Genomic DNA, 72089 nt, shown 5'->3' with positions numbered 1-72089 from the left:
ACGCATAGGCAAGAGCAAGGATAAGGGAGTGAAACCTAGTGGCTCCAGCCGTTCAGTTCCCACTGAGCTCTGTGATTCCCACCAAGTGCACCCATCAAACTTGAAGTACCTTTCTGCGATGGCTGTTCAAGGTAGAGAACACATAACCGTATGATTCTTGACCTCGGTTGAAAATGGCCTGGGAGAGAAGACTGGGGAGCACCTGGTGTTGCTTCTATTTGTGTTGATGATGTCTGGCCATTTATATCCAGATCATTCCTCATGACCCCATGTCATTGCTATTGACAGTTTTGAAGACTAATAAGCTTGGAATATTAAAATATTAGGACTGATTTTCTAGATCATCCTGGAGAAAATGTTCTTAGTCTTTAGAGAATACCCTCCATCTATAACTCAAACCAGCCTTAGGGTAATGTTAAATCTGCTATCGCAGAACAGCCACGGGAAGAACTCTGCTTCATATGTGCCAGAAATCATCAAAAAGTGAGACCGAAGCTTTCCTGGGCTGCCTATGGGGATGTTCTGTCCTGTGGGCTGGCTACAGGTTTTTCTTTAACCCTACTCATGCTTGATTATCAGTACGTGCAGCTGAAAGTATCTTAACTCTGCAGGAATTCAAGTTAATGCTTTCCACGTTTCAGACAATTCCCTCAGAGTTGTACTTAAAACAGAGACTCAGGGGGTAGCCTTTGAGGATTCTGATCCACTGGTTCTGTTTGGAGCTCACCTGTAAGAGCCTTGTCTTGGTTATGTTTTTGTCACCTTGACCCAGCTAGGATGATCTGGGAGAAGGGACTTCCTTTGAAAGAATACATCCACCAAACTGTCCTGAAAGTAAGTCTTTAGGGCATTTTCTCGACTAACGGTTGATACGGGAGTGATCAGCACACTGGAGACAGTGCTGCTTCTGGGCAGGTGGTGGTGGGGTGTAAAAGAAAGTTTAGCTGAGCAAGCCAGAGTTAGCAAACCTGTAAGTAGCACTCCTCCGTGGACTTTGTTAACTTCCTGCCTCCAGGCTCCTGCCTTAATTTTCTGCCCTGCTTTCCCTTCATAATGAACTGTAAGCCGTCAGATGAAGTTAAACCTTGTCCTCCTTAAGTTCCTTCTGGCCATGGTGTTTAACACAGTAAGCGAAAGAAAGCTATGGAAAGCTTGTCCTGAGTACCCAGTTGATGCTCATGCTCAGAAGCAGTTTGCATTTTCCTTTGGTTGCTAGGAGACCAACAAGCATTAAAGGTAGACCTGGCACTTGACTTAGCCTGGATGAGATAAAGGCAGTTTACTCAGAGTTGGGCATGGATGTTTTGGTTTTCCATCTGGGGGAGGAGTGAAAACCGTATTTCCCAGATAGGGGATACCAGCAAGATACCGCCTCGGGGACTGCTTTCATCTTTACAGTAGAGGACACTAGAGAAGGGAGACATTCCCTGTTTTCCATTATAATCTTTGAAAATGGAAATTTTAATGTATTTTGCCTTCTGATCTAACTTATTTGCTTCAGCAACTTAAGAGATTTTTCTAATGGCAAGTTCTTTTTATTGAAAAAATTGAAATATCCCATAAGCACTATTATAACTTACTTATGCAAAACACTGTATTTCTTCTTTAGTTTTCCTCTGTTGCTTTCCAGAGAACTTGACCCAAATACCCTCAACTGTGACTTGATTTTAAATTAATTAATTTACTTTTTGCCATTTTCATTCATTTTTTTTAATTCTAATTAGTTTAATCTTTTTCTTCTCCTATTTCTTTTTTCCTTTAGGTCCCTTTTCCCACATTCGTTTTTTTTTTTTTGTTGTTCTTTTTTTTTTTTTTTGCAACCCACGAGTTTACCCAGAACCTTCTGTGTCACCATGATTCTTGAAACTTTCCACTGGAGTCTGGAATGCTTACCAGTACATTCTAAAGACACTGCTCTTCATTCTTTATAGCAAATCAATAGGCAGTAAATCAGAGGAGTATGGCCTTGTGAACTCCTCCATGCTGTGGAAACCCCTTCAGCCAATAGCCTTTAAGATACTGGCCTACTTTGGGCATGGTCTCATGTATCATAAATGCAGATGAAAAGCATGCTTAGGCCTCTTGGCTGCTAGATTCGGATCTAGTTCCCAGTGCATGCAGAGGACTGCAGATCACTACTCCTTCTATGAGTTTATCTTCAGATAAATAAACTTGTTATACTCCATTCCGGGCTATTGTGGGACTCTTTCGTATGTCAACAATTCCACCATGGATCCACTGAAGACCTAAAAAACAGTTTGAGAAAAGAAAAAAAAAAGAGGGATTCTAGACTCTCAAAAAAGGAGACAAGTGCATGTTTTTTTTTTTTTTTTTTTTTTTTTTTTTTTTTTTTTTTTTTTTTTTTTTTTTTTTTTTTTTTTAGATAGGCTCTGTTTGCTGCCTGCAAGCAAAGGAGAGGTTTCTTTAAGAGCTGGCTTTCTGGTTTGTGCTGGTCCTGTCTCAGGGCACTTAAATGTGTTCTGTCATGAACATTGATGGGGAGAGTCTTCTGTTTTGTGTCCATTTCATTGGTTAAATAAAGAGACTGCCTCAGCCCTTTAATAAGACAGAAAATTAGGTAGGCGGAGTAAACAGAACAGAATTCTGGGAGAAAGAAGCTGAGTCAGGAGTCGCCATGATTCTCCCACTCCAGACAGACACAGGTTAAGATCTTTCTTGGTAAGCCAGCTCGTGGTGCTACACAGAATATTAGAAATGGGTCAGATCAATGTGTAAGAGCTAGCCAATAAGAGTCTGGAACTAATGGGCCAGGCAATGTTTAAAAGAATACTGTTTCCATGTAATTATTTCTGATAAAGCTAGCCGTGGGGGGAGGGGGTCGGGTGCCAGGAACGTAGCCCTGCTGCTCTTATTACAACCGAGTGGCACCCAACGTGATGGGCTAAATCCACTTAAAAACCTGAGAAGGCTTAAAAATAAGGGAGTGAGAGTTTAACACAGCTTTTTGCTGTTTCTGGGTGGCTTGCTGCAAAGAAATTTTCCTGACTCAGCAGCAGGAAAAAAACTGGCTGTTTTAAAATGCCGCTTTTCTGGGCTGTGCCACTATTATGGTCTCTGTCTGGCTCCTGCGGGAGACAGAGCTTTTGAATGCAGCATTTGGAATTAGACGCTAAGGGTTGCTTGTTGGCAATGTAGACTGCTGTGTGCCTGGAACTGTGTGTGGCTCAGGGGCATCAAATGGCTCTGAGGCCAGAAGCAGCTGAACTCAGCTCCACCTTGCTGAACTGTGCTGGTCTCAGGCAGGAACTACCGTAATTACTGTAATAACAGCGAAGTTCAGGTTTTGACTGGGCAGGATATAGGCGGTACCGTATTACCTGTACATGGTGCAACTTAAGTTTTTAAGAAGTGCTTAACATTTTAAGAAGTGCTCCTGGATAATTAAAAAAAAAATTACAGATTCACAATAGAACAGAGACAGAGTCCCACATTGGAGCACTGGACTGAAACCCCTAGGTCCAAATCAGGAGTAGAAGGAGAGAGAGCATGAGCAAGGAACTCAGGACCGCGAGGGGTGCACCCCCACACTGAGACAATGGGGATGTTCTATCGGGAACTCACCAAGGCCAGCTGGCCTGGGTCTAAAAAAGCCTGGGATAAAACCGGACTCGCTGAACATAGCGGACAATGAGGACTACTGAGATCTCAAGAACAATGGCAATGGGTTTTTGATCCTACTGCGCGAACTGGCTTTGTGGGAGCCTAGGCAGTTTGGATGCTCACCTTACTAGACCTGGATGGAGGTGGGTGGTCCTTGGACTTCCCACAGGGCAGGGAACCCTGGTTGCTCTTTGGGCTGACGAGGGAGGGGGACTTGATTGGGGAAGGGGGAGGGAAAGGGGAGGCGGTGGCAGGGAAGAAACAGAAATCTTTAATAAATAAATAAATAAATAAATAAATAAATAAATAAATAAATAAATAAATAAAAGAATGTAATGTATAATTACGAGATTTAAGTTGTTAATGGATAATCATCGATAATAGTAAAGCTTGTAGTTATGCAAGTTAGATTTTCTAGATATATCGAGATATATTTCAGATAGGCATTCTTCATATCTTTCAAAGACTGCAGAATATGGCATTTAAAATGTTTTAATAAATTAGGGCTTTTCATGACGTAACCCTGCCGCTTATATTACAACAGAACATGTTACATAATGATTATTTATAAATGTGTGTTTTCATTTAAAGGGTGTTGATTATAAGTGGTTAATGATCACAGTCAATTTCTAAAAAAATAAGGAGGATATGATATCGATATGAATACTTTGCATTGGTATGGATCTTGGTTATTGATACATATTTAAGATTGATTTTGTTATGCTGTGTGTGTATATTTCTGTTCTTGTTTAAGGTAGTGTGCTTGTACAGCTCACTCAAAAATGTAATGTATAATTAAGAAACATATTAATAGATATTTATAATAGTTAAAATTGTAGTCATATTAGATAGGTTTTCTAGATGTGCAGAGATATATTTCAGATAGATAGGTATACTTCAAACTACAAAGAACTGTAGAATATGACATTTAAATAACTTAGGATTCTGTTGCTGTGAGACATGATTGCTCATGGCAGCATTGATCTATTCCCTAGAAAATGTTGGACACCAAAGTCACTCCACTCAGAGTTTGCTTTCTTCTTGGCAAAACTGGCCTTTGGACAAAGAACTGTCCCTGCCTCAACCACTGAGAAAATGCATGGTGTCCAGACTGGACAATCAGGATACAAGCAAAAAGACTGCCAAACCTCACCAAGACAAGGTAAGATGATTTTTCAAATTTTCCTGCCTCTGAAAATGGTCTGTCAGTTACTCTAGGCCTTAGCCAAATTTGGTTGCCTCAACATTACAAATGAAACTTTGGGTGATTGCTCAGATAGCTGGTTGTCTCTGTCATTTCTTGTACATTTTGTAAGTTGCTTGATTGTACTTCTGGTTTACTTAAGTGATATTATTTCCCTTCTCAGATGTTTGATGGGGTTTAAGACTAGATAGTCATAGTTATTTTCCTCTCATGATTTAGTCAAGCCATTTTTAATATAAGTCTTTGACTCCATTGGATAATATAACTATTGAAATATTTAGTGTATTTTTCTTGTTTTATGTTGCTTATGCTGGTTGTAATTGTAAATTTTATGTATGTTTGTTGCCTCTTCGTTGCCTTGGACAATACTTGATATTTGGTCTTACTGTATATAGTTTTATATTAGGCTTAGAATTTTTTTAGACAAAATGGGGAGGAGCTGTGGGAACTCCTTCAGTCAATAACCTTTAAGATACCCACTTTGGATGTGGTCTCATGTACTGTAAATGCAGACAAAAAGTGTCTTGGGCCTCTTGACTGCAAGATTTGTTTCCAGTACCCAGTGCATGCAAAAGACTGTAGATCACTACTCCTTCTGTGCGTTTTCCCCCAGATGAACTTTTGTTATCCTCCATTCCAGGCTATTGTGGAACTCTTTAAATACCAACATAACCAATTGGTGTCCTCTTTCCCAGGGAAGAATATTTCTCTGACTCTCAGCATTCCTTAAGTGTCTGTAATTTTTTTTTGAGTAGGCTTAAGCTCTCTTGGGCTTTCCTCTATCCATTTTTGTTATTGTCTTTGTTCAGCTCATGTTAAGGTGGTCATATTGGAGAGACTTTATAGATGTAGCCTCTGTCATTACTAATAGACACAATCTCACAGCAAACTTCCGGATCCCTTGGCTCTTACAATATTTTTACTACTTCTTTCAAAATGTTCCCTGAACCTTATGTGTGAGAGTTTTTGTAGATAGGCCCACTGGGATTGGGCTCCCTAACTGTATTTTGATTGATTGTGATTTCCTTTTTTTCTAAGAATATTATTCTTATCTCATATATTGCATCTTAACCATGGTTTCCTCTTCCTCCACTTCCTCCAAACCCCAGTCTCATCTCTCACAGGTCTTCCCTTCCTTATTTCTCTTCATAAAAAGTCAGAGCTCTCAGGGATATCAATCAAACATGGAATGTCATGTTAAAATAAAACTAGGTACTTCCACTCATATTAAGATTAGAGGGAGAAGATATCAAAAACAGTCAAAGGAGTCAGAGACAGTACCTACTCCCACTGTTAGGAGTCTCAAAGAACACTAAACTATATGACTGTAACATGTATGGCTCATGGTTTGTTCAGTCTGAGGTCCATTTTCTTATGGTATCTTGACCCTTCTGGATTCTGCAATTTTTCTCTTATGCATGATTCCTCTAGTTCTGTCCAATGTTTGACTCTAAGTCTCTGCATCTGCTCTCATTGGTTGGTGGATAAAGCCTCTCTGGTGATGGTTATCTTATATTCTAGTGTACTGGTACAGTAGAATATGATTAGGAATTATTTCATTGATTTATCTCACTCCTTCCTTCTTTCTTTCTTTCTTTCCTTCTTTCTTGGTTTATCATGTTTGATTTTATCATTGGTTTCTGGATTATCGGGACTCTGGTTCCTGGCCATCTAGGAAGTGTCTGACATGGCTCCTTCTTGGGGCATGGTTCTCAATTAAGGCCAGTCATTGGTTGGTAATTCCCATAAATTCTATGATACATTTACCCCAGCACATCATGGAGGCAAGATTAGTCATAGGTCAGAGGTTTTATGAATTTATTGATATCTTAAATAATCCACTAGAAGTCTTGTATGATTACAGAAGATGGCCAGTTCAGGTAACATATTCCCCACTACTTGGGGTGTTCACTAAGTTCACCCTCGAGGATCTCTGGGAGTTTTCAGTTGCACTGGGTTTCTACCTTGCCTCCAAAATGCCCTCTAATTTTAATCCTTCTATCCACCATCTCTCTAAAATTTTTATCAGGAGGCAGTATTGGATTCTATAAGGACTTTTTTCATTGTCTAATGAGAATGATCATATTTTTTTCTGACAGTTTGTTAATATAGAAGATTGCATTGGTAGAATTTTGTAATTTGATCCATCCCTGCATCTCTGAATTGAAGCTTACTTGATCATGGTGGATGATCTTTTTTTGATGGGTCCTTGGATGCAGTTTGCAAGTATTTTATTCAGTATTTTTGCATCCACTTTCATAATGGAAATGGTCTATAATTTTCTTTTCTTTCTGAATCTTTATGAGGTTTGGGTATCACGGTGACTGTGGCCTCATAAAATGAATTAGGCAATAGAAATATGTTTTTAATTGAAATGGAGACATCTTACTCTTCCTCCAGTATGTACCACACATCAAAGTTTGAAGTTTTCATACTTTTAGATCAACTTTTAAATCAGCCACTCATTGAATAGCCATTAACTGAGCATTTTCTAAGAGTGGTACTATTCAGGGCTCTGAGAATAAAGAGGCAAAGAAAACCCCCATCCCCTTAAAGCAACAATGTTGATAGAAGTGTAGGGATGGATTTTTCTTTTCTAACACAAATTCAGGAATCATTTATAATGGACAAATGATAAAAATAAATTTTACATTTTTAAGACAACCCATTTTACTATATGTGCAAAAGTTATAAAACCTCCATCTGTGATCTACGTGCTATTTGTTCTTATATGTAAAGCTCACTATATCTTATGCTATATTTCAAATGCACACCGCTTTCTTGTAATGTGCCTTGGCCTTCTCCAAGATACCTGCACATTATCTGCAATACTGTGGATGTCTTAAGAAAGACTTGGCTCCCCATATTTGTACCGAGCATAGCTCACATCCTATGAAAGAAAACACAAACACAAGCAAGCTTCATAAAATTAGATTCTATTTGAGCAGTTCATACTTCCAGGAACCCAGATTAATGGCAAAACAGAGCTAATATTTCATAAATACACACAGCAAACACATCAAGTTATTATGAAGTCAATGGCAGGGTCATTTTCTACTCACATACCAAAATGGGTCTTTCTTATTGGAGACTGCCTTTCCCTTTGGCTCAGAGACATATGTGTTGTTTTTCTAAGTCAGGGGATTGATGTTTCTTATGTAGGAAAAGAACTCATCTATTTAGAAGTCATCTTGCAGGAGTGCCCATTAATTTAATCACACACCATAACTAGGATCAAGAATTCAGGAGTCAAAGCAGCCCCAGGGGTACCTGCATTTCATGTGTGCTATGATGTTTGAATTTTTTAACATGTTTTTTCTCAGATTATTTTTGCAAAAGACCTGAAATTTACAGTAAATACCAAAGGAGAAACTGTGTATAAACATTTATATATAATATGTTAATGTGTCATTCTACAAACCTTATTAGGGGAATCAAATTATTTCTGCTCTATAATGAAGAAATCAAGCTTTTTATGATTTAATTTACTTTTCAGTGTCAAAAAATAAATAAGGAGGAAAATAAGAATGGTAGCATCTTTTTATGTCTTTCTGTTTCTGGAATATAGTATTCACTCTCTCTTATCTTCTTTCCCAACTCACAATAGCTAGTAAATGGAGGCACAATTTAGACATATCCCCCCCCACACACACACCACACACAGACGAAATACCAAAGAAGTGGATTTATATAGAATTTTATTTTACAGACAAACACTGCCTCCAAACACAGTGGCTACAGAGATAGTTTTGTAATTAAGATATATAAAGATAATACTGAATTGTAAAGTCAAAGTGAAATTTCATTGATTCTTTGCTTAAGGACACAGGAGCAAAATTTGAGGATTTTTTTTAACTGTGCTTAAGTAAAATTATGTAAAATTAACACATTGGGCTGGAGTGATGGCTCAGTAGTTAGGAACACTTTTCACTTTTGAAAAGAGCCTGTGTTTAGATTTTCGCACCCATATGGTGGCTAGCAACCCTCTCTAATTTCAATTCCAGAGGATTCTATTGCCCTCCCCTCTTCTCCATGGCCGGCGCGTGCACATAGAGCACAGACATACGTGGAAAACACCCGTACTTAAAAAATAAAAACACATCTTTTCAATCAAGCTATAAATACATTGAATGCTTAAAATAAACCAAACTTGATGTATTTGAAAATTTGTTTATTTTAAATAAGGCAATTTGCAGCTATACATGGTGTTGCTTTAAGATTTAAAAGCATAAAATTAAAATATTGTATCTTTGCATTCTTGTAACTTTTCATCACGAGGAATAAGGAGGCTTAAGTTACTGGGAACACATATATGTAAGGTTGATGTTAGTGCTTAGAGGGTAACTTGGAGGAGTGAGTTGTTTGCTTCCAGAACAAGTGTTCTAGAAATGGCTCTTTGTATTGTTTTTATAACTATAGGTTCATGTTGGACAAATAAGTATTTCTTATAAAATATCAATAATGAAGCAGGCATTTTTTTTCCTCCTTCAATCTGAACTATAACTCAGGGTATGGACATGAAGTACATTGCTATATAGTGATGTTCAGCTTGAAGAATAATCACAATCAGGCTTTTCATTCTGGCAAACAAGGAAGAGAAATGCAGGAAGCAGGATGGGCAGGGATGTTGTGGAAGGTGCCATTAAACCTATCATAATGACTCAGAGATGCAAACTCAGCTGCCTTGTGCATCTCACCTTGACCCATTGGAAAAAACAAACACAACACAATGAAACAAAAAAAAACCTGGTGAAATATATTGTTAAGCATATTGGAAAGGGTCAGCAGCTTGAAACCTTATCAGGAAAGAGATACATTTGTTCCCTTGGAAGGCCCGCTGAGTTCTATCACTGGCTAGCCTTTTCCCAATGACCAAGGTGTTTGATTTTGATCTCTGTGCTTTCCCTCGGCCACAGCCCCTCCTGCTCAGCACTCACAGCCTCCCCAATGAGAAGCATCCCTGTGATGCCTACTGTTGCAGAATGGAAGAACTAGAGGACAGTTTCTCTGCTTCCAGTACAAGGCAGCACCACTTCAAAGAGCAGAGACATCGATTTGCTCTCAACCGAAGGCAAATATTTGCTGTTGTAAAAAAAAAGGGATTTTTCATTGTTAGGCAAACATATTTGTCTACTTCTTCAGTCCCAACTACAATAACCCAAGCTTTCCATAAGCTAGAGCAAACTCAACCTCTCCTTCTCTTCCCGTGTGTCAGCTTCGTGTCCGCAAGGAAGCGACTTCCCAGACACTTTCTGATATTGCAGGTATTTTTCTCTCACTGCTACAAAATGGCATTTATAATGCACTGATGGTAACCATAGTTAGAGAATGGAAGATGATTTTATGACATTTGGAAATGGAAGCATATAAACAATATAGAGATATTTCTTATGTAAAATATCTGACACTGAATAGGAATGAATGTTCCCTTCTATACTAAAATGACAGAGAACATTATTTTTCATTTTAAATTATTTTTTATTTAAAAGCTTTTTTTCATTTTACATACCAACCACAGTTCAGCATCCCTCCCCTTCTCTTGCTCCCTCTCACTGTCCCCCCCACCCACCGAATTCTCCATCTGCTCCTCAGAATGGATAAGACTTCCCTTGTGGAGTCAACAAGAGTCTGGCATATCAAGGTGAGGCAGGTCTAAGTTCCTCCCACCCTGTATTGAGGTTTAGCAAGGTATCACTCCATAGGGAATGGGCTCCAAAATGTCAGTTCATGCACTAGGGTAAATTCTTGAAGTCCAGAATAGTGATGCCTCCAAAAGTTTCTTTATTGTACTGGATTGTTTTGGCTATCCTGGATATTTTTTTTTCCATTTAAAGTTGAAAATTGGTCTTTGGAGGTCTGTAAAGAATTGTGATGGGATTTTGATGTGAATTGCACTGAATCTGTAGATTGTTTTTGGTAAGACTGCTATTTTTACGATGTTGGTCTTACCTATTCAAGAGCTTGGAACATCTTTCCATTTTCTGATATCTTCTTCAATTTCTTTCTTCAGAGACTTAAAGTTTTTGTCATGCAGGATTTTCTTTCACTTGTTTTATTAGAATTACTGCAAGATAATTTATGCTTATTTGTATCTATTGGAAAAGGTGATAGTGCTCTGCTTTTCCTTTTCAGATTTTTATCATTTGTGTTTAAGAGGGCAACTCACTTTTTTTTTAAGTTAATATGTACCCTGCCACATTGCTGAATGTGTTTATCAGCTGTAGGAGTTTCCTGGTAGAATTTTTGGGGTCACTTATACTATCATATGATCTGCAAGTAGCAAATGTTTGGCTTCTTTCTTTGCGATTTGTATACCATTGATCTTCTTTTGTTGTCTTTCTGCTCTAGCTAGAACCTTGAGTACTCTAAATATAATAATATAACGAGTACACAGCCTTGACTTATTCCTAACTTTAGTAAAATTGCTTTTTCTTTTCATTTAGTTTGATATTGACTATTGGCTTGCTGTATATTGCCTTTATCATGTTTAGGTATGTTATTTGTATCCCTAATCTCTACAAGACCTTTATCATGAAGGGGTGTCGGGTTTTGTCAAAGGCGTTCTCAGCATCTAATGAGATGATCATGTTTTTTTAAATTTCTGTTTATAAAGTATATCACATTGACAGATTTTTGTATGTTGAATCATTCCTTTGGGATTAAGTCTACTTGAACATGGTGAATGAGTTTTTAATGTGTTCTTGGATTTAATTTGCCATCATTTTATTGACTATTTTTGCATCAATGTTCATGAAGAAGATTGGTTTGTAATTTTCTTTATTTGTTGCAGCTTTTTGTGATTTGGGTATCAAGGTGGCTATAGCATTATAGAAACAGTTTGGCAAAGTTCCTTCTGTTTCTATTGTGTGGAACAATTTGAGAAATAGTGGCATTATTATTCTTTGGAATTCTGGTAGAATTCTTAGCTGAAACCATCTGGTCCTGAGCTTTTAATGGTTTGGAGACTTTTAATAACTGCTTCTATTTCCTTAGGGGTTATAGGTCTATTTAAGCTGTTTATCTGGTCTTGATTTAATATTGATAAGTTAAACTTATCCAGAAAATTGTCCATTTCTTTTAGGCTTTCCAACTTTGTGGAGTTCAAATTTTTTATGACCAAAAGATTCTTTCGATTTCTTCAGTATCTGTTGTTATGCCCCCCTTTCATTTCTGATTTTGTTAATTTGGGTATTTTCTCTATGCCTTTTGGTTAGTTTGGATAAGGATTTGTCTATCTGGTTGGTTTTTCTCAAAGAATCAACTCTTTGTTTCATTGATTCTTTGTATTTTTCTCTTTGTTTCTATTTTATTGATTTCAGTCCTCGTTTTGATTATTTCCTGTCATTGGCTCCTCCTGGGTGAGTTTGCTTCTTTTTGTTCTAGAGCTTTCACGTGTGCTATTAAGTCTCTAGTATAGATTTCTCCAAATTATTTATTCAGGCACTTAGTGCTATGAATTTTCCTCTTAGCACTGCTTTCATAGTGTCTTATATGTTTGGGTATGTTGTTTCTTCATTTTAATCGAATCATAGGAAATCTTTAATTTCTTTATTTCTTCCTTGACTTATTGGTGACTCAGTTGAGCATTGTGCAGTTTTCATGTGATTGTAGGTTTTCTGTATTTTGTATTGTTGTTGATTTCTAGCCTTAAGCCATGGTGATCCAAAATAAGACAGTGGTTTATTTATTTATTTATTTATTTATTTATTTATTTATATCTGTTGAGATCTGCTTTGTGACTGAGTATGTGGTTTAGAGAAGGTTCCGTGTGGTGCTGAGAAGAAGGCATGTTCTTTTGTATTTGGGTGTAATGTTCTGCATAATTCTGTTAAGTCCATTTGAGTCATATCATCTGCTAGTTACCTTATTTCTCTGTTAAGTTTCTGTATGACAGACCTGTCTGTTGGTATTGCTGAGAGTAGGGTGTTGAAGTCTCCCACTATTAGTGTCTGAGGTTTGATGTGTGCTATAAGTTTTAATAATGTTTCCTCTACAAATGTGGATGTCCTTGTAGTTGGGCCATAAATGTTCAGAAATGAGACTTCATCTTGATAGATTTTTTCCTTCTCCACTGATTTTTATTAATTTTTGTTTGAAGCCTATTTTGTTAGATATTATGAAACCGGCTTGTTTCCGAGGTCCATTTGATTGGAAAATCATTTCCCAACCCTTTACTCCGAGGAAATGTCTGTGTTTGAAGTTGAGGTGTATTTCTTGTATGTAGTAGAAGGATGAATCCTATTTTCCCATCGATTCTGTTAGCCTGTGTCTTTTTATAGGTGAGTTGAGCTCATTGAAATTTAGGAATATTAATCATCAGTGATGATTAATCCCTGTTATTTTTTGTTTTTGTTGTTGATGGTGATGGTAGTGTATTGTGTTTCCCTTCTTTGAGATTTTCCGGTGTGAGATACTGGAGAAAGGCAGCTTAGCTTACCAGATGAAAGCACATGCAGCAATATTGTCGCCTGCTAACTTAGAAAATGTGCTCATCCAGTGTGTTCAGCCAGCTAAGGAGATTCCCAAGTTGAATGCTTAAGAGCCAATTGTATTGTTCCAGCTCCATTCAATTCAGGTGGAGGGAGAGAGACAAAAAGAGAGAGAGGAAGAGAGGAAGGAATAGGGACACAGACAGATAGAAAAAAGACGGATAATGTACTAAATAGTAAACTGCTTAATTTCATGTCAAATAAAAAGAAAAATGTCCAAATTTTTATTTGCTGCGTCAAAAAGCTAAGTGACTTCTCATCCCAGTTTCCTTTAAAAAGATAGGAATTCTGGGTAGGAATCAGGTTCAGTTTAGTCAGTAAAGGTGACCCCAAATCAAAATAGAATAAAAAAAAACTCAGCTACGTGCTCCTTGTTAGAACTCTAGAAGAACTTAACATGAGGGAGGTGTGTGTGTGTGTGTGTTCAGAAACACAAAGGGTCTTCTAATAACTGTAATGCCATTGTATCCTACTAGTTAAAAATAAAGTGGGATGATGTATTATCTTGAAATGTTAGAGGACATAGCTTTATACTGATGCAAATGCCAATACAATTTTTAGAAATACTGATATTATAATGATAGAAAACCATTAGAAATTTAGGCTTAAGTGATCTGGACAGTTCCTGGAGACCTGAAATTTAGACATTTGTCCTATGAACAGGAAATAAGCCAAGAAGGCTACCACTCAGGTACAAATAAAGGCCACTTGCATATTTTAAAGAAAGGACAATGCAGAAGGCAGAATGAGCAGCTAAAAAGAAACAGAGCCAACAGACTGACCACACACACATGTGCACACACATGCACACATACATGCACACACATGCACATGCGCACACACACATGCACACACACGCACACACCTTTTAGAATTGAGCCTCATCTCGGGAATATTTCTTGTTCCTGAGGTAGGATAATACTGATAAGTGTACACATGGGAATTTCAAAATTTCTACAAATCAGCTCCCACATCTTTTCTTTCTTTTCGGATATTTGTGTTCACCAAAGTCATTCCACTTCTGCGTCTGTTTACCTGTCACACCTTAGGGTATGTGGGGGCTCTACCACATGCCCAGGTTAAAAGCCTTCAGAAGGAGAAAATGTGTACTCATTGAGTTAACGCTGAAGAATACCACGCAGGCCTCCTCACTCATGTCTAAGTCTTTAAGACAATAGCTCGGACTACATATCTAAGCATAGAGATAAGAGTCGGTCATACCGTTTGTTAGTTTGCTTACAAGTTTATTTTTTTTGAGAGTATAATATAATTACAATATTTTCCCAAACCCTCCCACATACCTCTCCCTGATCTTCTTCAATTTCAAGGCCTGTTTGTTCACTAATTTTTATTGCATGTATATGTGCATATACACATATATAATCCTAAATAAAACCTGTCAAGTTTGTATAATGTGACTTGTATGTATGGTTTCAGGGCAGGCTTGTTGAAACTGAACAGCCACTTGTCCTCTTCTGTGGGGAAGACTCCCCCTCCATTTCCCGGCTTTTCTCAGTTGCCTATAGTTCTGGTCTAGGGTTAAGGCCATACTAATAACTTTTTTTTTTGGAGGTGAAACTGCAATCGCTAATTTACCAAAGCAGTATCATCTGTAACAAGAATTTATAGACATTTGTCCGTTAAGCCACAGGTGAGTGTTGTCTTCACCCCTCATCAAGGAAATTTCTCTTTGCCACAGATGAAGACCACAGCACACTATGACAAACCAAAACACAGAGTCGTGGAGCTTGGCTCCAATCATACATACTCAGAGAACACTGTGAAAGAGGGGGCAAAAAGATGATAAGAGTCTGGCGATCAAGGAGTTTACTGTGAGATTATGTCTTCTAGTAACATCAGAAGGTGATCCCATGACTTTCTTGCAAGCATGCCTGCTAGTGTGTGAACTGAATAAAGAGGACACCATTGGCTGTGATTTTTGAAAACAGTATGATGGAGAGTGAGCATATTTACCATATTAAAAGAATGTGAATCGTGATTAACCTGCTCTGTGTTGGGCACCAATGAATCCTAACTGCCTCTCACATCCATGCCCTTGTTCTTATTGTTGTTCAGTTGAAGTGGGTGAGGCAAGGTAGGCACATAGAACATGAAATTCACAAATGTGCTCATTAGAATTTTGCTCAATATCCCTTTCTAACGCGAGCCTATCCCCGACCTTTGTTCTGGGCTATAGTCTTAATGTGTGATTTGGGTTGCAAAAAATAATATGTTGGACATGACGCTCTGCCAGTTCTGGGCTGAAGCCTTATGAATCTTGTGAAATCCTTAAAAATGCCCTAGAGAACTCCGAACCTCCAGGCAACAAGTCCAGCTATGATCCCGTCCACAGTGTAAGGACAAATATACAGGACAGGAGAGACTCGAGACCACATGGGCAGTCTAAGAGTCCTAGCCATGCCAGCACCCCCACTGAGCCCAGCCCCCCAACTGACCTGCCAGCTGAATGCAGCTACAGAAATGATCAATGGCAAGCCTAGCTGACCCCAGCCCACCAATTAAAGTCATAAGCAAATAAAATGGCTGTTCTTTTAAATCACTAAATTTTAGTGTGTTTGTTAGGCAGCAATAGATAACCAGAACAGAAACAATCCTTGTCTGCTCTGGATGCTCGGATGACTTAAGCAGCTGATATAAATCATCATGGAGAGGGCAGAGAAAATCATCATAGATGCTCCATCTGGGCAGCCAAATATAGACAACAGATTTCCTTGCAGATTTCAAGAGATTGGTGGCCAAGACGCTTGGACACATAAGACTAGGTGGGATTAAGCTAGGAAAATGGCTCGGTGTGAGAACCTAAGTTCAGTTACCCAGAACCCACATAAAGCCAGGCATGCTAGTGTGTGTTTATAATGCTATGCGCCAAAGGGAGATGAAAGCTAATGGATAAGCTAAGCTGAGGTACATAACAAAGATACCCTGTCTCAAATAAGGTAGAAAGTGAACACCAGAGCCCACATTGTCCTGATTGCCCAGACACTCACAAACATGAGTGTACATTCATTCTACATACGTGCATCACACATATACATAGATTTCACATAAAGATACATCACAAACATGCACAAACAACACTTAAAAGAACAGCCATTTTATTTGCTTATGATTTAATTGGTGGGCTGGGGTCAGCTGGACTTGCTGTTGATACACACAAACAGAAGAATCATTGGCTGAACAGAGGGCTCGGTGGTTAAGAGCACTTGTTGCTCTTCCACGGGACCCAAATTCTATTCTCAACACCTACATGGTGGCTCATAATTATCAGTAACTTCAGTTCCACGGGATCTGATTTCCTCTTCTGGCCTCCATTAGTACCAGGTGCAAAAGTGATTGATGCTCAGACATAAATGCAGACAAACCAGCCATATACAAATATTAAAAATGCATTTAAAAAGAATAGATGGAATAAAATCTTGCAAATTATGACATGACATATAACTCTATCAGTGTTTTGTAGCAGTCTACCTGAGGAAAGCACATCTTATAGTTATATATATATATATACACACATATATACACACACATATATACATATATATGTATTCACACACATATATATACATATACGTGTATGTACACACATATATACATATATATGTATGCACACATGTGTGTTGGTGTGATTAACATATCACAAGAGACAGAAAATGAAAGGACAGCATTGAGCAGAAACCGCTTAGAGTGTTTGTCCTCCACTGCAGACTAATTGGCATTCAGACCCAGATACATGAGAGATTTAGCACAATAAACCAGAATCCAATTTCTCTGCATGTCTCAGTACATACATATAGGTATAGCGCATAATGCATGAGACCCCTGAGTCAACATGAGCACAATATAGACATCCTGAAATATCTAGACTTTGGGGACTGGTTTCCCTCCTGCTGTGACTGTATGCCTGTTTCTAGAAGCACTGCGGAAATTATAGAACCTGGGGAGTCTAAACAGTAAGTGAATGTAAATGAATGTGGCCTCCCAGGAAATAAAAGCACAGGCTCATTATTTTGTTTTTCAATCCAGAAAGGAACACTTTGGAAATGCAGTTTCCAAAGAAACTGGCAAGAATAAAATAACAGTAATAATAATGATAGCTCTGCCCAAGTCCATTTTCTCCAAGTGGCAAAATCTGATAGGAGCTGGCAAAGTCAGGGAGCACCAGGCTATCTTCAGCACGGCAACCTCCAGGGAACTCATCGTGAATCCTCAACTGGGCCTTTTACCAACAGCATTTATTCAGCTTGTTCATCCCACGAGGTGGAAGGGCCAGAAGTGTACCCCAGCTATAAGCACAGAATGCATTGCTGAAGGGTAGGTAATATACAAGGTGATGTAAAAGTATTCCATTTTAAACATTTCCAAATTGGCCAGTTTCCTTGATCTTTAAAAATATTTGCAAAGTACTGTGGCGTTGGAAATATTTTTGCTATCTTTAAAATGCACAGGCCAGATTCGTCTTGGAGATGGCAATGCTATTAGGATATTTTATGGATGTCATTTCTGCAGGCTAATTTTACTTAGAGAACTTAACAAGTGCTCCAAGGAATGTTTTATTGGGGTTTGCTCAGCTATTTAAGTGGCTTCATCTGAGCCTGGTGCTCAGGGGCTTCTGGGTCATAGGAATCCTGCTGAACTGGGGTCTCTCATGAGGTCTACATTCCTTTAAAACTCTACAAAGGTCACCTCTCCAATGAGTCTACTGCTGTGCAACTCTATCCTCTGTGCCTGTGGTTGTTGCCATCTGGAAATCAGAGCAGTTGTGATCACCTTCATTCGTGAGACACTCACAAGATTGCATCTATGGCTAATTCCCTTATCAAACGAATTGCAGGACAGTCATCAGACTGTTGGGTGAAATTACAGTGATTCTGCAAATCCCTAACAACACATAAGCCTTCCTTAGCTACACATGGTCCCAAGAAAGGACGGGGCAAATAGAGTTGAAGAGATAACTCTGAGACAAACTCCAAGTATGCAGCTATTGGGAGGTTGTTACCATGCCAGTAGGGGACATTTTGCTGATGCAACTATTTAGGGTCATCTAGACTTCTGTAACTCTTCACCAATACTGCAGTATGGAAACCCAATGAACTCATTAGTGCACCAAAATGGATTTAGGTGGAATTGATTTTTGGTCTGTGAAGATGGAAGCTAAAAAGAAAGCCCATACTAGCTCACAAATGAGTATAATAAAGGGTTATTTATTTAGGGGTAGACTCATAGATCACAGTCCTCTACGTGAACAGGGAACAGGAACCAAATCCAACTGCCAGAAGTGAGAAAATGAGCTTGCTTTACCTTGGTATTTATAGTATAAGAAACCATGCCCAAGTGGGCTGGTATCTTAAAGGGTTTTGGCTGAAGGAGCTCCCACATTCTGCATGTGCTAAATGGCCTTTATTAAGAGGGCACACCAGTTCTATTCTCTCTCACCACATTGCTATTGCTTTCAGACATGCCTGTGCAGCCCTTTTCCCTTTTCCTTCTCTTTATCAATAAATCTTAAAGTAGGTTTCATTGTGTATCTTGTGGTCTGTTCTTATGCATATTAATATCAATTCCTGATTCTGGCACTGATCAATGAAGCTTTCTTTTGCAAAGAGTATCAGTTATTGCAGGCACTTATAATGGGTTGAAGTGTTAGAATAAATGCCTGTTTCTGTGTCCAAGCTGACCAGTGATAAGTCCTAAATGGAAGAAAATAATTCTTACAAGGCTCAATGAATGTCATTGAATAGGAGTAATAAAGCCTGCAGATGCTGAAGAAAGCTGTAACACTGTAGCACATCCACATTAGAGCTGCCCAGTAGCATCTTAAATTGTAGTAGCTATGATTACCCATAGGAGATGCTCACAAGACTGAGCATATGAACATTGTCTCATAGAAGGAATGAGAAGATCATTTGACTCCTATTTGCAAGGACCGTCACTCTATCTTTTCCTCCTGATGAGGTAATTCAATTGTGACTACATGCACCATGGTCTTAGGAAATACTGCAGCATAAGAGGTGGCTAATTATCTGAAGTGAACTCCATCCATGCACTGTTTTTTCAAGGCATCTCCCATGCTGGAATGGGACTTCAGTGATACAACTATTTTGAAATTGCCTATGCTCTTGTAAATAACCTTCTTCCACGCTTGTGTATGGAAGCCCAGTGAACTCACTTCCAAGCTGTACTTGGAAGCACTCATTTCTCGTCTCTATCTAAATAGATGTGAATTTGTTAAGAGGAGGGCAGAGATTGGAAGGGAGGAACAGAAATTAACACAAAGAATGAATATTATCAAAAATAAAGCAACCTTTATCCACCCCATACCATCTGTATTCAAAATCACTCCTTAAATTCTTATTTTTACTTACAGTCCACCTACTTCTCAATGAAATATTAACAAAATATTCTTATTGACTATTAAGTTTTATAAAAAAACAGAGATCTTCGTCTTTTACATGTAGTACATGCCTGCATCTGAATGAAATGGGGCGAAGAGAATAGATTAACGAATAAATATAAGAATTGTATTTCTGTGTAACACAATTTCATCTCCTTGGGTAGAAATGATTGTTCTATTTCAGCCCTAATACAATACAAATATATTCCGGATTTGGAGACTAATGTAGTAAAAGTTGTTCACTCTAAGTCCACTTCATGTTGAGTGATATCTAAGGGAGTTTTTTCATGTATATGTAATTCAGAAAATAATCTTATGAATCAATTATGTAAGGTTTCAGCTTCCTTTTGGTTCGTTTTCCTGTGTATATGCAAATATTTGTCTGGTATGCTTGTCTGTGTGCCACGTGCATGTAGAGGGAAGAAAGAGTATCAGACTTGATGGGATTGGAGTTCCAGACATTTGTGAGCTTCCATGTGGGTTCTAGGAGTTAAATCAGATCCTAGAAGAGCAGCTGATACACTGAATTGCTGTGTCATTTCTCCTGCCCCACAATTTCCCTTTTTGAGCTTCAACATATAAATCGTCCCCAGGATATGAAAGATGTTAGTTTATACAATGTGCACATGGGCAATGTGACTGAACAAGTTCAAATTATTTGTACATTTGTTAAACATGAATTTGTTAAGAAAAGAATAGAAATTGCAGTAGAGGAAGGGTAACACAGGGAATGAACATGAGCAAAACAAATATATATATGTATATATATAATATATACATACATGTATATACACATACACATCCATCCATATGCATACATATATAAAGAAGTCACAGTGAAATCCATTGTTGTACTTCATTGTGATAGGTTTCTTGATCAAGGATGTTCTGCTTGTGTGTATCTATAATGTAAGTAGTATATAGTATATATAGTAGCATGTATATAATAGCAATTTATGATATATTATTCAGAAAAGGCTGACTGGCTCAGTCACTATAAATAGATATATAAACAGAAGAAAATACGATGGAAAGAAAAATTTGATAAGATTCTGTTCAATGAAAAGTCTGGAAGCAGTTGTCATATCAACAAAGTTGGTATTAAGTGATTTATCTGTAACCTCTTTTACAAGACACAGTAGGACTGTGTACATGGCATGGCAGGTTATCGGGTGAAACCCTCTCTCTCATATTTCTCCGTGTACCTTGTCACTATATTCAGGACATGACCAAAGTTTGGGATGTATCATGCCCTTGTCACTCACATCCTCTGTCCTGGTGCTTGCAAGCATCTCTCCCTCATCTACTATAGTAAACAAATAAACAACAACAAACCGGTTCAAATGTCATCTCTGGGATGTTTGCCTTTACTTCTCTGTTTATGGTAGCAAGTTATTCCCTCTATCACTACCCCACGGCATCTTCCTTCCTCTAAGCGTCTGTACTTCTGATTACTCGTTTTGTACTGTATTGCTTTGTGTGTTTGTTTACTTTCCCCCAAGGTTTTCAAATTGTGTTAATGTAGGATTGCTAAATGCGAATAGGTAGAAAGGCTGCACAGACAGGGTCTAGTTCTACAGCATGAATTTTAATTTGATTCCTCTTTTATAAATTTTATATTATAGGACTTTTGGCCTATATTTTAAAATGTGTTGGAACTTTAAAAGTTAGGCGATTGTTGCTAGACAAGAAAGCACACAAGACAAAATTAGGGCAACTTAGATTTCAGTTCTACGTATTTTCTAGACAAATAAATGTCATGTTCCTACATTGTACCTGTAAGATAGTAGCTGAAATAACGGTCCCAGTTTCTGCTCAAATGAAGTTTAACAGAAGCCAGAAATAGGCTGCTGCAGACCAAAGAATTGGCTTCTCCTGAAATGGTAATTGCTAGAGAACCCATACAAGAGCAAGAACTGACTTTAACTAGTTGTGTGAAGATGCAGTCATAAATCAAGAGAGTGACTGTGCTTTTTTGAGTGAGAATGGCCCCCAAAGGCTCAAAGGTTTGAATACTTGGTCCCCACTTGTTAGAGCCATTTAGAAAGGATAAGGAAGTGTGATCTTGCTGGAGGAGGTTTCAAAAGCTACACAGTATAAGGTGTGAGCTCTCACTGTTTCTACCTTCATTTTTGTTGTTGTTGTTCTGCTGTCCTGGATTCTAAACCTTTAAAACCAAGAGACCAAATTAAATGTTTATTTATTCAATAAGTTGCATCCCTCATGGAGGCTTTTTTTTTTATGACATCAGTGGAGCAGGAAATGGTGATCAGGTAGAGACTTAAATGTAAACACCATCATTGCTGGGGTTCATTGATTAAGTCAGTTATGTCAATTACAACAAACACAAGGCATTATATATACTCTGAGACTCCAAAAGGAAGACTTTAGTGTGTGGATTCCCTCTAATTCATTTGATAAGCTAAGTCGTCTTTTGAAAATAAAACGTTAGACAATTTGGATCTCTTTCTGCTTGTGCGTCTAACAAAAGACAGCAGCACCCCGCTCAGAATGTACAATTTTAAAGGAAATTCGATGCCTTCTGACAGACCCACCCACAGGAATCCTGATGGCAGTTGGCATGGAAATACTATTCCAAGTCATGATCACGTCATGATAAACATGAGCCTGTTATTACTGGAAGATCAAAGAAGAAATCGTTGAAGAGGGGCTGGAAGCTAGGGAGTTTACCTATATCTAAGGCCTATCGAGAGAGAATTCTGTAACCATCTCTTCTAAGCTTCAATGCCTTCTTGTTATTTACTTATTTGGGAAAGAGTATAGACCAGAACCATTATAAAAAATAATTTATCCTTACAATATCAAATAATTAACTGCAGCCCAAATGGTTTACTTTGAAAAGTTGGTGGAATTATGTTTTCTTTTTTTTAAGGAGAAGAAAAATATATTTTAAAAGAAAACTAATGGCAATTTATGAGATTTCATTTGGTACTTAACTTCCAAACACAAATGCTAACTAAAACATGCAAACCTTCTATCAAGTGTTTTGAGTTTCCTGTCACGAGTTAGAAATCTGTCTTATCAGACTAATCCATGGAAAGTAATGAGACAAGGAAACAAAACAATGCCTGAACATCCCAAGACTGGCAGAATTTGAGGTGGTCCTCTAATAATGCAAAGTCAATGGTAGAAACCTTAGACAAAATAAAACTGAAGTTCTTCAACAGTAAAGAATAAAGTCATCAGAAGATGTTTCCAGATCATGTACCTACATTGAAACTGAAGTGAAAGATGAAAAGAGAATACTAATGAGCTCAAGGATCAAAGATGAAATAATAAAACCAGTTTCAGACTCAAATTAATGTCAACTAGAACAATAAGTACACATAAAACCTTAAAGGAAAAAAAGTCATTTAGAACAGCCTTCATGAATTCAAATACTTTATTGAACTGGGAAATGAAACTAAAATCAAATAATAACCCTCTTAAAAAAGTAAAACTTTTTAAGACAAATACTAAACATAATTCTGGAAATCAATACACTAAAGAACTGATAAAAAGATAAATAAATGCAAAAGCTAGTGTTTCTGCTGGGTCCTAACAACAGTCTTTGTAAACACAAGCAGTCAAAATTTAGGAAATGAAATATGCCAAATTTCCACAGCAGCAATGTGTTACAAATAGGGAAGATACTTACAGGCAAAGCACTCTACAGAAACATTAACAACCCTGGAATACCTGCACACAGTGGGTTATTTTCTGTCTTATTCTCAACAAACAATGTTAATTTAATAAATTTATTACAACTGAAAGCCTAAGCCAAGTTTTCAGCCCTCTGTTAACATCCTGGGACCTAGGAGCTGCAGGTTCCAAAAAAAATCATTAAAAACACAAGTTGTTCTAGTTCTCTAAAATTATCTGTATTCTCGATAGCAATAAATTCCTTCTCAATTAAATATATAAATTAAGTATAATTATCATAATAAATCATGAAGATAGCTCAAGAAAACTTAAAGATCAGAAATTTTTCAAAGACCAGAAATCCAAAGTGTATTAATAATACATTAATGATCTCAACTAGCAAACTAAAACAATAATGTACAATTAAATACAAGAATGTGAGGCTGTTCAAATAGAAGAATATATATTAAAATAATTTATCATGTTAATATGCAAAAGAGGAAATATTTATAGATATTAATTATAACTCAAAGAAAATTTACATTAATTCTTTACATTTAATGGTACAAATGTAGGATTTACACAGAGTGCATGTAGAAATATATTGTGTATGCCTGATTCAAAACCATTAGCAAATGTCAATTTAAATAATCTCTAGAAAAAATAATTATATGCAAAATACTTAACGTATTACCTATTTTAAGTATTCCTTAACTTACATTTGCACTTCTATGAATTTTTGATGAAAATAATTACAATAATTATTCATAGGTAATGACATTTCTACCTAAACAAAAAGTAACAATAGATAATGACATTTTTACCTAAACAAAAAGTAACAATAGATAATGACATTTTTACCTAAATAAAAAGTAATAAAATATCCTAAACAGGTAGGGAGAAGTCTGTACATTGTAGAAGCAAAAAATACACTTCTCGCTTTAAAAGGAATAAGAAGTAGTTTAGTCTAGAGACAAACATGAGTGACCAAGGCAAACATGTGAAGATAAAGCTGGATTACTCCAGGCTCCACGTTGCAATAAAGAATCAGCTTCATGAAGATCTCGAGTAGCAGTACAGGGAGAGCTATAAATCAAGGAAAATTTAAAGTACATTGGTAGGGACATCAGAGAAGCAGATGACAGGTAGGCTTGTGGGAGTTAAAGTTAATATGTTCCCAAGGTTTCTTATCTGTCAATCAAGATGTTAGCCATGACACAGTGGTGAACAAGGAATGGCTATTGTTAGACTAATGATGACCTAAGATAAACTGCAAATTAGGCCCAGAAACTGCAATATTTCAAACCCTTGATATTCGTTGATATTTTTCTCAGTTGATTGGCCTTTGGACACAGCTTCTTGCAGAATTTCTTTCATAACATTTTCAGTAAGTATGGAATTATTAGTTTCTCTATTTGTCAGAAATAACAAGTCCAAGTCTCAGGATAGCGTGTGAGAGTTGAGTCAGTCTCTCTCTCTCTCTCTCTCTCTCTCTCTCTCTCTCTCTCTCTCTCTCTCTCTCTCTCTCCAGAGATTGACCTCAGAAAGCCAGTGTTGGTCTCAAATGCCTGGATCTGCTCTGCCAACTCACTAGCCCAATTTCTTAGTTTCATTTTTTAAAATAATATATTGCTTTTTTAAAAATTGAAAATAGATAATTCTCTCAGGCAATACATCACAACCAGTTTCCCCCTCCACTTCTCCAAGCTCCCTTCACCTCCCATCTCCCCTGGATCCATGTCTCCTCTGTCTCCCATGAGAAAACAGCATGGCTCCAGGAGTAAACCCCGAACACGAAAACACAAATAGAATAAGACAATGCAAAGTCCTCACACTGTAGCTGGACAAGGCAACCCATCAGGAGGAAAAGAGTCCCATCATGATCAGGCGAGAGTGAGACGCGCTTTCTCAGTTAGGAGCCCCACAAAAACACCAAGCTAAGAGACACAACACAAACACAGAGGATCTAGTGCAGACCAGGCAGGGCCCTGTGCTTCCCACTTTAGTGTTTGTGAGCTCAGGTTCTCCAACTGTCCTCCATCCCTGTTGGGAGCTGTGAACCCCCAGATCCTGAATTTCTTGTAAACAACTTGTTTTCCCCTGATCTGAGTGCCTACAGCTGCTCTGAGCACGAGACTCTCAGGAGTTCCTGATGGCAGGGGAATGGTTTCTGGTGTGTTTGGCTGGGGCGTGGCAATCCCTATATAAGCTGCCCCTGGATACAATAAAGGAGGCATTCCTGGAGCATTCTGGCATCAAGGATGACCTGTGTCTCTGTCTGTGAGTCGTTCTGTGTTTCAATCTCCAGCCCCTTGCCTGGTTGGTTCATGGACTGTATGCGCATGGAGTGCAGACGGCCATGGTGCGCTACACATCTCTGATTCTTAGAATGTTTTCTCCTCTCTTCTGCCAGATTACCAGAGTGATCCAATGGAGACCAACAATTTAGAGTTTCTTTCTACAAAATGTCTGGTTGTGGGTCTCTGTATCCACTCTTATCCCCTTTCTCTCCTGACCACTGGACAAGTCCTCTATCTATGACTATATCAGAATATCATTAGGAATCATGGCATTGACTCTTTTTTAGACCAGTTGTGTTTGGTTCTCTCCTAAGTCTCTAGGTTATTCAGTCTCTAGTTCCCAGACATCCAAACAGTGTAAGGCATCCATTTGTTTGCAAATTTCATCTTGTTATTTTTGACAGCTGAGTAATCTATGAGTATAGCAGAATATCATTACAAATAATCCCATTGATTTTTTTAGATCAGTCATGTTTTTTTTTCTACCTTAGGTCTCTTATTGTGTTCCATTTCTGGCTTACAAATAGTGTCATACATGGGCTCACTCCCTTATATTGTGCAAATGTATCACATTTTATTTATCCATTCTTTTGTTCAGGGATATCTAGGTTGTTTCCAATTTCTGGTTATTATGAATAAAAGCACAGTGAATATGGTTAAGCAAGTGTTCTTGTGGTAATGTAGAATGTCCTTTGGGTATATGCCTAAAAGTAGTATAGGTGGGTCTTGAAGTAACTAGATTACCAATTTTATGAGAAACTGCCATGTTGATTTCCAACATTTCCTTTTGTGGCTGGGATGAACAAGCAGTCCCCTAGCAACAATCCAAAAGCAATCTATAGATACAAAGCAATTACCATAAAAATTCTAACGCAATTCATTACAGACCTTGAATGAACAATACACAGCTTCATATGGAAAAGCAAAATCTCAGGGCAGCTAAAACAATCACATACAATAAAATATGCTAGCGATATCACCATCCCTGATTTCAAACTCCACTACAGAGATGTAGTATTAAAAACAGCATGGTATTTGGCATCAAAATAAACACATTAATCAATGGAATTGAAATAAGCCCCAGATGTAAACCCATCCACCTATGGACACCTGATTTTCTATAAAGAAGCCAGAAATACACATTTGGAAAATGAATGCATCTTCAACAAATGTTGCAGGCACAATGGGGTGTCAGCATGTAGAAGAATTTAAATGCATCTACATATATCATCCTGCATAAAATTCAAGTCCAAGTGGTCAAAGACCCCAAGACAAACCCAGATCCACTGAACTGATAGAAGAGAAAGTGGGAATAGCCTTGGACACATTGGTACAGGAGACAACTTCCTGAACAGAACACCAATAGCATAGGCACTAGGATCAACAATTAATAAGTGGTACCATATCAAACTGAAAAGCCTCTGTAAGACAAAGGGCACCACAAATATGACAAATAGCTTAGAGAATGGGAAAAGATTTCTTTACCAACTCCACATCTGACACAGAACTCAAGGGGACTGGATAAATGGCTCAGCTGTTAAGAATATTGGATGTTCTTCCAGAAGACCTGGGTTCAACACCCAGCACTCAGTTGGCACCTTTACCACTGTCTGTAATTCTAGTTCCATGGGATCTGAAACCCTTATATGGACATAAATGTAGGCAAACCACCAATGCACATAAAATTAAATTACTTTAAAAACTCAAGAAACTAGACATCAACAAACTAAATTATCCAATTAGAAAAGGGGTACAGATGTGAAGAGAATTGTTAACAGAGGAATCTCAAGAGGCTAAGAAACACTTAAAGAAATGTTCAACATTATTAGACATCAGGGAAATGCAAATCAAATGACTCTGAGATTCCATCTTATACCTCTTAGAATGGCTAAGATCAGAAACTCTAATGACAGCCCATGCTGCTAAAGATGTGGAATAAGTGGAACACTCCACCTGTACAGCCACTGTGAAAACCATATAACAATTTTTCAGAAAATTGGGAATTGGTCTACCTCAAGACCCATTTATACTACTGGGAATGTACCCCCAAGATACTCCATCCTATTACAAGGGCAGTTGTCCAAATATGTTCCTAGCAGCTTTATTTGTGATAGCCAGAAACCTAAAATAATGTAGATGTCTCTCAATTGAAGAATAGATAAAGAAAATATGGTACATTTATACAATGGAGTATTACTCAACTGTTAAAAAACAGGAAATCACAAAATCTGTAGGCAAATGGATGAAACTAAAAAAAAATCATCTTGAGCAAGGTAACACAGACTGAGAAATATAAAAATGATAAGTACCTACTTATAAGTGGATATTAGCCATAAAGTAAAAGATAATCATGCAGGGCTGGAGAGATGGCTCAGTGGTTAAGAGCACTTGCTGCTCTTCTCAACGTCCTAAGTTCAATTCTCAGCACCCATATGGTGGCTCACAACCACCTACAATGGGATCCAATGCCCTCTTTTGTCATGCACACATGCATGTAAGTAGATCATATATACACATAAAATAAATAGATAGACAGATAGATTAAAAGAAAATCATGCTTTGGCTCCCAGATCCAGAGAGACTAATATGGAGGGCTTAAGAGGAGATGAAATTATCTCCCTGGGAAGGAGAAATAGAACAGGTTTCTAGAATTGACTGGGGGAGGACAGGATTGCAAACAGGAGGTATCAGGTGTGTCTGTGTGCGGAGGTGTGAGGGAGGAAATAGTGAGAGAAATGATTGAAACTTGTGGTCATTTCAGGGCAAAGCAGAAACGTAGGGCAATGGACACTCCATGCAACCTACATAACCCTACTAAAGATTCCTAGTAGTAAGGGACATGACGATAAGCCTAAACTGGCCATGTTCTATAACCAGGCATGCCTCAATTGGAGAAACTGTGACACCAGCCTAGCCATAAAACCTTTGACCTACAGTTTGTCCTGTCTGTATTGTGTTCTGTAACTGGAGACTAGGAGAATCCTCATCAAAGTGACCAGGGACACTTCAGCCAGTTATGTGGATTCCTCTCTGTATGCTGTGAATACCATTGGTTAATAAAGAGTCTGTCTTGAGCCTGGCTGGGCAGAATAGAGGTAGGCGGGATAAAGTAAACTGAATGTTGGGAGAAAGAAGGCAGAGTCAGAGATAACCATGTAGCTCCTGCCAGGAAGAGACAGAATTTTCCGTTTAGGCTGCCTTTCCTTGTGCCCCATAACAAATCTTTGTGAATTTCATATGATATGTGATATGCCTTGATCATAGTCACGTTCTTCCTTTGACTTCTATCAGGTCTTCTCCTTTCTTCCTACCCTTCTCATTTCATGTTCTCTCTTCTTCTCCCTCTGTGCCTGCCCACCTTAGAGCCAGGCGGTGGTGGCATAATACCAGCTAAAACTGAAGGAACAGAAGGTATCTAGAGGTAGATAGATAGGTAGGAAGATAGATGATAGATAGATAGATAGATAGATAGATAGATAGATAGATGATAGATAGATAGATAGATAAGAGGTATATATGATATGTTATATAAATAGATATAAATATCAATAAGGGAATTATTTTGAAAACTGAAGGAAATTCAGCAAATAATTTTGAATGATGAAAAATGAGAATATAGCATACTAAAACCTGCAACAGATGAGGTAGTGCTATCAAGAACGTGTGTAACATTAAAGAATTATATTGTCAGGCATGGGGACACATGCCTTTAATCCCATCATTCTGAAGGCCGAGGTGGGTGAAAGTCTTTGAATTTGAAACTAAACTGGTCTATATAGGGAGTTCCAGACAAATCAGGGATACACAATAAAACTGTTTAAAAAACAACAATGAAAACAAAAACAAAATAAAAGGTTATATTGAAAGATATCAGTTCTAAGGAGGCAGAAGCATAAGGATTATGAGTTTGAAGATAACCTAAAATTAGATAATAATACAAGTTTTATTTAAAATTTTCCAAGAAATAGAAAAGTTTTTTTTTTTAAAAAAAAAAAACCTAAATATTTTTTTGTTGCTCTTTTTACACCCAAGCCTGGAAAGACATGAAGAGAAAATGCCAAGTATTCCTTCATATAGCTGAAGCAGAAGTTTATGAGTTTATGAGTTCAAACTTGGGAAACAGAATGAGACATAGAATCAAACAAAAAAACAAGCAGTTCTGGGTTGGATACAAACAAATGATAAATAAATAAATAAAGTGGCATGATTTTCTTAATGTAGCCCAATGCCATGGTCAAAAATACATTCTTTTGATGTTGGTAGATGGAAAATAGAATCTATGAATACCGAATCTTGTAATGTTTAAAACTATTCTCTGTAAATGAACCAAGTAATTGAAGAAATATTTGTGATGGAAATCTTGTTGCAATGCAAAGTGTATTAACATTTTACTGACAAGCTTTCATTACTATCTATCATCAGTCATATGTTAGAAATTATTCAGCCTTTATAAAAATTTGTTTGGGAATTTAGCACTATGACTCACATTAAACGTTAAGGAAATAGCAACATGCATTGTTCTGGTAATTATGGAAAATACATAGACATGAATATTCAATTCAGATAGTGTTATCTTTGGTAAATAATGGAGATGATTGTTTGAATTTTTGAAGTTTCAAATTCATGCTTTATTTTTTTTAAAGTTTTTGATGATTGTAAATGTAATATATATATTTTTTATTCCCTGAAATGTAAAAGAAACAAATGTTAAAAAATGGAAATAGATGCTTGGGGGCCAGGAGGATCAGAGCCCTCAGGAGCCTTGTGCAGTCAAAGGAATAAAACATAGTTCAGAGAATTCAAGATCAAGGGGCTTGGGCAAAACCCCATGACGATATACAGAGGCCCCTGGGGCCTAGAAGAGTCATCAGCCCTTACCCTGCCTTAGTCCCATATTGTTGTTTTACTACTGTCTTCGCTATTTTTCATGTTGCTGTGAATGGGAAATAAAAATGGACAGAGTAACTTCAGGCAGGAGAGATTTAAAAATAAATCTCTAATAATCTCAGAGTGTAACCCATCCCAACTAGGAAAGCATTGCAGCAGAAGTTTGTCAGGTCACAACAGTAGGAATGTATGCCTATCACTTTTCACACTGTGTCCAACCAAGAAATACATTCTAAAGACCGGGCCAGGAATAAATATGAGACCGGGACCAGGAATAAACATGACCTTCTGGATCCAACCCCAGTGACCTACTTCTTCCACTTGGGCTCTCATTTTCTAAAGTTTTCACAACCTTACAAAACAGTGCCATCATCTCAAGCTGTACCACATATACGAGACTGTGGGGACATTTCAGACTGAAATCACAACACATCTAACTGTGATTAATAATCTAAATCCCTTTCCTGAAATAAGAGATTATCATGCATAGACTCATACACAAGCTAAGGCTTTTTGAATACTTAAAATCGGCCATTGTTTTAAAAATTGTCTGGAATCATCCCCCACACTCTAAAAATAACTGAGAGGAAATAGTGAATATAATCATATCTGCAGCTGATGTAAGTATCCAAGAAATCAGACATGGACATACAATAACTTGAACTTGTAGTATGTAGTATGTTTAAGATAGATAAGAAGAAGATATATTTTCATTGAAAAATATCTATATGTGTAAGCACATGAATTCTGAATACTTTGGTACTTAAAATAAAAACAATACAGATGTGTTCTTCTCTTCTTCCTACTTTTCTTTTTGATTGGCTTGCCAAAGATTATCAGAGTCAGTGGATTCTGAGTGTCAGGCCCACCATAGGTGAGAACTTTCCCTGAGTCATTGGGGCTTGTGAGGGTGATCAGCCAGCTGAGCATGGGAGAACAGATAAAGCGTCTAAGATTTTAGAGTTTAAGGCTGAGGGGTAACTAGAGTCAAGAGAGAGACCAATAGCATTAGAGCCTGTGAAACTTCACATACGCAGTCCCCTCATGTAAATTTTATAAGTTTATATATATTTATATGCAAAATAAGAACTGATCACAAACCATCTAAGTTTGTGGTCACCTTTTGGGAGAAATCCAGTGACCAAGTGTGCATAAAGGATGCTTTAGAATACAGGGAGGTTTCTATTACCTCATCTAGACTGAGTATTTCATGGTTGTGTGCTTTTGGATGTCTGTGTATAAAAATTCATTCAGCTATACACTCAGTATTTATAATGTTTATAGGCTAGTTACATTGCAGTAAAGTTTGCTTGAAATATTGATTTTTGACCTGTATGGTTATGAATAAATTATAATTAACAAAGCATAAGGCATGGAGTGTTACATACTTGGCAATGTGAATATAGGCTCAGGACATAAAGTAAAATGACACATCTGCAAGCCAGAAGCAATTCCATAAATGAAAAGTAATATATTTTTAAAATTTTTCCAGTGTTAGGGATTGAACTCAGTATTTGGCGAATGCTAGACATGTGCTGTATCACTTTAAATACAGACCCAATTGGATTACAAAGATAGAATCAGGAAGAACAAGGCAAGGATTGTAAGCACAGAAGGGATAACATTAAAACATTATAGCTTCAGCATTTATTTTTATTCTTATTCCATGGACAAGCTAATTAATAGAGTTTATATGAAGTAATTTAAAGATTGGAATAATGACAAAGGTCTGGAATCTCAGGAGCAGGAAGGCTGAGGCAGGGGGATTACAATCTTAAAGCCATCTGGAACTACACAGCAATATTACTTTTAGAAAGAAAGAAAATAATTTTAAATGTGATTTAACAGGTAGATCACTGAAGAGATGTGAAACTCTAATAACTCATCATTGTTATGAAATGTTAGCGTTGGTTGCATTTTTAACAGAGTAGAGAATACCCAAGCTCTTGGATGCAACTGTTTTCCAGTTTTGATTTCTCTTTGGGGAATAGCTCATAATTTTCAAATAAATTATTCAAAGAATATGCTGCAAAAAGTTTTAACTTAAATATTTATTGAGGATTTCTTGCTGTCTTACCCATAGTAAGAATTTATAAATATTGCTTTCAAAAAGTTTACTGCCCTGATACAGCTAGGCAATTTCTTGTTATTGGGAAAAAGTCACTATGGTATAGGCCTATAACTACAGGCAGCAAGTTCACAAGTTCAAGTCCTGGTTGGTCTGTGGAATCGGATAATAGTTGCAATTTAAAACAACCAGTGGGTCAAGTCTGATGGTTGAGAACCCAAAGCAGTAAAGTATGAACATTGTAGCATTAATATTTCTGTGTCCATTTATTCAGATCTATCATCAGAATTGTCATCAAAAAATAGAACAGGAAGAGTTGGAAAATGTATTGTTTGATCAGAAAAAGAAGGTATTTACGTTGAAGCCCAGAAAAGTGGGGCCCTTAAGAGATTAAATCTGTTTTCTATTGGGGAAATAGGTGCCTTCAAGGCTTACTACAGGCTAAAAATAAAAAGATTTTTAAGTCACTTAAGAAGATTTGGCTCTGAGGAAACAGATTTAAGGTTCCCTTATTTCCCAGAACTATCTAAATGATCTGATCACTCCAGTCTCTGCTGCTGAGGTCTCAGGGTCCCAGGGGACCACTCAATCTGTGGGTGGCGCTTAACATAGTCCACACAATGTTGGTCTTTCAGGTATTATATCATACAGATTCTTCAAGGTCAGAAAAACTTCTACACAGATCCAGAGGAAAAGTCTGAGAGGCCAAGCAGTATGTGGCAGGGTCAAGATTCCTATAGGTAGTCCCTAAAAGGGGCTACAAGAATGAAGCCAAAGATGCAATAAAATCCCAAGGAACTTTGAGGTGCCAGGAAAACAGAATGTCCTCCAAGAAAAGCTGCAGGCAGTGAGTTGAGTCAACCTAACCGAGAGGCCACATGGGCAGCAAATAGCAAGGCCATACACAAGCTCAATAGGGCAGAACGAGTCCTTTGGAGTTCACACCAGTCCACCATGCACTTCAGAAAGCAGACATAGAGTAACAATATGCTGCTTTTCCTCCTGGATTCAAGTCTTTCGTCAGATTACTTCAATCACTCTCTTCTCCCATTCCTCCATCTCTAAGGTAGGTGCTTAAGCAATGCTGTTTTAACTTAGGGATAACTTTGCTTTCTTTTCATGAAATTTCACAGCTAAGATTTTGTCTTAGACTTATGAGCTCAAGCTTTGTGGGTGTTTGGAAATGGATCGAATGCATTTTTAATTATGAGCCACTAGGGATCTGAGCCGGGAGGCTATGGTTCGTATATTAAGTATGCCCCTCAAAAGCTCAGTATTGAAAGCATCCTATCTACTGGAGGAAATCTTCACCTATGGAAGTCTTAGGAATTGAGCAAATTATGAGAATGCTGCCTTCCTCAATTCATTAACTCACTAGTGCATTCAAATTGTTAGAGAATATCCAGAGTTGGTGGAACTATGGTTATCAGACTATAATTGAAAACAAGAAGAGTTACTTTGGACATATCCTGGGAAAAAATACATGGTAACCACGGTCTTCCTCTCTCTCTGCTTCCAAGTCACTATGAGGTTAGCAAGGTTTTATAGTCACAAATCCTTGCTAGCATCAGTTTGCTGCTTCAGTGCATCTCTTCATCAGTGCTGTGAACTGGCCGTGCCCAGAAGCTTGGGAAACCATGGGGCAAAATTAATCTTTCTTATGTTTAAGTTTTTTTGTGTGTGTGTGACAGTTTGTCATAATAATTGGAAATTTAACATAGATATGCAATTACTTATGTTTGTACACATATATAATACATATACACACAAATATATGCAAATAGACCCATATATAAATTTTCATATTCAAGAGCATTGGATATACATGTTGGATACATTTAAATAAACATTTTAGAAGCATGGAATTTTCTGTATATTGCTTCTAGTCCTCACAAAAACCTGGTAGGGAGTCCCTCTACATCGCTTAGAATAACTCTGGAGCTTTTCTTTCTTGCATAATCTAGGGTTGGACTATTTCATAAACTATTCAGTCTATAATTAAGATGCACATTGTTACCACAGAGTCTTGTGATCAAAAAATAGATAGGTCTTTATATATTTATGAATACATAAAATAATTGTACGTACCCGTGCTAAGTTGTCTGCAGAATTCATTCTGAGCACTTGAGAATTCCCAAAGGAAACTTCTTTAGGGAACTTCCAGGAATACCATTTGTGAGGAATAAAGAGTCAGGACTGGACAGAAACGCCTTGTGAATTACCAGGCAGTGGTAACAGAGACCTCCATGTGTTAGAGTAAGCCAGAGAGTAATTCTGTAGCTGTTTCTTTTTATCTGGAAGTTGGCAAACGGCATTGGACACTGGCAGCTTGTACCCCCTTTCTGGCCTCTACACAACCTCTACTGGTTAGAAAATAGATGGACGAGCTAGTCCTTCCATTTCCCCCACTTCTCCTACTCGGACTCTGGATCTTATGCTCCTGCGTGCACAGGTCCATGGAGACTGGATTTTAGCTCCTCCCGGGAATCTCTCATGACACTGGGTGGGGAAGAAGTGTGACAAGGGACTCTTGTTTGTCTTCATGCACTGCAGTCATGGTGTCCCTTCCCTCCTGTGCACGGCCAACTGGGACTTCTCTTTTCTCATCTGACTACAGGCATCCAAACAGAAACAGAACAAAGCACATCCCAGCACAGCGTAATCTATTTCTTAAAATATACTTTTCATATCACTTGAAGAAAATCTGTTCTACTGATTAAACATCTTGATAACCCTCTGCCGACAGCTGGGAAAAGCCAGGTCTCAGTCCTACTGGGGAGATCTGGGTGTGGTACTCTACTGCATATGATAAGGCTACAGCTTTCTCACAATGGAACTGATTCCCAGGATTAAGATGTCAGGATTAAGAACACATGGGTTTGAAAATGAAATGGATCTTGCCAGATGGCTTTGCCCCAAAGCAGGAGCGATCCACAACAACTCCACACTGAACACGAGAGCTCTTTATCTGCCTCCCACACGGTACTGGATGCTGTTCCTTCTCTTAACTTCCATCCTCCTGAGACTTCTGAGAGGATTTCTTCTGATAATTTATACAGTTGATGAATATGTGGCTCTTTTGGTTATTGATCAATTGACTATCTTCTTGAGCAATTTGTGTGCATCTCCTAACTTCTTTTTCCTGCTGTCTTCGATATGTGCTGCTGTTGAGTTTGTAAATTTTCTTTGAACATTAAAGGCACTACACTTTTCCTGTTACTTGAATTGAAATGATTTTATTCACAGTATTTTTTTTTATCATCCACTGGACTTTGCTGCCGTCAATCTGTTTTACCATCAACATTGCATTTTTCACTTTGAGATGTTTAGCTCACAGGAAATTCCTTTTGAAAATTCTATAAAAGCAAAAGTTCAAATAGATTTTTCTTTGATAGATGATAGATTCAACTAGTTCCATTAATTAGATACATAACTTTCCTCATTGATTTGACAAATTCACTTTATATATTGTTGGATTTCTTTATAAATATGGATAGGGATGTATTAACTTTCATCAATTCAACACAATAACAGAAATATCAAATATTCAGTAAATTGGAAAGTTGAAATATAAATACACTTTAAAATATTTAAAGTGGAACATATGCAGGAATCAAAGATGAACATGAGTAGAGAGTAAAATACGAGCATTACCATTAAAATCAAGACTAAATCAATTTTTACTTAAATAGTTTGAATAGTATGGATCAGTATGATAAGAAAAATAGTTGATGTGTCAGATATTGAAATACATGAAGATATTATTTGCACATAACATAATTGCACACTTGGAAACTGAATCAGCTGCAAAGCTATTCAAATGATAAAGACTTTTACATATTGACTGCTTAAAATTAATATATAAAAATCAATAGCTTCTTAGACACACACAGTAAAGCTAGAAAATGAAATGCAGGAAAGAATCCATTGGCAAAGCTGGACTACGACTGAAAAATCATGGGATAAAACCGGACTCTCTGAATATGACGGACAATGAGGGCTGCTGAGAAGCCAAGGACAATGCCACTGGGTTTTGATCCTACTTCATGTTCTGGCTTTGTGGGATCCTAGCCAGTTTGGATGTCCACCTTCCTAGACCATGATGGAGCGGGGAGGACTTTGGACTTTCCACAGGGCAGGGAACCCTGACTGCCCCTCAGACTGGAGAGGGAGGGGGAGAGGAGTGGGGGGAGGGGGAAAGGAGAGGGAGGAGGGGGGAAAAGGGAGACGGGGAGGGAAATGGGAGGCGGGGAGGAGGCAGAAATCTTTTTTTTTTCAATAAAAAAATTATATTTAAAAAAAAAGAATCCATTGGCAAGAACCACAAAAAGGATATACTGGGTGAGAATAAACTGGAGAAATACTCAGACTCTGCTGAAAAAAATTGACGACACTCTACTAAGGGACATAAAAGAGGACTTTAAAATGAGAAATCCACATTCATTGTGTGCATAGAGAGCCAGGAGGGTGGAGGTTTTCTTTCTAATTTTATCTATTATGTCTTTGCGAGGGTTACATATCTTAAGGAGGTGGAAAGCCCTGGGATCTGGAAAGAACTTGAGTAGAAGGGGTTGGGTGTCTCCCCCAGCTCTCTGCTCATGCATGGTAAGTGACGGCATAGTAACAGCATAAATACCTTTAATATTTTTACATTCGTATTTTCTGATGAGGCACTAGTGGACAGAGTAAAACAATGAGTCTTGGGTTCATCAAGGGACCTTCATTTGACAACTAGCTTCATTTTTAAAGAACGGTATTAACCGTGTAACTTGATTTATCTCTATGTATTAAGGTGATCATGCTGTTTTTATTATTTTATGAGCCTTTTCTGGTTTTTCCATGTTAAACCAGCCGCATAATCCCAGGATAAATCCCTCTAGTCTCAGAGTACACAGCTTTGCAATATGATTCTTGGCCCCAAGTGTTTTGCTGAAGATTCTGAGTGCACATTTTTAACAGACAATAGCAGAAAACTTCCTCGTTTCAGCTCTTGTAATATTTTTCCCACTTTGGTATTTTAATAATATTGGCATCAGGATGAGATTGGCCAATATAGCTACTTTCTGTGCTTTCTAGGGCACACAAGGAACTTCAATCCAGGAATAGCATTTAGGAGCAAGGTCTCAGTTAGCCAAGCATGTCTGAAGAGCAAGTACTGCCCCGAGCACTAATACTTCTTTCCTAGAAATCACCCAACAGTTCTTCGCCTTCACAGCATTCACCTCTCAAAGTCAGCATGGTCTCTGACTCATGGTTTCCTCAGAACCCACTACTTGTCCCTGTGAGTACTTCTGCCACCCTGTTGCCTTCTGGGAATGACCATGTGCTCTCGTTCATCATCCTCAGGCATTTACATGAATGTGTTTTATACCAGTCTTAGGCAGGGCAGCCAGGGGAAAGGCTTGCTCTTCGTTACTCTCACATTTTATCCCCATGCTAACTCAGACTACATATAGATTGAGAAGAGCAGAAATATTAACATTAAACAGTGGCATTTGCCTTGTCATGTCTTATGGAAAGAGTAAATAATACAGGAATACTGTCACGAGCTATCAATCAGAACATATAAAATGTATCCATTCGCATGAGAGGAAATGAAGGAAGCCACACTATATCTAGACCTCTGCAGTTCCCAAAGGAAAGAACAGGTGATCAGGCCCGCTGATCTTGACCCATTTCCAGAACAGAAGTCAGGACAGAATTACTTAGTAGGAATGGAACACAACCTTAAGTAGCTTTTAAGAATGGCAACTAAAACCATATTCTAAATACAGAGAACCTACACAGATAGCTTCTTAATAGCTGGATCCCTTCTTATTAGGATACTACCCCAGGGATTGATGGTTCTAATTTGTTCCATCAGACATATTCAACAGGAGGACTAAGATGTTTGGGTATTCCCGGTTTAAAATAGTTTATTTTTTCTGACTAAGTACACAGAAAGATTCCAGGAGAAAGCCTTCCCTGCCTTTGTGTCCCATAAAGCCATTTCTGTTTACCGTGGTATCCCATGTTACCTTTTACTTTTGGAGCCAAGAATTTAAGTATTTGTACATCACTTCTGTCCACCTTCATGTTTCTCTCTGTATCATCATTTATTGTTTCACTCAGAATTAAGAAAACAAATATAATTTATTCTGTTATTTCTGTCTGCAGTCTCGCTAATAATTTAGGGATGGAAATTGCTGCTTGTTAGGACAGGTGAGTTTTTTTTATAATTTTATTTTTGGAGAACTTCAAATAAAAACACTGCATCTATCCTACTCCTACACGTCTTCTCTTCCAACTCATCCTGGGTCAATTCCTCCCAAATTCACGAACTTTTCTTTAATTAGCATTGTGATATGTATGCAAAATATACCAAGTTCATTTAGCATTCCTTTTAGTTATGTGTTTCTAGGCTAATAATTAGCTTGGGATTTGACAATCTGTATGGCAACTTGTCTCTGAAAGAAGCTGATTTGTCTTCCCTTGGGGGCCACTGACAACTTATAACTCTTCATCTAGGAGGAGAACCTTGTGAAATTCCCCCATAAGGATAAGTTTTTAATACCGTCTTAGTATCTGTTTTGAAGTTCAATATCAAAAATCACTCTGAGTTTTTTTTCCTTAATTTTAGGAAGTCACAGAGTAGGGTGAAACAAATTAGGAGAACATTAGCTCTGGCGTCGTGTTGCTAATGCTGTTAACAGTTTCATCTTTATAAATTTGTCTATAATAAAGTAACTGGCCTACTGCTCTAAGACTCTGCAGTGATCATTTCCCAACTAAATTTGGTTGCCCAGAATCAACCTGAATCCACTCAGAAGTTGAATTTATCAACTTCAAGGAATCATGATGAGAAACACAAGCTTGTTGGCCTGTTCATAACTTAAGTGAGGAGATACAAAAATATAAAATGGTTAGGAGAATTTTCAAATCCTCTGCTAGTGAAAAGGAAAATATAGACATTTGAATAACTTACACTTAATTAAGATTTTGAAAAATGTTGTTTAAAATGTTGGAAGGATAATTAATATAGAAATTTACTGCTAAACTCTATCTGCTTGAATGAAACTTTTGAAATTTTCTGATTTATGAAATATTTCCATTTGGATTTGGGGGCATAAAATATAAGAATGACTTATTTGTGAGATAATAAATAGTGTTATGTGTAGAGGTAATACTCACAAACACCTGCACTGGTTCCACTAAGAATTAAAAAGAGGGCAGAAACAGGACACTTTAGTTAAACAGTGGGGTTGTTTGAGGTTGTTTTTAATCTTTGTTCTTCTCAATGCAAAATTTATTCTTGTCTAAACCCCTTGTTTGGCCAATCTCTTGCTTTGCATTTTTTTGATACAGAAACTATGTCATAATGGGTCACATTGCAGTATTATTTCAGAAAATTTCTTCTCATGCTTCATATTAGAAGTTCATAAAACTAATGTGAGGATTTCATTCTCCTTTCCTCACTAACCTAATAAAGTGTAAGGTCCGAGTTACAAAGCATTGATTGCTTACCTGGATGGATGGATGGATGGATGGATGGATGGATGGATGGATGGATGGATGGATGGATGAATGGTTATTAATGGCTTTCAGGTGGGCAAAGGTAATAATTACATCAACTATATACAGGTATGAGCACAGTGAGAAAGAATTCCAACCTTATTACTTAACAGGATTGTATGAAGCTAAGTATAGGCAGCAAAGCCCATGGAAGAATAGGATCCAAAGACTGAGATTTTGTTCTGTCACTAATGAGATGAATTAAACGAGATAAAGTGATTCACGTTGTACCTCCAGCACCCAGGGAGGCATCAAGAAAAAGGTGAAGATGAAGACTTTGTCTGTTCCCGATGGCTCCAAGGGAGCCTGGACACAGCACACAGAGCACACTGGGGAGGCCCATGGTGATTATTACCTTTTGAAGTGGTTAGATTCATTTTTGCAGAGCGAGTTCCAGGTCTGTCCCCATTCATCCACTGCTTGATGAGGACGGCGGGGTGTGTGGCTAATGATTTCTGGTGGCTTTTGGGCTGATGTGAAATGCATGTGATAATTAGCTAAGTAAATTAGTTCTGTTCTCATTATTTTTTATTTAAAATGGTTTCGTAGGGATGGCTTTTTACAGCAACTTCTGCTCTAATTTCTCATTATCATCACTGGGAGAAGAAAAAAAGTTAGCAAGTAACATCTCTTTCTCCACTGTGGGGTATTGTCCCACGCACTTTTTTCTTTTTTTTTCTTTTTGGTACTTTCTAAACTAGCTCATCTATGTCTGACCTGTTAAGGGGATTAATCATGGAAATCCCGGTGATGGTTCCCTCCTATGTTCTCTTTTTGGATCACAGGATTAACATTATCATCCCAGCTGGAGCTCCTTTTGAATATTCACAGACCAGTGGAGACTTTTTCATGGCTCTCAGTGCAGAGAGAAGTGCATAAGACTTACTCAGAGTTTCTGCAGCAACACGCATGAAGACTTTCCACCCTGACCTGTTACCATCCCAGATGTAGGATGCAGCCCACTCTAGGGGATGTGCCTCTCTGTTCTCAGTGTCAGATGCGTGGTGACTGTGTGGAAAGATACGAATACAGCTCTCTCCCTGGGATGGCCACTATCCTTTACAATTGTGCAAATCCCTCCATATACGATCTCCTCTGGAAAACCCCTTGTAGGATTTTTTTGATACTGTTTTGGGCTGAGTTGCTTTAAATCAATTGAACTTGCAACTCTTATGTATAAATTGTTTTTATTTATTTATTTATTTGTTAGTAACTCAGTACTGTAGAACATTGCATATAGGATGTCGCCTAGATAATATTGTGAATTGGATCACCTGACTTTGTCTATCTGGAGTGGAGCTCAAATCAGCAAAATTACAGGCTACCCAGAGTTTAGCCACCTGAAATGAGTCCTAATGAATATTGGTCTATGGCATACAAAATTTAATTCTCATATGAGCTAGGTTAATAGGGTATGGCTTTTTAAAAGATATCAAGAGTCTGTTTGAAAGTTTTTCCAATAATTCAGTGTCTAGTTAATTCTCTCTCTCTCTCTCTCTCTCTCTCTCTCTCTCTCTAGGTCTCTCACTCTAGGTCTCTCTCTCTCTCTCTCTTGCCCACTTACACTTTTTCAGTCACTCAAAAACTGCAATGGCTTTATGGACTGTTTTAACACGAAAAGTTATATTCTGAGTTATAGGAAGGGAAGAAATAAGGAACATGAACCAGGACCAAACAACCAACCAGGGACAGTGATGTTCAAAGCAGAAGAAAATGGATGACTTAGTCTCATTGAACAATAGATGTGCCTTCTCCTGTTTGTTTGTTCTATGTGGGCCTTGCTTGAAATTAGATGATATCTGCTCACAGTGGTGGAAGAGAACTTTCATTACTCAGCTCCTTCAGGACCCCAAACACTTTATTGGCAGCTGTAGTTCTGATGAGACCTGCATCCAAATAGCAGGTGAATATACCAGGCTGACCATCAATGCTTTCCACGTTGTATTCATATCCACTTGACCTTCCTAGATCTTACCCATGCTAAACCTATTGAGAAGCCTGCAGGACAGCAGCAAGCCAGTATAATATGCTACAGTAGAATTTGTCAAGAACCTTCTTAACATAATTTCTTAGTTTATGTGCATATATTGACAGGCTATCATATCCCTTTCTATATGGGCATATACAGTCTGACAGATAATATCTCTTTTAGTTGCATCCTGTATTTTCTTGTGCTATACTTATGTTTTGTCCTGGATCACCAATCGTTTTGAAGCCTAGTAGTTGGTTTTACCTCCTCATCACCTTCTTAATCTTATTTGGGACATCTTAAGGTAGACTTTATTCTTGACAACTTTCATAAACACAATCTTCCAGGAAAAAAAACCTGCAATTACAGCCACACACAGACCTGCAGGCCTGGTGGTGCTAGGGGGCAAAGCTTCTGGTCTATTTTCAGAGTGATGAGCAACAGCCTGAATATTCTATGAGGGGAGATGATTCTATTCCATCTCCAGCAAAACTCAGCTTCTGTCTGCTTCTTCACAGTAAATGAAACAAGATCCAGCTCACTAAGACATCACCAAATCCTCTTAGATTAGCTGTTTGCCTCTGTCAAAGGAGTCTGAAAAATTGTATTAAAATTTTCTTCAGAAAATGATATTTACAACCCTGGTTTCTGATGTGCACACTGATACACACTGCAGAGATACTGATTGAATATCAAGACCAGCTCCAAATATGTCATGCCAATTTCCTGTGCTGTGTGCACCTGCTGAGCCAACTTATGTGATGAGGAACATGAACATGGGTGACACATCTTTGCATATCCAGCAATACTGCCCAAATTCATTGGCAGTCTGTATTTTCCTACTTTAGAAACAATGCCATAAAACAAGATGTTAATATGCTATCATAAAAATAATACTCAGTGTTCTCCACTTAAAAACAAAATTAAGACAGTGTTGAACATTTATTAGGATTAATTAACAAAGTATTTACCTCAATAGTGACCAATATAAGAATTATGAGTGGAATGAGGATCCATTGAGATAGGTAAAATATTAGCATAAGACCACATCTCATCCGGCTTCTTTAATGAACCATTTTATTTTACTAAAAGTATTGCCTACTCTATGGCAGACAGAGCAACATAGTGTGTTATCATCTTGTGTCAATAAATGCAGATTGTAAGAATAGTATACTGAGCCCTTTTCAGAGGGGTATCTGGGACTAATAGGAAATTTGATTCCTTGGACTTGCTACTTGACTTTAAGCCAATGACCTGGAATTTTTGTTTTGTGTCTTCCCGAATTTGACATTTTGGAGCTGTAAAATAAACTTATTTTGTGAAACAGAATAAGTCCAGGAATAAGAAAGAGGAACTTATTTTCTTGAGTTCTTTATATATTTTGGAGATCAGACCTTTGTCAGTTGCGGGGTTGGTGAAGATCTTCTCCCAGTCAGTGGGAAAAGTGACAATTTGCACAGCTGGACAAAGACAGGGAGATTCAGAAGATGGACGGTGACTTGTTACTTTCTTACTAGAATCTTGGGAAACCCACTTTAAATGCCCAAATTTCATAAGGTATCAAACAAGGATTTAGGCAGGCAATAGCCCAAATGCTTACATGGAGACTTGGTCCATGTGCACATTGAGTAACATGACTTGTTGCCCTGCCGTACAAGCAAGTCTCTTCATGTTCTGAGCTATGCTGGACAACTCCAGTGGGCTAAGCTGCTTCATACCCCAAAAGTCATATGTTGACATATTGACCTCATGCAGTTCAGAGTGTAACTAGATGTGGTCACTGGGTCTTTACAGAGATGATACTATGACACCATTATAGCACTTTCTGATTCAATCTTCGTCCTCATAACAAGAATAAATTTAGACATGGGGTGACAAAGAGAAACATGGTCTGAAGACAGACAGGCATAGTAAGATGATCCTCTACAAGCCCAGTTCAAGAAAAGAGAGAGTTCCGAGGTTAAATCAGCCCTGGACGCAGACATCTAAGGCTCTGGAACTGTGGGGAAATAAGTTCATGCCAGGTAAGCTTGCAGTAGCACCTGTGTGTCAGGATGACCCATAGAATCAGCCATGATAAGATCAAACCTTTCTTCACGGCATCCTGGCAATCTGACTTCATTTCTTCTCAATCTCGGTGTGAAAATGCACTTAGGTTAGCTCCACTCTTGGGTCATTGGGCCAACTATATCTATGCCCCTCAGGAACAATAGCGTGCCTATACTTAACCCTCACCAGGGGCAGTAGTCTGTGTCCTAGGCTCTGTTCCATCCTCTGTAGGCATATCCTTTCCAGATGTTCATTTTCCATTGTGTCGTTTGACTTTCCCCTTCTGGGTCTGATCTTCAAGGCTTGTTGTCAAGGAATCTTGATTTACTCTTAGGGTATGTTATGTGGGCAGGGTGGACTGATTGCTAAACTGTGTCTGTCTAAGATATTCCCCATCATTTTACATCAGGACCCTCTGTGAATGTGACAACCCCTTTGGGTTTGCAGTTTCCTGCTAACATTGGAAAGGATGGGCAGTCGTTTTAAATAGACATGGAGCAAAAAGCTGTGGTGTAAAAATAATAGCTATCCTAAATATAAAAACAGAAGAAAATCACGTTCCAGCTCCACGGCAATTTAGTTATTCATTTTTGTGTCTTCACTATATAAATACTTTAAAATTGCAATCATGCAATAGAAAAGATTCTGTGCTTGCTTTTCTCCTATTGCAGTGAAGATACTGTTTTCTGCTGCTGTGTAATCTTAATTGTTATTTTCAGTCTCTACATAACTATCTTAGTCAATTTTGCCCTGCTGTGACAGACACTCACAAGCTGAGTAATTCATGAAGAACAGAAGTCGCTTTGTTTGTTTTCCTAATTGGAGAGGCTGGGAAGCCCAAGGCAAGGTCCAGGATCTTCTACCTGGTGGGAACTTTCCCTTCTGCCATTTCAACCCAAGCCAAAATCATGAAGCAAGGAAGAAGCAAGGGAGCTGGTGAGGAGAGAGAATCAGAGACAGAGACAGATAGAGACAGACACAGAGCGATGAGAGACAAAGATACAGAGACAGGCGGAGACAGAGAGAAGAAACCAACCGCTGGTAGCTGATTCATTACTCAGTCCTATAGTTAAAACATTGATCTTGAGACAGCACTCTCGTGGTCTAATCAGTTTCTAATGATCCCTTTCAACAACATTACATTGCACACAACACGACAATGTATGAGCTGTAGAAATTCCCCAAACACAGCCTTAACAAGACATTTAAATGGATGCTTTAAGTTTCTCTGGTTATTTTAAATTTTTTTTATTCTTCTGAATAATGCTGAAGTGAACATATTTCTTTCTTCTTTTTTAAAATGATGTTTTCGTAAGGAAATTTCCCAAGAGAAAAAAGAACTGATCATTTTTATGATTTTTAGCGTGAATTGGATTTTGAAAAAGTGGTAACAACAGGGGCCACTCGTGCAGTGCAGGGACACATTTGGTTTCTTTCAACTTCATCGTAAACTGGTGTCATCATTCTTTTATCTTTTTTTTTAATTAAAAGTGGAATTTGACCTTCATTTTGTTTTGATAGTAATTCCCTAATCAAAATGTTCAGTATCAGACTTACTCAAGTCTGTGAATTTATCTTCATATTAGCAGACTAAGTAGTGGCAGGAAGGAATGAATATTCATAACTCATTGTCTACCAGGTAATTTACTGGTGGTTTCACTTTTCTACATTTTAATCCTCACAGTAACATCTCACCTGAAACTCTCTTTACTTATGAAATGTGGCTGGTCTCACCAGTCTAGCAGGCACAAGAGGTGAATTACAACTCAGAGCTCTCTCCAGCGACAAATTCACTGGTACGATTGGGTGGGTTTCTTGATCATAGGCTTTGGTCCTGATATGCAAAGTAGGCCTTCAGCCATATGGTTGGTTGGGATTCTCTAGGACAGACCAATATAATAAATATATATTGCAAGGGAGTATGGGTAGGCTTTCATGATAAGGGCTGGGTAGCCCAAAGTTGTCTACATGCAGGAAAAGCAGTGATTGTAATAGCTTCTTTGTCCATATGACTGGATGCATAGTCTCAGTCAGATATGGAAGGCCTGCTGGAATCCTGGAAAATCCCTGGTCATTAGCTTACCCTGGAAGATTGAAGGACCTGGGTTTTAATGACAATCAAAGGCAGCAGCAGCAGACCCCAGAAACAGAGAAGATGAACTCACCAGTCAGAAGAAAAAGCAGATAGCCAAAGGCAGACATCTTCACAGCTGGGCTGTTGTCCAAAGGCATGGACACTCTGCAGCGTTTACGCCCCTCTATTAATCTTTCTAGGAAAAATGGTCACAGATTTGCCAAGGTCTAGCTGATCCCAGATCCAGTCGAGTTGGCAATCAAGATTAGTCCATGTACTGGGACTATTTGTCACAGGACAAGAAGTAAAAATGGTGAATTAGCAGTTAGGGTTGCCTCCAGTGCAGTCCTATATATATTGGATGAACTCATAGGCCTCATGTACTGGGGCTTAAATTCACACGAGGCAAAAGCTGGGAAAGCTCAGAGTAGTTAGACTCAACGATCAGATATTCAAGGGTAGGATGTCTTAGGGGCCTAGAAGTCTGAAGTTTTATCACTAAAAGGACAGATTTGCACTTGATATTAGCTTCCCATATCTAGTTCTCAGAAGTAGCTGAGAAGCATGGACGACAATCTCAGAATCATACCCATATATAGACTCAGTAATATATAGACTCAGTAGGGTTCAGTAGTCTGTGTTATGGGCTGAGGAGACAGCTCAGTAAATAACACACAATGACCTGAGCTAAGGAAGGGACAGCCTGATCCCCGAAGCTCATTGGCAATCTAGTCTGTTATTAGGTGTAACCCAGGGCAAAAAGAGACTGACTCCATAAAACGATAACAAGCAAACAACAAAATTATATATATATATATACATATATATATCTTCAAAATATATGTATATATTGTATATTTATATATATATTGTTTTATTGAGGCAGTCTCTTATTGCCCTGGGATAACCAAGTATGTTAGACTATGCATATGTATACAGTATACATATACACACACATATATATACAATATACACCTACACATAGTTACATATATATATAAACACACATACACACATACATACATACATACATACATATTGAAAGTATGTGTGTTTTCAGTCCTCCCAGGGTGTCATCACTAAGTAGTCACATTGGGATGTAGTGAATCTCACTTCTGTGGCTTTGTAGATCCTTGTCCCAAGGATCTAATTAAAATGAAAGGCTTTTACAGAGGCCTTTAGCTGCTTAACAAACAAACAAACAAACAAACAAACGCCTTTGTAATGTGGTACCTGAAGGCTCTGGAATACCAAGTAACTGAAGCATCCTTGCTTTTTCAACTCTACCTGGAGATCACTACCTGAACTCTGCAACGGCTTCCCAAACCTGTAATTTATCAGATTTCGGCAACACATTCACATCTGAGTTAATATCGTATTTCTCTCCTGCTGCCACAATCAGAATGTCTGTTCTCATGACAAGGCAGAGCTCTGGAAGCCTCCTCCCTTTTTAGACCCCTGGTAATTGTTATATTCACACTTTGGATGAGGAGCCTGAGATAAGGGTTTAATTTGGATTAATAGGATAATTACTATGTGACAAATGAATGTCAAATACTGTGAAGACTTGCTTTGTGGGGAGTTCTTGGTTTGACAAAGGTTGACTTTCAGGTGTGTTGCCTGAATTCTGAACCTCAGAAATATTTCCCAAGTTTCTGATGAAGTTTTGGTTCAAACGTACTGTGTAACCTTGCTGTTTTTTCCTGGGTATTTTTAGGATTGACAATTCACTTCTTTCCCATGGAATCTTTTTTTTTTAAATCCATCTCAGACTTGGCATCTGTGTTGACCTTGTGTGTACCCCCAAGTGCAGCCTTCAGAAAATGAGAGAGACTTTAAAATCTATAAGATGAGCGCACCCTGCCTCTGACAAGCAGTCTATGTTCAAGAGGGCATCCACCATGCACTATGGCTGTGATTGTTTCTCTGTTTCTCATCCTTGTAAACTGTAAGCTCTCTCTACTGACAGGGCCTTGCATTAATACTCTTGTTGACAATAAGTGCAAGACTTACAGAATACAGAATAGCCTTTGAGCTCCCTCCTTGCAGCAGGTATTGTTGCTCAGCCAATAGCTGCTGAGATACCAGCCCCATTGGGGGCGTGGTCTCTCTCCCTTTAAAAAAGAGGCCACTTCCCTCTCCTCTCTCTCTTACTTCCTGCTCCGCTTCTGCCGACTAGACTCCCTTCCTGATCGCGCAGAGGGCTGTTGTCTGGGATGGTGATCTGTAAGTTTTTTCCCCTTTAAATAAATAACCATTCTATTAATCATAATTCCAAACTGGTGTGGGATTGTTGTGACTTACACCTTTGCCTTCAAGGTATGATAGACATTTCTTCAGAGTAAGAAAACACAACTCACTAAGGCAAGGAATCTGGCAAAGATTCTTGAAGCAATGAGTGTCTGAAGTTGACACTTGCTTGGGCAGGAAGGGGGAGGTTGGGAGTAGGCACTGGCACTTTGGGCAAGGGCGCTGGAGGTTAGAATACACAGACACACACAGACAGAGAGACAGCGACAGGGGTCATCCTTGAATTCCCCAAGAATGCCCCCTTTATTGTGTTTAGGGGCAGATTATATAGAGATAGCCACGCCCCAGCCAAACCCACCAGAAACCACTCTCCTGCCATCAGGAACTCCTGAAGGTCTCGTGCTCAGAGCAGCTGTAGGCACTCGGATCAGGGGATTGCAAGAAATTCAGGATCTGGGGTCACACTGCTCCCAACAGGGTTTGTCTCTTAAGATGCAGAGTACCCAAGTGACAGGCCAGGCCAGCGGATTACAACATTCCCTCCTTTCTCTTATAATAAAAAGGTGGGGAGTTATGCATGGCAGGTTGAGAGAATTGGGACAGTGAGTTCTCAAGACTGCTTCTTGCTTATTTGTGGGCATTGAAGTCTTTCTTGGAAGGCCTGAGAAATCTGGATGCTGGTCACATCCTGGGGTAGCTGGTCCTTTTACTCCCACCCAGGGCTTCAGCCTATCATATATTGTCTATTTTTCTATTGATTCGTTTATCAATTAGCTATCACCTATCCTCTCTTTGACCTATTTATTTATCTATTTTGTACTTAATCTATAAAATATTGATAATTATAATTACTTAGAACTTGCTTTTAAGATTATTGAAACTGTTTACTTCTATAAATCCATGACGAGTATTCAATAATTTCTTGTGTCTAATACAGGGAATCAGAAGTAGACATTTCTATTTTTTGAAAAAGTAAACTTGTCCAAATTCCAGCTGCCAGTGGAGTTGGCAAGGGTTTCAGAAAAGACCAGGGGGAAATCTTGTGAAGAGTTATATCTCTATACATAGCAGAAACTGCAACAGGAGATGATAACTCAGAATATTGGCCTTCATAGATCATGCAGGATGTCCCACAGAGGCATTTACATTTGCAAGATAGTGGTCAGCGAAATGCAAAGGGTTCTGTGTACGGCATGCAAGGTGGACATCATGTGTGGTCAATTATTATGAAAGATGCATTTTTGTTCTTATAATCTGGAATAATCCATAAGGAAGAAAGAAATTCAATTGTAGCAATGTGAAGGCTGGACAAAGCTATTGGCAGAAGGGATTTTCTTATATTGATCTCTTTTCTGAAGCATCATTTTTATAGGTATGGTATAAAGAACAGAAAAGGGAGAATGGGGAGACATACAAAAAAACAACAAAGAGAAAAGATGAAATGCGGGAAGAACAGAAAGACTGCTTGTAATTATTTACTGCTTACTATAGGAGACACCCATGTCAGACAGTATATATTAATAACTTTGATATTTCACAGTGACAAGGTACTATTAGTTCCCTTTATAGAAAAGAAATTACATTAATTTAGTGATTTTATAGAATGGACGATTTCATTCTGCAAGTTTTGGGACGAAAATAGGCTTGTTCCTTTCTATCTCCTTCAGAGCTTTCCATACAGTTTCGCATACAAAGCAACCTCAGACATAGGTTATTATAGGTCCCCGGATTAAATGCATGTCATTTCCAGAATTTTCACTGAATGTACTCTCAGTTGTCTGGACATAAGAAAAGGTTCATTTTGGGAAGTGGTTAAGTCTTGGGATCCTTGCAGTCAAGTTGCTATCATCTAGTCCTATAACAGAGCTAGAGGGAACTAGCATGAACTCTCTTTATTCTTCTGTCCTTGCTTTCACGTTTGTTGCCTCTGGAGGACACTGCAGCAAGGCACCATCTCAGGAGCAGAAATTAGAACCTCACCAGACACGAAATCTACTGCCTCTTTGATCTTGATCTCCCCAACCTTTCGAACTGTGAAAACCAGATTTTTGTTCTTATGAATTAAGTAACCTGGGGCATCTTTTGAGAAGAGCCCACGTGGACTAAGACATAAAACCTTCCCAATCTGTACATTAAAACAAACTGAAGCATAATTCTGAGCTCAAATAAATAACCAACTCTCCCTTTCAGATCTTCTTGCTTTCTAAGGTTATATGCTTTCAGTTATTGGGTATTCAACTACTGGCCAGCCATATTAAGTATGAAAGGAAACAAACAGCTTATAAAACTTAAAGTGAACAACATTTGAGGTGATTAGATTTTTCTCTGCTCAACTTTGCCCCATGTGGTGTGCGAATCATCCGTTTCTCTAGTCTGTGGGATACCTGATAGTTAATTTCTTGGCAGCTGTCTTGGAATCAGATGAACTTTCACACCACTTTAGAGCTGTGTGCAAAGAACTCTGCATAACGGTTTGTTGCTATTGTCGTAACATCTTACTATAGAGGCATTGCCTCAGTCCACATCATCACAAAGAGAAGGTGGAGCATCCATTGATGGATATCCACAGGAAACTAATTCCAGGATCCCTTTAGGTACTGAACTATGGTAGTGCTTAATTCCCTTTAATACAGTGTGTGTTATTTACATATAATATACTCTATTATTCATCCATACATAAACCATCTTCATAAGATACTTATGCAACATAAGTAGTATTTATAATTTATCTTTTATACCTAATTCTTAAAGTTTGTAATAAATATATGTGCATTTTACTTTCTTTCTCTAGTTTCCGGCCCACACTGGGGATCTTATAATATATTCCCTGTGTACAGTGGCCACTACTCTATAGAAAAAATATATCTAACTGTTCTATACTTAAGGTTTCCATTCAAATTAATTGCTTTTTTCCCCCCTTAACTTATTGGCTGACATTGGGATCCTGAAGGTTTGTGTGACTGTGATTGCTGCAAGCCCTGAGTCAGGATACTGTTTTGGCTCCTGGGAAGAATGAGAAACACTATGAAAGTGGAACCATTGTTGTCTATTCTTGAGATATTTGGAACATTTTACATTATATGTCGTATTGGTCCAGTTTGAAAGCTTCATCCTTATCATATTCAAGCATTCATGAAAAGATGAGTCATGAATTTGGAGACTCCAAAGTATACTTAGAGTCAATTTATTCATAACAATATGTAGTGTTGAGAACAGTATATTTCACTTTTACTAAAAACTCTGTTGTTTTATGAAAAGGGACAGTGCCTTGGAGGTACTAATATAGCTATACTATAGACAGCCACCCCTATACATTGGGTCAGATCCAACTAGCAGCTGCTTCTGCCTCCAACATCCTCTTACCAGACATGTGTGATTGGATGGAAGCCATTGTTTTTGCTTGATGATCATTCCTGCATCTGACATCCATTCCACCCTTCTCGGCAGTCAGTCACTCACTCATGCACTCCCCAAATGGACCCCGAGTGCCTATTGTGTCACAAAATCTGGTTTGCGGAAAGTGTCGCCATGAATCAAGAAGAAAAAGCCAATACAAATTACAAATGACACATTCTGCTGAGGAAAACATTTATTGACATCAGTAAACTATGCACCCTCATTCAGATGCTCATTCATTCAGTTTGGACAAACAAAGACAAGTGCAGAGAGAGTCTCTCAGATGTTTCCAATCATGTTAGTATGCAAAGTTTGCGAAACTGAATAGAAATTTACAGCTATCTGTCTGGAATATTAAATTATGTTCACTTTCTCTCTTTTTTTCCTTGTTTATACTCTAAAAATTTGGAAGGTACAACGTATACACACATGGTTAAAGCATCTTTTATTTTAGCATTTGGAAAGAACTATTTGTATTATTTTGTTTTTCAACTTTTTAGTATTTCTCTGGCAAAAATATAACTAGATAGATAAATGTACACAGATATAAAGAAATAGAAATAAAAAACACAGCTTCATGGGACCCAACTCTGCTGGCCTTTGTGTTCACCCATGCAGATGTGGTATGCACTCACATGTGTGCATGTCCGCGTGCACACACATATGCACACACATCAGTAAAGTCTTATAAAATATTTTGTTCAAGTAGCATTAATATGTGAGACTTTACTTAGTCCATACCATTGTTTGGTATGTGTTTCTGAGTGTTTTTTTTTATTATTATAAATGACACTTATATATCAGTCATCTGTTGTTAAAATCATGCTGAAAACAAACCACTACACAGACATGTTAGCTTGAAATATCAATAGTATTTGTATTTGTGAGTCTTCTATTTAATGCCAACTCTGGTTCTCTGTACAGTTCTTCAATTCGGTTTCCCCATATGATTCTAGACTTCTGGCTATCACAGTGTGAGGGATATGTCGTTTCTATGAAAACAACGACAGGACATTACCTGCTATAACTCGTCTCAGGTCTTTATTAACACTGCACAACCTTATAAATAATTGTACACAGTGCATCACACAGGCAGTCTGGAAAAATCTCCACAACTCTATAAAGCAATTCCAAAAAAAAAAAAAAAAAAAGGGGGGCAGGGGAAAAAAGTGTGAAAAAGGATGGAGGATATGGGACAAGAGGGTCATCTATTATGGCCTCAGAAGATCCTCCTTTGCTTCCTAACAAACACTATCAAGAAGAATTGAGACACATATTTGACATTTATCTTTCAGTACCCACCAAGTGACCCCTGGGCCAAGGCAATGCCAACAAGATCTCCAGCACTGTAAAATTCAAAGATATTTGGGACTGGAAAGAATAGCTCAGTCCTAGCCTAGTACTTTTACTCTTGAGATAGTTGTCTCACGCATCATTAAACTTCAGCTTACTTAGTTATTTTTATCAGCTGTCATAATACATCATGATGCTTTCATCTTCATAGCGAGCAGGTTTCCTGAGACTTCTCAGAGTGATGAGCTGGTCAATGCTTGCAATGCTTCGTAATGACTTGATGGACAGTGTGCAGTGTTTTACTTAGTTCATATTAAGAGTATGGTATCGATAGGTTTGAAACTGGAACACACCTGGTAAATTTTGGACCTTTAGAAATATCTAAGCCCAAATCAAGCTCTCCAAGTCTACTCTCAAAGAACTCTTTCCAGGAAGCTTCATTACTGCTTTTAATCTGGTTGTACATTTTTTTAAAAAAAATATGTGGAAAGGTTTTAAAATGTCAAAGCTTAATTCCAACCATGAACATTATTTTAATTAGCATTGGCTTGAGTTCAGAACGGTAGTTTCTTACAGATCTCTTCCTGCAGGCTTTAATATGTAGACAGCTGATTTTTGTTATCAAATTTAAATGAGTATTTTTGAGTGTCACCACTTGGTTACATATAAATAGGCACATGTATAAATGTCCACACACACAATCACGTGCTTAAACAGTCATACACACACTTTAACATGTATGCATGTTTATGCTCATGTATCTCTTGGAAGATCTTGCCTGTTCAAGAAGGAAGAGGAAGATTTGTCTTCTGTGAACCCCTACTGCAAAGGCTTCATGTATTAATGTTCATCAGAAGAGTTTGCACTGTTACAATGTTCATCAGGAATTTGAGTTTTAGGTCTGATGTGTAATGAGTTAAGAGGACAACACTTCCATGCTTTCGATCAGAAAAACATGAAAAGACAATAAAGTAAGACTTCCTTTTGATTTCCCAGAGTCTCCGTTTGTGTGGTACATCAGTATCCAGAAAGACGGACAGTCAGGTACACACACAAGCAGAGTCAATCTGTTGCTGGAAAAAATAACATGTTTGAGTCAGAAAAGCAGCCCTGAGAGTATGTCCCCCCTGCAGATGTGGTCTGTGACCAGCACTGGGAAACTTGGATTTCAGGAAGATTCCCTACAGTTCCCAGAGCAGAAAACAGGGCACACTGTGTTTAAACTACTCAAACAAACTATGTAGTTTGGGCTGAAGAATGTCTTTGGGGAGTTTGAAATGTAGGTATTTGTTATGCAGAACGTGACCTCAATAAAAAAAAAGTTGGGTACTGAATCTCTAATAAGCTTCCTGAGTATATAACATTTAATGTTCATTTTCACTACTTTGTTATGAGAATACAGAGTCCTGGGGAGTACTCCGGGGAGGATGAACCTACTTCTATCTGACTTGACGCCATACATCTTTTGCCTGTGAGGGTTTTGCTTGGGATCAATTTACGATAGTGTGGCTAGGAGGCTGATGATGTGTTGCACCTGTAAGACCGCCTGTGGACTCACAGAACCAAGGGCGGCTTTGGGGGCTCCCAACTGGGAGAAACTGGAAAAAGCTGAGTGTGGGCAAAAACAAATAAGGGGAGCAAAAGTCTATTGTAGCTCACAGTTCAAGGTTACAGGCCGTCCTAGCAGGGAAGACACAGCAATCTAGGATTGTATGTAATGGAATTACTGTGGTGGTTGATACAACTGGGACAAAGGGAGTGGGTGGCAACAGCTCTAAGGAGGGAAAGGAGATCTGGGAGAAGTATGAGAGTAGGCTGAACTACAGGTGAAATGATGTGGTGTTATTTGAAGCAGAACTGTATTTGTTTCATTGCACAGAGCAAACTCTGGAGCATCCATTAACATTTTAAAATGAAATAAAATTGATCTGCTGCTCAGAGGGATTAGAATGATATCATCTTATTGCTCAATTATCATCAGGAAAGGCAGAACAAACAGTAGAGACAAAAACAGAGTTGATAAAAACAATAAATACATCCCTTTAAATGTGATTAGTTTATTGGTACCAATTTAAAACTAAGAATCTATTCAAACGAATAAAAAATAAATACAACTCTCTGTTGTCTGCAAGAAATTCATATTAAAGATAAAGAAGCCTGCAGGTTTAATTTAAAGGAATGTTAAAGCCAGGGATGTGGAACTGTGGCAAAGGGCTTGTTGAGTATGTATGATGCCTGGGATTCAGTCCCCAATACTGAAAAAGAAGTCAATCAGCAAAACAAATGAATGTAGAAAGATATACTATGCTTAAAGTTTGAGTAACTTTATTAATTTCAGAAAAAAAACTTTAGAGCACAAAAGGATGTCAGAAATAGAAGAAATCACTATATGAAGGTCAATGAGTTGATGCTGCAGGCACACACATTGTTGCTCAAACTGTTCATTCCCAATAATAGAGTTTCAAAACAGATACAGCAAAACTTAATAACGCTTAGGTTCAGACAAACCAACTATTATATTTAAGTACTTTAAAATATGTTAGTAATTTCTATGTCAGCAAGACACAAGGTAGAAAAGATTGTCCATGAACTTGACACAATTTGACATTTAAAGAGCACACCATCCATCACTACCAGATCCCATATTGTTTTTTAGCTCACATAGAATGTTTATGAAGATAGACCAAATTCTGAGTCATCATGTGAAAAATGGAATTGTTCAAAATATGTTCTCAGCCCACAGTGGTATTAAGCTACAAATCTACAACAGCAGAGAGAGCTGCATCTGCATCAAAAATTTTGAGACTCAACAACATACTTGTAAATAACACATGAACCAAAAATCAATTCACCAAAGAAGTTGAAATATATTTTGAACAGACCAAAAATGAAAATTCACCTTATCAACACGTTTGGGGCATAGGTAACAGAGTTCAGTAGGAGTGTAATAATGTACATACTAGAACATACAAGACATATAGAATCACTAATACTATGTTGATATTTTAGAAAATTAGATTAAAAAAAACTGTCAGAAAAAAAAAACAAGAGAAAAATAGAAGTTCAAGTTCTGGGGCTCGTGAGATGTCTTGTAGGGAGAAGATGCTTGCCTACAAGCCCAAGAACCAATTCCTGCAAGTTTTCCTTTCATCCCCACAAATACTGGCATGCAAGAACCATCACTCCCCAACACAAATAATTGTAAAAGTAAAACTTAAAGTTAGAGCAATGATCAATGGAATTAAAGCAGCAACGTGATGTAGAAAAATCAAAGAACGTTAAAATCAGATTTTGAAAAGGCAGATAAATTTAGTTTCATTCTGACCTAAACAATGAGAAAATGAAGCGTAAATTTCCAGTATCATGAATGAAAGTGTAATCATCCTGTAGCTAGTAAAAGGATAATAAATGGAAACCAGCAGTAAATCTATGATAATGCAGATGAAGGTAATTAATAAATAGCACAAGCTAAACATGACAACTTTAAAGGCACAATGAATAAAAAACAATTGAATAATTAATCTAAAAAATGACAGTGCCAGTTCCAATCAATGGAAAATTTTGCCATAATGTAAGGCAAAGCTGATATAAAATCTAGGACATGTTTTTCCTTACTCATCCTATGTGGCTAGCGTTGCACTATCACCCATTCCAGAACATCACAGCAATAATAGCAACAGAGATCCATATCACTCCTTACTGTAGACTCAGCAATGCTATAAAAAAAAAGCAGCAATTTAAATTCAGTAGTATTTGAGGAGAACTGTGCATCATGGAGCTTGGAAACTTATTCCAGGAGGATGAAGCTGGCCAACATCTAGAAATGAATCAGTGATATCAACCATGTCAACAGGCATAAAGAAAAAAAAACATTAATTGGTACTGAAAAAAATCTTTGAAAAATCAACACCCTTGCATGCTATATATGATCAGCCAAATAGGTTGAGACAAAAACAAAATTGTCTGTCGGATAGTGAACAGTTTACCCAAATTTATTGCAAATATCACATTTACTAGAGAAAGAGAATTCCCTGATGACACTAGGAACCAAAAGCAGAGACCACAGATGGATTCTGTTTATTGGCTCATTCCCTTTGGCTTGCTCAGCTACTTTTATTACATAGACCAGTCCTACCTTTCTAGGGATCTCAGTACCTACAGTGTGCTGGGACCTCACACATAAACCAGCAATCAAGAAAACGCCACACATACTTGGTTAGTGGCAAGGCTCAAGAAAGAAATTCCTTAGCAATGGTTTCTTCATCCTGGCTGTGTCCACATTGGTATCAAATTGACAAATGTTTTCATTATAATAAGTCAATAATAAAAATGTACAAGCTACTGACGACATGGAATGCAAGGTTGAACTTTCAATGTTGCTAAAATACAATAATCTGGAGGAACTTGTATATGATTTCAATTATATTATGTCACAGAAAGATGAAACAATAGAAACAGAAAATGGACCTGTAGTTAAGGATCATAAGATGAAGAATTAATCTTTATGTATGAAAAGTGGGGAAAAAAATCTTTGAAAAATATCAGGGACGTTGAAGTAATCCTAAAACAGAAAGACTAGTTTATAATTAGTTATACTGTGGAAGAACCTCCCTGTAATAGGTTGTAAAAGTAGTCCATCTACGTCACTTCAGAAATTTGTCAAACCAGCAGATCTTTGAATAGCAATGTATTCTCAATAATAAAAAAGGTTTCCCATGAGAAAATGGGTGAATAAGTCTAAAATCAATTAATATAGTACTGGTATTAAATAATGAAGTGGCTAGCAGGCGGTAGAGAGAAGCTGTCTCACTGCTGGTGTTGTAGATTACAGAGAAAGCAGCTCGAGGCTGGAATGATGAATGGCGTACTCAAGTAGACACGGTAGGTCTAGTATGGGCTCATGTGTAACTCAGTATGAACAATTATTATACCTTGACATATCTGTGGATATGAGTGTATGTACAAATCAGCATGCATGTCTACTCTGGCTAGTCTTATATGCTGAGGGTACTTCACAAAGCAGTAAGAATTCCTAATACCCTTCTCATTGTTTCTGATATTTTTTTTTCTCTAGGTAAAGGGCATTAAGGTTCTTAGAGGAATGGCCAGGTCTGTGACCAGGATTGGAAATTATACAAGATGAATCTAGAGCATGATGCAATAACAGAAACAGGGAAGGTCACATGGTTGGGCATAGGACTCATGGAGATAGCAAGTATCCTTGACATAATCAGAGCAGGTAAATCAAAGTCATCACATAGTCCTGATATGATAGCACAGGAAAGTCACAGAAAATGCGGACACCCTTAATATGATATGGAAAAGAAATTGTGGAGAGGGGATGGACCCTTGGTGTGCTGGGAGCAGGACTCTCATAAGGAATGTACTATGATATAATAAGAGGGAGAAGTCAGAAAGATAACACATACCATTCATAGGGCCAGGAAAGTCATGGCCATGAAGAGCATGTTAGGTAATCTCAGAGAGAATACTCTATATGGAAAGAAAAGAGTGACAGGTGACAAAATAAGACAAGCATTTTCGAGGACAGAAGTTTGAACCTACCATCTCTGGTAGAAATATGGAGAGAATACATTACAGAGGTGTGGAGTTCAGAACCAAGGTGCCTCACCTCCATTTGCAAGGTACAGAGAAGCCTCTGAAAGGGGCCACTCGGGGTCATAAAAAATGCCGCAACCAGAGAGTAGTACTGTGAAAACTCATTCCGGCATCGGCATGGATAAGAGCTGGAAGCATAATTTGAAAGTAGCCACTTTGGAGTTTAAAATGAGAGCCCGGATTCCAGCAGAAACTGAACTGTACGGCTCCAAGAGGAAATTTTATAGGAGGTCAAAGTTCTTTCACAGGAGGATTCAAAACTGAGTGGCACAGCTGGTGATGTCACCACTCGAAGGAAGGGGTAAAGAGAATCTGAACCACAGAGGAAAAGGAAGCTGAGGCCCCTTCCTCACGTAGGTCTGGGTGTCCCAATTGGGTTGACTGTTTTGTTTCCCTACTGAGTATTCCATCTGTTTATTTTACATCTTAGCAACTCCCTCCTCCCTTATCCTCCCCTCCAACCCTGTTCGTACTCCCCCTGATTCCACCCCTAATCCTCTCCTCTTCCATCTCAATCCAGGAAAAGGCAGGCCTCCCATGAGTATCAACAAAACCTGGCATAGCAAGCTGCCATAAAACTATGGATATTCCCATGTATTAAGACTTAACAAGGTGAAGTAGTATGAGGAGGAAGTTCCCAAAAGCCAGTAAAAGAGTTGGACATAGGCCCTGCTCCCACTGTTAGGAGTTCCACAAGAGGAGCAAGCTACACAACTGTCACAAATGCCAAGTGCCTACGGTCAGTCTCAGGCGGGCTCCCTGGTTGTCAGTTCAGTCTCTCTGAGACCCTATTAGCCCAGGTTAGTTGATTGCATGAGCCTACCCATGGTGTCTTTGACCCCTTCTGGCTCTTACCCTCTGTTATCCTTCTTCTTAGGATTCCTGAGCTCCACCTGATGCTTGACTGTGGGTCTCCGCATCTTCCTCTCTCAGTTGCTGAATGGCACTGCTTTGATAACAGTTGCACCAGGCACCCATCTGATCGTAGGCTTCTTACCTGCTATTGCTAGGGATCTAAACTGGGATCCTCCCAGTAGACTCATGGCATGGAAGATTCCCTGAATCAACCTTTTGCCTGACCCCGAAATTGCTGTCTCCTAGCAGTCCCCCTCAGGATTCTTCCCTCTTTCACCCCCAACCTGAACACTCATGCTTCCACCCACTCTCAGTACTCTTCTATTTCCCCTTCCCAATGAGATTTGGGTGTTCCCCCATGAAACCCCGTGGGTATCTAGTCTATCTGCATCTGTAGATTGTAGCAAAATTAACCTTTGTTCTAAAACTAATATTCACTTATGAGTGAGTACATACCATGCTTGTCTTTCTCAGTCTGGGTTACCTCACTCAAGATGATTTTATTTAGTTCCATCCAATTGGCTTCAAATTTCCTGATATCCTTGTTTTAAACATTTTATTAATACTCCATTGTGTAAATGTACCACATTTTTAATTCATTCTTTAGTTGAGGGACATCTAGGTTGTGACTATTAGAAATAAAGCTGCTATGAACATAGTTGAGCAAGTGTCCTTGAGGTATAATTGAGCATCTTTGGATATATGCCCAAGAGTAGTATAGCTTGGTCTTGTGGTAGGTTGATTCACAATTTTCTGAGAAATTGCCACACTTTCAAAGTAGATGTACACATTTGCACTCCCAGCAGCAATGAAGGAGTGTATCCCTTCCTCCCCATCCTCTCCAGCATGAGCTGTTGCTTATGTTTTTATTCTTAGTTATTCTTACAGGTGTAACATGAAATCTCAGTGTCATTTTTCTTTGCATTTCCTAGTAGGCTAAGGATGTTGAATATCTCCCTACGTGCTTCTTGGCCATTTGAGATTTTTCTGTTGAGAATTTTACTTAGATCTGTATTCTGTTTTTAACTGGATTATTTGATTTGTTGGTGTCTAATTTCTTGAGTTCTTTATGTACTTTGAAATGCAGCCTACTGTCAGATGTGGGGTAGGTGATGACCTTTTTCCCATTGTGTAGGCTGTCATTTTGTCCTATTGATGGTGACCTTGTTTTTACAGCAATTTTCACTTTTGTGAGGTCCTATTTATAAAGTGTTGATCTTAGTGTATGTGTTATTAGTGTTCTATTCCATAAGTTGTCTCCTGTGTTAACATGTTAAAGACTATTGTAAGTTTTTCTTCTATCCGGATCAGTGTATTGAATTTATGTTGAGGCCTTTGATCCACCTTTACTTGAGTTTTATTCAGAGGAATAGATAAGAGTATATTTGCATTCTTCTACCTGTTGTCATCCAATCAGACCAGCCTATAGTTCTCTAGAAGAGCTTGAAATCAGGGATGGTGATACCTCTGGAAGTTCATTGCTGTACAGGATTGTTTTAACCATCCTGGATTTTTTGCTTTTTTTTTTATGAAGCTGATTTCTGGTCTTTCGAGTTCTATAAGGAATTGTGTTGGAATTTTAATGGGGAATTGCATTAAATCTTTATTGTGCTTTTGATAAAATGACCATTTTTATTTGTTAATCCTTACTGATCCATGAGCATGGGAGATCTCTCCATCTTCTCATATCTTCTTTAATTTCTCTCTAAAGACTTGAAATTCTTGTCATACAGGTCGTTGACTTGCTTGGTTAGAGTTACACCAACATATTTTCATTATTTGAGGCTATTATAAATGGTATTGATTTTCTGATTTCTTTCTCAACCCATTTATCGTTTGTAAATGGGAGAGCTATTGATTTTTTGAGCTAACCTTGTATTCAGCCATTTGAATAAAGGTGTTTATGAGCTGTATGAGTTCCCTGGTAGTTTTTTGGATTACTGTTCTATAATAATCATATTATCTCTGAATAATAATACTTCGTCTTCTTCCTTTCCAATGTGTATTCTCTTGATCTCCTTTAGTTGTCTTATTGCTGTAGTTAGAACTTCAAATTCTGTATTGAATAGGTTAGAGAGAGTAGACAACCTCTCTATGGCATAATTTGAAGAGTATTGGTTTTAGTTTTTTTACAAAAAAAAATCTGATAGAATTCCACACTAAAACTGTCTGGCCCTGGGCTTCCTTTTGTGGCTGAGATACTTTTAATGACTGTTTCTATTTCCTTAGGAGCTATCAGTTTATTTACATTGTTTATTTGATTTTGATTTAACTTAGGTAAGTGATATATATCCCAGAAATTTTCCTTTTTTTTTTTTTTAGATTTTCCAATTTTATAAAGTACAGTCTTTGAAGTATGACCTAATGATTCTCTGTATTTCCTCGGAGTCCTTTATTTATGTCACCCTTTTCATCTTTGATTTTGTTGTTTTGGATATTCTCTCTCTGCATTATATTTGTGGTCAGTGAACAGTGTCTTATCTAGGATCCCAGGACCAGCCTGATCTCCTGTAAGGCCATCAGGTGGGCCCTATTATTGAACCCAGGGGAGCAGGTGTGGTTATTGAGCTGATTTTAAGGACTATTAGCTGATGGTCGTATCTTACATGGAGTTCCTTGATCCTACCTGACCTCTTGTAAAACCAAAGAGTTGTTTCAAAGTAGTAGGCCAGGATGTAGGGACCGAGGGTTGGGGTACAGTCTGCATTTGTTGGGCAGGATGAATAGGGTTTAATAGGCAGTGGGGTGGTATTTTCCCTGGGGTCTTTGTACCACTCTGGCCTCCGGTACAGCTGCCAGGAGCTGTGGGCTCTAGTGTGGAACACAGGAGATAGGGTCTCCCTACTAATTTTTTATTGATGAAATATTAGTTTCATCATAGGAGAGCTGTGCTCATAATTGTGTCTCTGCATCTAGATGTCTCACTGACTATATATATGTATGTATATATATATATGTATGTATATATACACACACACACACACACACACACACACACACTGCCTCTAGAGGAGCTCATTTTTCTGTCACAAAAAAAAAAGACAATAACAACAACAAGACTGGCTAGTGGCATGTCCATGACCTAGTACTTTGGTTTTATTTGGGATCTGAATTCCCTTTGCAAGATTTTGATTTCAAGTGAATGTCTGATTCTATTGTGGTGCAGGTACTTCAAGGTGAATCAAGGAAACATAAAGTGAAAATCATATGCTCTTGAAGCTTAGGGGATCACTCACTGCCTATGTGAAATGCTGGCTCTCCATCCTTCCTCAAGCCCCAAACTATAGTAAATGAGAGAAGAGAGTAGAGACAAATCAGAGCTGAGAGTGTGCACAGACAGGTTGGCTGGACCTTGAGGGCCCATTTATGGGTTATCTCCTGGATGACTATGAAAGTTCATCTTTGGTTTATCATCCATGATCACTGCACACCAGAGCGTGCCCTTGATTAGTTCATGCTTCTTTATGTAAGTGCGATGAGGCTATATTTCCCCAGAATTGATAGTGTAAAAAGAAATTGTATCTTATGTAATCAAATTCATCTCAAAGGTCAGTGAGGAATAAAACAAAACAATAACAATGAAGTTGTGAATGTAAATACTGAACTAATAATATGAATGAAGTAATACAGACTCTCAAATATGGTCTGCTTTTCACCATAGGAAAGGGAAATACCAATGACTTTGGAGGAGGCTGGGTCAGTTCTGAAATAATCGAGACTCACGGTTCAGAACGAGGGATCCAAATGTTCCTAACTCTATTAACATTTTCCTTCATCCAGATATGAAAAATGGGCTCATTTATTATTTATCCTGTCCCCATTTGATATTTCACCTGCTTCCAGCAATGCTAATCCGGGCCAAGTTTCCCCCGAGGCTAGCCTTGCAGCAAATGAGCCCAGCAAAGTAGCCTCACACCCAGGGAAGCAGATGGGTGACCTTTCCCTCTCACGCTCTTCAGACTACAGAATGGATAGCCAAACTCTTTGTGTGGCCCAGGCTTTTTGCTTCTATAAATTAAAATATATATTTCCCGACTGATAGTCTGTTTCCCAAAAACATCCACTGCACATTTGTCAAACACCATCTTTCCTGAATTATGCCTGGAACCACCAGTTTCTCTGTTATCTGAAATCCCTAACACGACACTCCCTCCCGTCGAGGCGACCTCCCCTCAAAATAACTCAGTGTGAACTTTTTTCCATTGCATTTCCTTCCTTTGAGACAGCCATGTGTTTAAAATATGTTTAAGATATTGTCACATCTCATATTTTAAATATCACGAGGACAGGCCAACTCTATGATATTTTAAGTGCCCTCATTATGAAACATATGGCTGGGGTGGGGAGAGGGAAAAGGGGGAAAGAAACATGGCAAATGTAATATTTCCCAGAGGGAGGGGTGAGGGAACATGACCTGCAAGATGCAAGAATCTGTGTGCACCACCACTGAAATACCATCTGCTTCCGTTCAAATTATCATCTTGAAATGATGACTTCTTTGCATATGCCATAATGTATAGGATTCAAGGGCCAAAACGCATCATAGTGTTTGTAACCAACAGATCCAGTTGCTGTCAAAGCTGTGGTGATTTTTTTTAAAGAGAGCAAAAAGGAAAACAAAAAGAATGTTGTATTCATTGGGTCCTCATCTGTCATATCCTTTGAAAGCAGAGGTATGGTTAGCAGAGAAGCAACGAAAGGGATGGTCATTGTTGGCATCATTCTCTCGTTTGTTGGTTTATTCATTTATTCTCTCACCCAGTCAGCAAGTGGATAATAGAGTTCAGGGATACGTGAGATATGGAGACAAGGGCACAGAAATGAGCAGAGACTGTTCAGACTGCTCGCCTGTGAATGGGAAAGCCTAGTGGAGAAGTTCACACAGGGGTAACACAATGACTTCAGCTTATCTGGGGAAAGAGAAGGCATTACCTAGTGAAATGGAAATTATTTCAAGGGAGATTACTTCTAAGACCACTTTATAACCAAATAGTGTTTTTCTATACAAAGTGGATACTAATATTCCCAGGCTTTAGAGAAGAATATGCAAAATCACTGAAGTGTCAGCGAGCACATGATACAAAGAGTTCATTATGGCTGGCACCCAGAAGGGTGCAAACAAGCAAAGTGGAGATAGCAACATGGCAGAGCAGAGCATGTAACCATGACCCTCATACAACTGAGCTCTGACAAATACTTTAGCGGTTCATGCTTGAATTCCAACTGAGAAGACAAATAGCCTCTGGTTAAAATAACACCTTGATTTAAAAGTATAGACATAGTTATACGGCCTTATATGTTGGACATGAAAAGGCTTTCAGAGAATTCATTAAACTGTTAAATAGGATGAAGAGAATACTTCTGTTTATTATCCTGTTGAAAATAAAGAAGGGTTGCATGAGGGTCCAGGGGATGGAAGCAAGGACTTCATAGAAAAAGGGCCTCCGGGAGTTCTGCGGGTCAGAGAGAACACATGCACACGCACATACACACACGTGGGATGAAGTGACTAACATGTAATGGTTTTCTTTCATGGTGTAAGATACCTTCTTATTTCTCTATACTCCCAAACTCTCCCTTCAGCAGCCTGATCAAGTCACCACCAACCATTTTGCAGCTCTTATGGTGAACTAGGTTTTAGGAGATGGAGTTGGTAAAGGATAGCATTCCTAGTCTGGAATACTATGATATGGTATGTTAAAGAAATCGCAGAACAGAAGGCAAGCAGGCCTCAAAGGAAGCCTTTCAATAATGAAAATAAAAGCATGAACATTTGCACATCTATGAAATTCAGTGTTTATGTTTACACAGGAATCCAGCTTGCCTCCTAACAAAAAACTAACTGTAATGGCCACATTCAGGAATAGCATGGGAGCAGGAACTGGTACTTTTACTGTGGAATTTATAGTCAGCTTAAGGAGATAATTCATAGCAGGTCCGTGTGACCACTCAATTTTGACACTCTGTGAATCCGTCGAAAAGTACAAAATAAGACATCACCAGACCCACAGAGTATGGGTAGGGAAACTATCATTGCAATCTTATGTCAGTAAATTAATAACTATTTGTTTTTCATTCTGGCCATTTTTCCCATTCCCCTTAACTCTTCCCCACTCTCCTCCACAGCCTGAAAAAATCCGTTGGATGTGTGTCTGTTGAAATCCTCAATGCTGCACATAGAGTGTGTGGCCAAGAGTCAGCTAAAACACTTTTACATTTTTATTTTCAAAAATACATGTAAAATAACTAAGAGCACATATTAATTCCTATGGATTTATAAGTGAATAAAGAAACTACCCAATATAGATATCTCAAGTGTGCATATATGTTTTAGCACTCAGAAATTTAAGTAATTTTATATACTCATCTGCATAGTTAGACTAGCAGCAATCACAATGAAAAAGGGAATATAGTCAAAGAGTAGTATTAAAAACAGTATACTTAATAAGCTCACTGGAGTTATTCTTTTTTTTTGGTTTCTTAGGACATTTTCAAAATTCATCATTTCATTTGCTTCTTACTATATGGGATCGAATAATATTATCCCTATTTGTTTCTTTTTTAAGGAAAGATGTCCCAAATTTATTTATTTATTTTTTTATTGTGCTATACATTTTCCCCCTCTCTTCCTCTCCCTCCTATCCTCTCCCATGGCCTCCATGCTCCCAATTTACTCAGGAGAGCTTGTCTTTTTCTACTTCCTATGTAGATTAGATCTATGTAAGTCTCTCTTGGGGTGCTCTTTGTTGTCTAAGTTCTCTGGGGTTGTGAATTATAGGCTGTTTTTCCCTTTTATGTCTAAAAGCTACTTATGAGTAAGTACATATGATATTTGTCTTTCTGGGTCTGGGTTACCTCACTCAATATGATGTTTTTTAGATTCATCCATTTGCTTGCAAATTTCAGGATCTCATTTTTTTTCTGCTGTGTAGTACTTCATTGTGTAAATGTACCACATTTTCCTTATCCATTCTTTGAACAAAGGTGATTAAAAGTTTTGTTGGGTATAGTAGTCTTTGCTAGCATCTGTGGTCTCTTAATGTCTGTTTCTTTAAGTTGTGAAAGTTTTCTTCTATGATTTTATTGAATATATTTTCTATGCTTTTGAGTTGGACTTCTTCTCCTTCTTCTATCCCTATTATTTTTACATTTGGCCTTTTCATGGTGTCTTTTATTTCCTGGATATTTGTGTTAAGTTTTTGTTAGATTTAATGTCTTTGGCCAATGAGTCTATTTTCCCTATTGTATCTCCAGCACTTGAGATTCTCTCTTCATCTTCTGTATTCTGATTTTTGCTTGCATTTATGGTACCTGATCATTTACTTTATCAAAATTTCTGCTTCTATAATTACCCCAGTTTTTGTTTCCTTTATTGTTTCTATTTTGGTTTCTAAGTTTTGAATCATTTCTTTCATCTGTTTAATTGCTTTTTCTTACTTTTTTTTAAAAGTGATTTGCTGATTTCTTCCAGTTTTTTGTTTGTCTTTTCCTTCATTTCTTTGAGAGACTTTTTCATTTCCTCTTTAAGGGGCTCAGATATTCTTCTAAAATTATTTTTTAGGTCATTTTCTTTTGTTTCACCTATATTTGGGTGTTCAAGTCTTGCTGTTGGAGGGCCATTAGTTTTTATTGGTGTCGTGTTGCTCTTTGTGGTGTTGAGTGTGTTCTTACCTTGTCTACCCATCTTTTCCTCTGGTGTAGTTGGGACTGTGTCTCTGGCGATCAATCTTCCAATTGTCTATGGATCCAAGGCTTAGATGGTGACACCTCGTGGTGCAGTCGGGGCCATGGTTCAAGTTACCCTGGAGGTTACTTGATGTTCCTAGAGGTCATGCAGTGCTCCTGGGAGTTGCTCTGCAATCTTGGGGGTCATTCAGCCCTATTTCCATAGAGGTTGCTGGCTTGGGGCTGTTTTGTTGGAAGTTGCTATCTTGGGCCTGTGCTAGCAGAGGACACTTGCTCAGGCCTGCTCCCTTGGAGGTCAACAATTCACTCCCAGTTCCACAGAGGTCTCTGACTGGGGCCTGCTCCCTCAGCAGTGGCTCCCTTGTACCTGCTTCTGTGAAATTAATTGCCTCAGTGCTTGCTTCTGCTGAGGTTGCTGGCTTAGGCCTGTTTCTACAGATGTCCCTGATTTGGGCCTGCTCCCATGGAGGCCCCTTGTTTGAGTCCAGTCCCACAGAGGTCTGTAGTGGACCTGCTCCCTTGGAGGTCCCTGACTGCTGCAGAGGTCTCTGGCTCAGGTCTGTTCTGACAGAGGTCACTGGCTCAGTCCTGCTCTGGTGGAGTCCTGCTCAGGCCGGCCCTTGTGGAGGTTGCTGCCTTGAACAATCATCCTTGTTTCTAATATGGACACTGAAGTTGACTGATAATATCTCCCCAATTATATTAAAATTCTTAGACCTTTCACACTATACAGACTGGTGTGCGATTGAGGAGTGGTTGTCCAGCTCTGTGACTGACAGAACTTAGTTCATTTCTTTTTTTTTTTTTTTTTTTGGATTTTCAAGACAGGGTTTCTCCATAGCTTTTTTGGTTCCTGTCCTGGAACTAGCTCTTCTAGACCAGGCTGGCCTCGAACTCACAGAGATCTGCTTGCCTCTGCCTCCTGAGTGCTAGGATTAAAGGCCTTCGCCACCATTTTCCGGCTCTTTAGTTCATTTCTTACCAACTTTCCCTCTCAAAATGTTCCATGCATCATTAAGATGTGCAGATATTGTTAGGTATATTTGAATGCGTATTATTTGCCAGGATCTATTCTAGATTTGAGAAATACTACAACAAGCAAGACTAGAGCCCTGTGTTGGAAAACTCATGATGGTTCATGGTAATATGTCCGTATCTGTGATCCCCAAGTGAAAAGCAATGCAATTCAAAGGGGTTCATGTGGGCTTTAGATGGGATTTCTGTATTCTACATTGTGTTGCTACATCTTCTCAGGAAAATTGAAATACAATGCCGTTTATATATCTCATACAGCTCTCAGTGTTTCAAGGAATGTATGAGTAGTCATAGCTCAGAATATTCAGAGCACATAACTAGTAAGTAGGTAGTGTAAAGGAGGAGCACAGGACAGCTTGTAATCCCAACACACTTCTATTGGGCCACATGGATCTTGTAATCTATTCGGTTCATTCTGCATTCCTGTTTCTCTGTCTGTTGCCTGGTTCAGTGCTCCAGCTGACATTTGTTTTACCACTTTCCCTTGTCTGATTCCTTTTCTATTTGACATTAAGAAACATCTTTCAAAATGCATCAAGCACCCGCTTCGATTCCAAGCATTCCATGCTTTGAGATTTTCTTGGAATTGAATTGAAAGAACTTCTGACCTGAGGTATGTCCCATCCTGATCCTCCTCCACCATCCATCTCCTCCTTACCTTCCCCCAACTCTTCAACTAGCCCTTTGTCTTGCTATTGTCCCTCAAAACACCTACCCATTTTTACCTTAGAATCTGAATATTAGTTTGCTTTCAGTGAGGAATATTATTGCTTCCAAGATCTTTGTCTTTTTTTTTTTTTTTTTTTTTTTTGGTTTTTTGAGACAGGGTTTCTCTGTGGCTTTGGAGCCTGTCCTGGAACTAGCTCTGTAGACCAGGCTGGTCTTGAACTCACAGAGATCCACCTGCCTCTGCCTCCCAAGTGCTGGGATTAAAGGCATGTGCCACCACCACTGCCCGGCCCAAGATCTTTGTCTTAATCTATGACATTGTTAATCACTGTACACAATTTTAACTTAGATTATATCTTAATTGACCCCTTCATTTTCTGTCTTCACACAAAATCTTAGGCAGCAAGGAAGCATCCATCTGGTTTACTCTTGTGTCCCTAGCTTCCAGCACAGTGTGGAACACAGCCAGCCATCAGTAAATGTTTCTGAATGACACCATGAGGAATGCTTCTCATTTTAGGTACATCACCCCAAGTGTTAGACAAGACTTCCCTGTGGCTTGTTTAACTTTAGCACTAGCCATAGCTTAAATCCCCTGAAAGAGACACCATTAAGCTAGTTAAGAAAGAAGGCAGCTAATGTCTCCAAAAAGCACCCATAAGCAAGCGTACACTCTTTATTAAAAGGGGCCCCATTGGAGCCTGCTGTGGGATGCTGTTTCATAAGGCTGAGTGGGTGGATGGCCTGATTATAGAGGCAATTCTTTGTAAGCAACTTTCTGAAAAGGTGCATACGATGTTCACCCCTGACTGCAGATTGCTGTCCACCTGCCATCTCCTCCTCCCGTCCGCCTTCTTTCGCGAGGAGGTGCCAGGGCTGTGACTCCCTCGCCAACAAATCAGTTCCTTCACCTCCCACTGATTGCCCTTCATTCCTCTGCCGCATAATCACCAGCCTGCTAATAAGTCAAATGAGTGGGTACAACAAAGTGGGCTGGTCCATTTGGCGGCCTCCCTGAGCTCTGGCACATACTGAATGGGAAATATATGGAGAGCGGGGCTGCTACCGCCTCGGTGCCCTAAGGAAAGCCTGCTAATAGGTTTTCTCTTCCGTGGCTCTTGCTTAAAGGGATGGCAGCATTGGAACCCAGCTGGAGGGAGACATGATGACGGTTCCACCTCCCTTCCCAAGCTGTGCTCCTTTGGCCAGACACCAAAGAAATAGCCAGATACTTCAAGCATGGAAATTGACTTTGATTGCCCAGTGTTGCCTTTGTCTCCTAAGTCCCACGTTCATCCCCTGCAGATTTACTTCCTAGAGAAAGTGGCCCTCCTTGGATACCTCTTCTGCCCTTGGCAGCTGCATGTATCAGCTTGTGACTCTTCCTGGATCAAACATAATTCCCAAAAGATTGATGTATTTGGGGACAAAAGGCAGAAACAGTATTATGGCCTTTTCATGCCCGTGCTGGGAGTCCATGCCGTGAGACAGCTCCGGAGGAGCATGTGATGTCAACAGAACAGAAAATATCAGTGATGAAAGTGCTTTCTGATGGCTAGAGATGGTGCACAGTGGTTCACAGCTGAATCATTTGTTCTGCATCAGGGAGGGGCTGTCTGGGATCAAGCAGCAGAGCTACAGAAAGTTAACGTAAATTTATGTTCTTTTGTAACACATAACAGTGACATTTTCCCCCAACAGCATAGGAAATACCAGATACTTAAAATACAATAATGGGCTGGTGCATTTATTTTTAAACCCCAGAGAAGTAGGTGTTAGCAAAGCACGTGGGTGCTAGAATAAAAGAAGGTAAAGCCTTATTTTCCTAATTTAGAACAAGTCCAGGTGAAATTGTTAATGTAGAAGAACTTCAATACCTGTGCACCAGCTTGTTTCTAGTAACCAGAATGTGTTTCTTTACATTTATTTTCTCCATATAAGACAGGGATGATGCCAGTCCTAGAATGACTCTCTAGTGCAGATTATATGGTAATCTCAAGCACGTTGTTACATACTGTGGAGAGAGCAACAGGTATGAACAACGTGCAGATCCCAGGATCCCACAAGAAAAGAAGCAAGTGGGTGGAGGACCATCTTGCCCCTTTCCTGGACTAGCAGGGTCTATACTTAGCACACTTCTTGCCTCTATGTGCAGAAATCAACAGAACTGTGGTGGGATGCTTTGAGCACAGTCAACCTGAGTAATTGAAGCTGAAGAGGTCAAGCAGATGAGTGGAAAACTCAAATCAGGATTTTCAAAAATAGATGTATAAAGTTTCTTTTCAGTGCACACACTAAAATAAGTTCAGCTAATAGATTTCCAAAATGAGTCTGAGTGAATGTTATGCATGTTTGTGTGTATGTGTGTGATGTTCTTTCTTTTGGTTTTTATTTTAATTTAATATATAATTGTATCATCTGTCTCTTTCCTTTCTCTCCTCCAATTGTTCTTACATTGTCTTCTGATGAACCTACTCCTGGTCTCTTTCATAACCATAGCATTTGTTCCCCTTAATTGTTGTTACATATGTGAATAGACATGTGAATATATAACTATAACCTGTTGAGTCATTTAGTATTAGTTAACTAATTAAGGAGCACACCAGGACAGGCCTTTTCTCCTTCTCTCGGTGTTCCTTAGTAGCCTGCAGTTATTTGTGTATGGGTAGAACCCAGTGCCATCCGTATTGGGTTCCATGGTCTGAGTTGATGAAAATGACTGACCAGGTCTCTTCCTCCTCCTGTGGTGCTTTTAGCTGACCAACTGGACCTCTTTCCACCCATGTACTAAATTCCCCAGATTTCCAGAGGACCCGGCTGGTCATTTCCAGTCCTACCATAGAGGAGGCCACTATGAATGTGTTTGAGATGGCGTGTCTCAGGAGGATTCTAGGCGTCACATGAAGAGATAGCCTGTATACTGATGACATTAGGAAACATCTCCATCTGCAGAAGGAAGTAAGCTACAGGATATGACAATGGCACTTGAGATACTTCAGCCACGTTATGAGAACAAATGA

The 72089-nt window shown here is 38.5% G+C and overlaps 1 pseudogene; it reads right to left on the bottom strand.

The window, feature by feature from the left end:
- Positions 1–41977: 41977 nt before the first annotated feature.
- Positions 41978–70014, bottom strand: LOC126508634 (60S ribosomal protein L5-like; annotated as a pseudogene).
- Between the last annotated feature and the right edge of the window lie 2075 nt (positions 70015–72089).

Source organism: Alexandromys fortis, unplaced genomic scaffold, assembly GCF_014885135.2.
Source record: "Alexandromys fortis isolate MF-2015 unplaced genomic scaffold, M_Fortis_MF-2015_v1.1 scaffold_86, whole genome shotgun sequence".
NCBI lineage: Eukaryota > Metazoa > Chordata > Mammalia > Rodentia > Cricetidae > Alexandromys > Alexandromys fortis.
Note: the sequence above shows the minus strand (reverse complement) of the source record. Positions and strands in the feature narration are given on the sequence as shown.